The following is a 63,561-nucleotide window of genomic DNA, read 5'->3' as shown; positions in this document are numbered from 1 at the left end:
ACTGTACAGGAGCTAAAATTAGACATAGTACTGATTTCGGAACCCTATTAGCACATTAGTAGCCTAAACTGGATCACCGATAAGGAAGGAAAAGCTGTCATCTGGGCATGTGGCACTTAACCTCTTCAGGGTAACCAAAATAATGGTTCTGGGTTTGTAAGAGCCAAATTTAATGGAATATATTTCTACAGTTGCTATGCACCGCCTAGCCTAACACACGAAAAGTTTGCTGAGTTGAATTAGAAGAGGATTCCACTAATTTGGCCAGAATGCTTTAGCTCGAATGTGCTCCCCTGTAGCAATAGCTGGAGATTTTAACGCTTGGGCAGTGGACTGGGGTAGTAAAGCTACTAACACTGAAGGTTGCCAGCTTCTGGAAGCGATGTCACTGTTGGACGTCGCCTTACTTAACACAGGCGATAAACCCACGTTCACAAGAGGTAAGGCGAGCTCAATTGTGGATCTCACTTTCGTCAGCAGTACACTAGCAAGAGGAAATAGCAGTTGAGAGATCTCGGACACTTACACCGCTAGCGACCACTGTGCCATATACTGGGAGGTATCATGTAAGCCAAATACAAATAGAGTACCACACACAAGAACTGGTTCAGTGGGTTGGAGGACTAGCATGTATGATCCCGGCCTGTTCAAGATAGCACTGGAGGATCGACCACTGCTTTACAAAAGTGCCAGTGAAAGGCGGTTGAAATCATAAGGAGGCTGACTGAAGCATTGCCAAGGCGTCGCTACTACAACCGAACCTCTCCGGTGTACTGGTGGAATGATAACATAGTTGAGCTTAGGAAAATATGTGTTAAGGCGCGTGATATCTGTTAAACAACTGATACATGATATTACAACGCCCACTTGTCCTATTCTACTAGAAAGAATTGTAAGTGCTCTGTTCCCCACGAAACCAAAATCCTTCTTTCAACTAGGGATTGTTGATCCGAATGAGATCCCCCCTATTACCGAGAAGGAGATATTGGTAGTATGCGGTAGGGCTGGAAACAACAAAGCTCCGGGACCAGATGGGGTCCCCAACGTAGCTCATAAGCAAGCTATAGTAGCAACACAAGGAGTCTTCTTGGAGGACTACAATAGCTGCTTACTGGAAGGCACTTTTCCTAGCGCGTGGAATCAACAGAGACTGGTTCTTCTTCCTAAAGGTAAGAAGCCACCAGACGAGTCATCGTCATACCGGCCCCTCTGTATGCTGGATACTGCGGGGAAAATACTAGAACGTATTATCCACAGCAGCATCGAAGCAGCAGTTGAACCCCACCTAGCTAACTCACAGTATGGGTTCAGAAAAGGTCGGTCTATGCTAGATGCTATAGAGCAAGTAGTCAATATAGCAAAACAAGCAGTGTCTGGGAAAAGATGGAAGAGAGGCTCCAGAGAATACTGCCTGGTTGCCACCTTAGACATTAAAACGCCTTTAATTCAGCGAAATGGAAGGTTATCATGAAAGCACTTAGCTCATTGAAAGTACCTCTATTTCTACGCAAAATAGTCGCTGGTTACTTCTCTGATACGGTACTCATATATACTACGCAAACCGGGACGGAGTAAAAAGTCACTGGAGGCGTCCCACAGGGGTCAGTACTAGGGCCACTTTTGTGAAACGTTATGTACGATGATTCCTAAATAAGCACCTACCCAGTGAAACTAAACTCGTCGCATTCGCTGATGATCTAGCAGTCGTGATAGTAGCAAAATACGTGGAGGAAGTGAAGTGGGCATTTGAAAGATCCTTCTAAATAATCACCCTGTGGATGAAGTCAGTCAGACTAGAACTGGCTGAGCAGAAGACGGAAGCAGTGCACATTACCGGCAGGAGAGTTGCGGAGACCATCACACTAAATGTCGGCAGCTGTGAAATCGTAACTCAGCCAGCTATTCGGTACCTTGGAGTAATGATCGACCAAAGGCTAAACTTCTAAGATCAGCAACGAAAGCGTCTCTGGTGACAGATAAACTCTGCAGACTCATGCCTAATATCGGAGGTCCCAAGCAAAACAGAAGAAAGTTATTAGCGTCGGTGACTACGTCAGTGCTTATGTACGGGGTGCCCATATGGTCTGACGCACTGAGCAAACTGGAGTCCCATCGGAAAATCGTTTCTGTTTACAGAGTCAGCAATCTTCGGGTAGCTAGCGCCTTTCGTACAGTATCGGAAGATGCGGCATGCGTGATAGTGGGTATGGTTACTGTTGCGCTTCTTGAAGACGAAATGACGAATCTGTACCGAAGCAAAGTAGCAATCGTCCTGGGATAAGTCGACGAAAGGAAAGTGGACGCGTAAGCTAATACCAGACCTAGAGCCATTGGTAAACCGGGATCATGGAACTACTACCTAACACAGATGATATCCAGCCACGGCTGTTACGGAACGTACCTCCATAGGTTCAAATACGAAAACTCCCCTAACTGTCCTAATGGTGTGAAAAACTCGTAAAAAATGTTTATTTGCAGTTAAAGCCAAATGTCGAATAAGCGCCCATAGAGCGCTCGCGTTTTATAACTGCCGCCCCTGCACTGTCTGGCCGCTTCTAAACCTTAAGTACGTAAATAGTGTAATTCGTGATGAAACAAAATGTTCGCAAAAGAAGCCGCCCATGGGCCGCTCGCGTTTAATAACTGCCGCCACTGTGCTGGCTGGCCGCATCTAAACCTTAAGTACGTAAATAGTGTAATTCGAGATGAAACAAAATGTTCGCAAAAGAAGCCGCCCATGGGCCGCTCGCGTTTAATAACTGCCGCCACTGTGCTGGCTGGCCGCTTCTAAACCTTAAGTACGTAAATAGTGTAATTCGTGATGAAACAAAATGTTCGCAAAAGAAGCCGCCCATGGGCCGCTCGCGTTTAATAACTGCCGCCACTGTGCTGGCTGGCCGCTTCTAAACCTTAAGTACGTAAATAGTGTAATTCGTGATGAAACAAAATGTTCGCAAAAGAAGCCGCCCATGGGCCGCTCGTGTTTAATAACTGTCGCCACTGTGCTGTCTGGCCGCATCTAAACCTTAAGTACGTAAATAGTGTAATTCGTGATGAAACAAAATGTTCGCAAAAGAAGCCGCCCATGGGCCGCTCGCGTTTAATAACTGCCGCCACTGTGCTGGCTGGCCGCTTCTAAACCTTAAGTACGTAAATAGTGTAATTCGTGATGAAACAAAATGTTCGCAAAAGAAGCCGCCCATGGGCCGCTCGTGTTTAATAACTGTCGCCACTGTGCTGGCTGGCCGCTTCTAAACCTTAAGTACGTAAATAGTGTAATTCGAGATGAAACAAAATGTTCGCAAAGGAAGCCGCCCATGGGCCGCTCGTGTTTAATAACTGTCGCCACTGTGCTGGCTGGCCGCTTCTAAACCTTAAGTACGTAAATAGTGTAATTCGAGATGAAACAAAATGTTCGCAAAGGAAGCCGCCCATGGGCCGCTCGCGTTTAATAACTGCCGCCACTGTGCTGTCTGGCCGCTTCTAAACCTTAAGTACGTAAATAGTGTAATTCGAGATGAAACAAAATGTTCGCAAAGGAAGCCGCCCATGGGCCGCTCGTGTTTAATAACTGTCGCCACTGTGCTGGCTGGCCGCTTCTAAACCTTAAGTACGTAAATAGTGTAATTCGAGATGAAACAAAATGTTCGCAAAGGAAGCCGCCCATGGGCCGCTCGTGTTTAATAACTGTCGCCACTGTGCTGGCTGGCCGCTTCTAAACCTTAAGTACGTAAATAGTGTAATTCGAGATGAAACAAAATGTTCGCAAAGGAAGCCGCCCATGGGCCGCTCGTGTTTAATAACTGTCGCCACTGTGCTGGCTGGCCGCTTCTAAACCTTAAGTACGTAAATAGTGTAATTCGTGATGAAACAAAATGTTCGCAAAAGAAGCCGCCCATGGGCCGCTCGCGTTTAATAACTGCCGCCACTGTGCTGTCTGGCCGCTTCTAAACCTTAAGTACGTAAATAGTGTAATTCGTGATGAAACAAAATGTTCGCAAAAGAAGCCGCCCATGGGCCGCTCGTGTTTAATAACTGTCGCCACTGTGCTGGCTGGCCGCTTCTAAACCTTAAGTACGTAAATAGTGTAATTCGAGATGAAACAAAATGTTCGCAAAGGAAGCCGCCCATGGGCCGCTCGTGTTTAATAACTGTCGCCACTGTGCTGGCTGGCCGCTTCTAAACCTTAAGTACGTAAATAGTGTAATTCGAGATGAAACAAAATGTTCGCAAAGGAAGCCGCCCATGGGCCGCTCGTGTTTAATAACTGTCGCCACTGTGCTGGCTGGCCGCTTCTAAACCTTAAGTACGTAAATAGTGTAATTCGAGATGAAACAAAATGTTCGCAAAGGAAGCCGCCCATGGGCCGCTCGTGTTTAATAACTGTCGCCACTGTGCTGGCTGGCCGCTTCTAAACCTTAAGTACGTAAATAGTGTAATTCGAGATGAAACAAAATGTTCGCAAAGGAAGCCGCCCATGGGCCGCTCGTGTTTAATAACTGTCGCCACTGTGCTGGCTGGCCGCTTCTAAACCTTAAGTACGTAAATAGTGTAATTCGAGATGAAACAAAATGTTCGCAAAGGAAGCCGCCCATGGGCCGCTTGCGTTTAATAACTGCCGCCCCTGCACTGGCTGGCCGCTTCTAGACCTTAAATGTGTGAATTAGGTTTATTCGAGATTAAACAAAACGTTCCTGAAAAAAGTTGTCCATAGGACAATTTTTTCAGGAACATGACATTTCCTTAATAAGCTTGTTATTGTTTTGTAAAACGCTGTTATTATCACATTGATTAAAACACAATGTTGTAATTGATAGCGTTTTCGTTTTACTAAATAATTATTTATTTATTTTATTTCAGGAACAAGCAGTCGTTCAACTATAGTTTTTCTATGAGAAGCTTCATTACAGAGTTTTAGTTCCCTTAAATATAAATTTAAACCTTAACAATATAACAAAATAACTGCTACACGATGTAATACGCTTGCATCATCATAAGCAGTTTAATTATAAGTGCAGTTCAAATTCGTAAAACATGATCTATAATAATAATTACGATCAAAACTTATCATTTTGACTTTTTATTTACTTTACAATTCCTAGATATTCCTCATACGATGGTAATTTGCTGTAAATTTAACCGTTTATGTATAACTATTTATCAATTCTATGAATGTTATATTGAACAGTAGATTTGATGATTTGAATTTACTGTTTTACTGTTCTTATAAATTTACACAGACGGTAGTCACAGAACTTGAGTCTTATTTTTGGATGATAATCTACTTTGGCTCTAAAGTCCTTGCCACCGAGTTTTTGGTGATGTTTTTTAGATATTGTGAACCAAAAAGATTTGTGTCGTTGAGTTTTACCAATAAGCGAGGTCGGTTCGCAGGGGTTTATAATGGTTTTTTATAATATTTTTTCATCAGCTCGGATGAACACAAATCGTAGTTTATAAGAGAAATATTATGTAAAAAAAGGAGATTTTTCACACTATTTTGAACGTGACTTTATTATTTTCTTTTGTCTCAATCGACTCTGGCAAGTGTATAGGCTTTTGGGAGATGAGCAGGTGCACGCGTGCTGCTGAGCACCCCGCACACAGAGCAACTTAAATTAAGTAAGTTCATAAAAATAAGGAATAGGAATAGAGAAAAAACATAGAAAACAATTAAAATGTAAATAAATATGAAAATATAAAATTAAGGATAGTGGCGAAAAATGAGAGATGACGAAAGAAATGAATAAGCTAAATGAGAAAGAGTGATAGAATTTGTAATGTACTTCCTACTACTTCCTAGACGGAGCGAAAGATCACGCGAAAAATTAAAGAAAAAATAGACAGAGCAAAGCTGGAAAACTCGGGGCGTACGAGAGGCCAGAGGAGGGAGCCAGAAAAAAACTACCTGACGATCGCAAGTCTCACTCCTGTTCGGCAAGGCTGCCACTGCTCATTGATCTTGTGCGTCGTTTGCTCTGTGTATATAAGGAATATAGTTTCGAATTGGTCCGGACCTTTTAGGTAACTATCTTGTACATCTGTGTTAAACTGACTAGTCGCTTGCGGGTTCATAATATTTTGTATAATATAATGTAATATACGTATTTTTTATATACGCTATAAGTGGACTATATTTTCGAGGCGCTTGTGCAAATTACGCGGTATAAAATATTACGTAGATTCTTCAGTTTGTTACAACAGGAAAGAGAATAGTAAGATAGGAAAACACGGGCCAAGGTACTCACCATATCAGCATTAATTCCTTATTCTCAGTGACCTGAGAGCGGCGTGGAACACGGTTCTCGTTCTAGCACTAAATGTCTGTTTTACAGTAAAAAACACACGCGGCGTGGAAGCGGTTAGTATCAAGGTTTGCGAAACAATAATGGCAGGCGAAAGAAAGTTTTGTCGCGGTTTTTAACCTATGCGTCAATGTTGCCACTTCACAGCGCAGCTTGTTCCCTCGGCGTATTGATGCGTGAGTGGGAAAAGGATGGGACCATAGGAAATGACAAACTGACAGCTACATAATTATTTAATAAATTTCGAGTATGAAATATGAACGCGAAAAAGTAAATGTATTGATAATTAGAATAATTGTACATATAATACATATCACGGCGTAAACACTGACTTTACATATTAGGCGCAGGATTGTTGCCGTCTTGAATGGATGTTTCATTTGCTCTCTGTACGAATTTATTTATTTTCTTTTATTTTACATTAATGTTGCCTAGAGACCTCTAAAAAATATTTGCCGGACTCAATTTCGATTTCCGCATTGCTTTAATTATATTACAGAAAATTCACTAGATGATGCTTACGACGAAATTGGATAAAACTGCATACAGTTGCTGGCGACACAACTAGATGGCATTATCCTCAACACGCGCTGTGCGGAAGAGACAGCGGTATTTCTCGCTCTTTGATTGGCTGCAATTTTGTGTTATTTTTTGGTTCAGTATTGTATTCATAGTTTTAAGATTTCGTATTGTCACCATCTCCAAGGTCCTAATTTAAATCATCCCTTAGCTTTATTTACTGATATTAAACATAGAAACACCTGCTCATCTGCCTACCTGCCTACCTACCTATCTACGTGATATTTCACGCGCCGGGTCAAATTGAATTTACGTTATTAATTCTCGTCTCGGTTCTTCAACTTTATTTTAGGAGCATCTTAACATTACGCCACAGTCTTGATGTAGCCTCGCATTCTAACGGGACAGGTGTTGAACAAATGTTGTAAAAACAAAAGTAAGTAGCGTTAAGTCCTACCTCAACATTTTGTCTGTGTTTGTAGTTCAATCGTTATGTATTCATTAATATTGTTTCAATTTGTTTATCTATTTTCTCTTTTTTTTCAACGCTTTAAATTTTGTAACTCCGTTCTGTCAGCAACCAGTCGCATCAACTGCTTCCGGTTCCTTCCCTTCCTCCCTCGCAAGCCATCTCGGGGCTCACTGTCAGCGCAGCAGATTGTACACGTGGACATTGCGGAGTGATCCAGTTAATAATATTAATATTCGCAGAATGCAATTAATTCGACCGATACTTATTATGTCGTTGTTGCTCTGACGTTATTATGGCATTCTTCTCACTCATAATTTTGATGTGGACCAAGATGTGGCCCGGAGTATGCTGGACGAAGAGCTCCTCGCACCGCGTCGTCTCCAACGTAGACACGAGTTGTTTTTGCCAGATCTTTAAAAACGAACACTATGTTTTCACAATGTGTCGATGTCGGCACGGGCTGCAACTGCTGCATTAGTTTTCTTAAGCGTGCAGTGAAGTCTGTTAGATCTGTCGTGGTTTTCGTCTGCGACTTAAATAGTTCTCCTGGCAGTCCGTATACAAGATCGGCAGAAGATGATTTAGACATATTTATATATGTATGCTATAACTGTGACATCTATTCACAGGTGCGAGTTTCCTAATTAAATTAACCTTCGGTCATTGAGGTTGATTCTATTCGTACTTCGCACCGGCACGAATGCATCCTGTCTACTACCGGTGCTCCCCGTTTCGACCTGCTGCCGCCCGACCAACCCCGGATGTTGAATGTCATGCAAGATGTCATTAATTATGCAATATGCAAAATGAAAATGTTAATGTGAGTGCCAAAATTAGCCGCGCCCCGGGAACGGCAAATAAAACCAAACGACCCGATCAAGGTCTAATTGAACACTAATTTATTTTATTAAAAATAATGCATGAGCAGTCAAAAGTCAATGAATTTGATGACGCACGAAACAAATATCAAATCAAAATGCCTGTACTTTGTCCACCGGGAGATCGTGCGGCTCCTTACAACATCCGTCGGGGGTGCACCGATCTGCGGCGTAAAATCAGACCAGGCCTTCACCACCAGTACCCTATTAATAAAATTATATTTTTTTTCTCGCCGCGTTCGCTGTTTCTTTTCACATCAGCACCCTCAACAGGAACCGGTACAACCTAAGGGATCTCGTGAAAGTTATACCATGACACATCGTAGGCACTCGCACTCAAGTGAGTTGGGAAGCACGAAAGATTTTATTTCAAAAAAATAATAATTTTTGTTATCCAATAAACTAATTTTTATTATATGATAACGTATGCAGAAACATAATTCTATTACAGTATTGATATGTTGATTCTGTCAGAGGCTCCTCCGTGCTCGTCCGGCGGGGCGGCCGTCAGCGCGCGTCACGCAGCTGCCGCGCCAGCCAGGCCACCGCGTCCGCCAGCCCGGCGCCCGAGGCCGCGCTGCCCGAGCACACGTGCCACGCGCGCTCCGCCTCGCGCTCCAGCCCCAGCGCTGCACAGCCCGCACGCTCAGCGTTGCTCGAATATCTTTATGTTAGTGCTGGAAAGCAACCGCGGTGCGCGACGCCGCCGCGACGACCCACTCACACGTCGCGCGGGCACTTGTCCTGACGTCATTCCCGCGGGCGTATAATTACCAAGTAAGTTTTCCAGTACGAGCATTCCGTAATGCCGTGAAATGAAGTAAAACGCATGACTGTTCCATCCGTAACATCATGCGTTTTACTTCGCATAACTGTGTTTAATTTCCATTGATTTAGACCTGCCCACATTCCCAAAGTTCTCTGTTTTTTAACCGCCATTCAGGGAAACTTTGGTGCTGGGGAAAAAAGTGATAAAACCCTGCCTCCGTATAGGGGAGGATCTCCCTGCGCGGCTGTATTTACGATTGGCCTTATCCGAAAGACTGAGCCTTGGTGTTTTGTGAAGTACGAATGACCGCAGGGGAGCTGGAGCATTTGTATGAGAAGCGGCCGCGTGAGGGCAGCAGTGGGTATGTCGTGCATCGTACCGGCGGCAACTCGGGGCGCGGGCAGCGCGTGCGGCGCGTCGCTCTTGTTGGCCAGCACCAGCAGCGGCACGCGGCGCGCGCGCAGTGCGGGGTGCGCCAGCGCTAGCTGCAGCTCCTCGCGCGCCACCACTGCCGCCGCCGCCACCATCACACACGATACATGCAGATTAAATATATAATAAAATTATTTAAAAAATCAGCTCGCACGAACTGCCACAATGACAGGGTGCGGTGCAGGTGGATGTAGGTGTGGTGATTGTGAGGGGGGAGCAGTGCACTCACCGAGGCGCAAGTGGTCGGACGCGTCCACCACGAAGATGAGCGCGTCGGCGCGCGCGAACTGGCGCTCCCACAGCGCACGGTGCCGCGCGGCGCCGCCCGCCTCGCGCGCCACGAACTGCACGCCGCCGCCTGCGCCGCGCACACACATGCACATGTATCGTCCTGTACTTTATTGATATTCACGGAGGAAATACCATCGTATACCTGCACTTTCAGGGACAGAAACGACTTATGTCCCACTTGCACCGACAAAATTCAATTTTTTTATTATGTATATATAGTCCGAAACAGAGTAATATGCCTTTCGGCAGAGCCTATGCTTAGTAAATTTCTTAAATTTGCTAAGCGATAAATTTACCGCGTCGTTTGGTAGTTTGTTATAAAATCGTATACATTGACCTACGAATGAATGAGACACTTTATGGGGCCCGGTAGCAGGCGCAGCAAGTTTATTTTTGTTCTTAAAATTAGGCTGATGGAGTTCACTATTTTTCTTAAATTCTCTACGATTTTTGTGAACTTAAATTAGGTTGTCGTATGGATGTTAATGTTTTTGAATTTGTTTCTCACTGACACCCGCGGATATGGATATATCATATGGACAGCTCGAATAGCTCGTTTCTGGAGCACAAAAATAGAATCTATGTCCGAGGCAAAGAGCAACAGACTGTATGACATAATGCTATGAAAGTAGAGGAAAAAAACTAAACGCGCGGTGTCAACAACGGTCAGTCGACAGATTTTCCGAACGGCAAATGTTGCTAAACTAAGTCGACCAGACAACGTTTCTATATGTGGACCCCATTGTAACTTAGCATCTAATGTAATACCTAAGAAGACAGCTTTATTGACCGCTTCAAGCTTCTCGTAGTTCATCAAAACCCTGGTATGTACTTGTTTCACGTTCTTAGTAAAGAACCTGATATGATTTTTTTTACTTTTATTTCAAAGAGAGAGAGCAATGTTTACATCGCCAATTACCGATTGTCGCCTTAGCCTTAAAAACTAAAGATATATCATCTGAAAACAATACAATCTCACAGATATCCCTCATAAGATGAGGTAAGTCATTAATGTATAATAGGAACAGAAAAGGGCCCAAAATAGAGTCTTGTAGCACTCCCACTCCTACAGGTGACCCATAAGATATGTTTGCATTGACGTTCACTTTCTGAGACGCAAAGGCACACGATTTGCGTGTGTCATCGCTAGATGACTGGGATCCCGGAATGCTTTCACATCCGCAGTCATGGCTTGGCGGAGAAAAAATTCTCCCTCCTCTTCCAAGGAAAAGCAAGCATGTCGGAACCTAGCGCGTCTCACTTCAGGGCCGGGAGGAGCAAGAGAGCGTGCGCTCGCAAGGACCCGATAACCCGAGTGTACTTTACCGTAGTACTTTATTGTGCAATTGTTAGATTCGCGGTGCGCCTGAGGATTGCACTCATGTGCGGATCCGTGTTACCTAAGTTCACATCGCCAAGTTTTAATTTCTACGGAAATTATCCTTACCCCATGTCTGCTTCCACAACAAACGCTGCCGCTAACTGCCTGCTTGTGATGTGAGAAGTGGTTTTTTTAATATACGAATATTACATTATACTTGCAATGCGGCGATACGATTGCCGATATTTTTTTATACAAAATCATCGATGGTTTTATTGACGGCCCCGAACTACTGCAGCGAATAGACTCTGCAATGCTTTGTGGCACTCGCTCATGAAATCGAAGAATGTTTGAACAGCCCTCTCACATACATCAGTTAAACCTATTAAATTTCACATTATTATTTTATGCATAAATTCTTAAATATTTTTTGTTACAACAGGATGGTAGACTTACATATTATAGAAATTTAATGTAAGTCTAGGTCACCTGAAGCTGATTTGAGAACCTAAAACAAAAAAATCCCAAGAGCACCACCTTCGCGACATCGCATATTTCGCAACATGTGTATCTCACACGTGGACATTGCCGTGGTCGCTGGCACTAGTCGCTGGCACTGGTCGCAGGTACATTTTGCAAGTGAACGCACCACACGTCTAGGGTGTCAGCGGAGGCCTGCGGGGGGTGCGCCGTGCTTACTGACCGGAGAAGCGGTCCGCGTGCGGCGCCGCGGGCTCGTCCTGCCGCAGCGCCCGCAGCAGCGAGCTCTTGCCGCTGTTGTCCAGCCCCAGCACCAGCACGGCCGCCTCCGTGCGCGCGCCCCCCAGCCGCGCACGCACCCGCTCCGCCAGTCGCATGCTCCCTAGTCCGGCGCTGCTGAACGACTACAAGCCGCCCATTACGGTATATTCTTTATTGAAATTATTTTTCTGTATATATTTTACATGTGCTGTACACCGGTTTATGGATTACGCCGCGGTTTCACTGTGGGGCGATGCTTACCTTACGTAATCCGATCCAAATAAACTTCACATAGCATAGTAGCACAAGTTTCGTTACAAAATGTCCGCGGGGCGGGCGCGGGGAGGGCGCGGGCGGGCGCGGGCGGGCGCGGGGCTGTGTTGACGGCGCGTTGCCGGGCGACGCGCGCCGCGTGCGACTGCACTGCGCGCCGAGCCCCGCAGCGGAGGCGACACGACGCCGCCGGTCGCATCGTGTCCCGCCGATTACCTTTAGTCGATGCCCAACTTTGGTGCATCAGTGAAAACTAATGAGAAATTATAATGAAAATGACGAAGTCAGACATCACAACACTTTCATTTCATAACAAAATAATTGGTATAAAATAATGTCACAGAGAAAATGATTTTAGAGGAGGACTGAAAACGTTTCTATAATTCAATTACTTAAAATAAATGCAAACATAAATATTCTGCATTGTGTCAATGCACTGCTTCTACTTGAAGGTGGTTTTATGTAATTTTTGAGTCGGGGAAACTCAGAGCGAGCAGCTAAAACACAAATGGTATTTGCAGATTTCGGCCCGGATGAAAAATATAGAGACATAAAAGGTATATACAAAATATACGACACAAACAGAAAACTTTCATGAGCGCAGTGAGTGAAGGTTTCAAAGAGGTCGGGTTTTGCACGTTTTTCGATTAATATTTTAGCTTTTACGCAAACCAACACGGCTTTTAACAATCGGTTTCCGCACGCGTCGTCCAGAGTATTTGATGAAGAGCACTAAAGAAAGTGCTGAGACGTTATCTCAGAAAATCAAAATTATTCTCTTATATATATATACATACATACACACATGTACATATATGTATACATATATATGTTGCTAAGTCAATCTTTAACTTTTATAATTTCTTAAGAAATACTTATAGATTTTTTACGTGAAAAAGAAAAAAACGGGACGAAAGTCGATGCAACCGCAGTGCCGCTGCTCGAGTTCTCCGTTTGTTGCGACGAGAGATTCAAACGACGGAAATGTGAAAATGACAATGATTTGTTCATTTGTATGGAAAGCTTGCTGTAGTATGTAATTAGATATTTACAATATAATGGTGCAGTTACACCCAGAGACCATTACAAGAGTTGTAGCAGATGATCAATATGCATAAAGTTAATTCAGAGACGTCGCCGAAAAATGTGTGCGCACGGACACCTCGGCGAATGAACGATCGCCGAAACAAAATCCACGTCGCGCTGCGTGCAACTGCCTGCACTATTGCTCGCCCGCACAATATAACTATTTTGCTTTTTGATTGTATCAGAGCGCCTTGCAAGGTACAATAATTTAGTTAAGATAGATCGGAGAATCAACCTCTCCCTTAATCATTTTTAAAAATAATAAAACATCAGCAATGTTTGTCCGATTTGCAAGTGGCAGCAAGCTTACTGCTTAAATAAACTTTCTTCACTGCACACAGCGCACCTCCTGGAGCGAATTGGATTGTAGTGACAGTTTTGTTCTAGCGTTCGGTGTCGAACAATACTGATAAATGTGATCGTCGACAAATATGTTTCTCCTTTGGTCATAGATAAAAAATTCTCATGTCAAGCCATAGTTTTAATAAGACGGGATGCTGTATAATCTGATGACAGTCTGAACGAACAGGGGAGGACATTAGTTTGGTAAGAAATAAAAAGGAAGAGCGACGAGCATGTGCTGGTACTCGACGCCAGTTCGTCCCTGAACTGCTTGGAGACAAGCTCAAAGCGTTGACGGAGCGAGCTCGTCTGCTGCGACGTTACTGGCATACAAATGCGCACTCGTTTTGCGGGACAGGTACGACTTGTACAAGACTTGTGCCGACAAAACCTCCGTGATGTTTTCACATCATCGCTGCATAGCAGGGATGGCGTCGCCTACGCCTGCAGCTCGTGAGAACCCGTTTCGATGGAGGATAAACCTCTCCTCCTAAGGCAACGGTGTTCATGGTATTATTCTACTAAGAAAACGATGTCATATCTACTATATTATTCATAGGATGGATCGGTGTCGACGACGACGACGCCAGAAGTTGAAGATAAGCCATGGGCCAGTGTTAACACGGCGCTGATAGCGCAAAGTGAACGCGTTTAATTCCAAGATAAGCGCTCGTGTCGGCTAATGGAATAGTGTGGTCACAGCGCGGGTGGTTGAGAGGAGGATAGAGCGAGGGGGGGGGGGCAACATCGAGGTGTACCGGACGTGTTGCCTGCGCACCCGACGTTTTAAGATGCGGGTTTAAAAAAGAGAAAACTTTACACCTTTCCGTGGGTCGATAAAGTATCACAGTTACGTGTCCCTCTCGATAGCAGGTGTTAGCGCACGACCCACCGCTGACTATCCACAGACTAAATATCATTCAAATCAGATCATCAAGCAGGGCAGCGGGCGCTCCGTGGTGTGCGTGCAATGAACTTATTTATATCCTCGTCTACACACTCGCATTAACTAAATTCCTTTAAAAAGCAGGTCAACACTAGTTCGATGCGTGACTCTGTCATCAAACTCACCAACCAGTTAACTATAGTTGCCATCACGTACTTCCTGCACCTATACTAAATGTGTGTTGAAAGACAACGTAGGCCAAGGTTTTCTCTTGTGATCCTCTACGCTTGTTCACTCGTAAAGTCCACCTGAGCGACTAAGAACCTATAGGCCTCCTGCTCCGGCGGAACACGGGCCGAGCCGAGGCTCCCGAGGGAACCTTTACCCTATTCGCCGAACCAAGTCACTATGAACACTTCCGTTGGTTTCCACCATAGGCGTTTCCGAGGCATAACCTACACCTCTCTACGCTACGCCACTGAACTACCTTCAACGCTTTGTCACATAAAATCAGATGAAAATTTATTTGTATAAAATGTGTAAATATATTATTTGTGTAGATGAACTCGAATGTCGGGGTCGCCGGTCCGACGCCGATTCGTTAACAAATATTGTCACGCCGCCCGAACTAATGATCATTACTTTAGTAAAAAAAAGCAATTACACTTAAAATGTCAATCGAACACATGATGAAAGTGAGCATCTTGTACTTAATGCTTTGTGACGTAAGGCGTCTGCATAGAACACGTGTAAATGAATTAAGCATAATTGTTTTAATGGACTTATATTGCACGAAATAATTATTATTTTCGTTAGGAATGTGGTTGATTACCACGGCGAATACAATCTGGAATTAAATGCCAAAGCACAAGCTAGATTCTGCTTGATAACTATCTATAAAAAGTAGAAACTAATAGTTATCTCCCTATAAACGGAAGTCGTACTCGTACATTATTGGTTATAACAGCGACTCAAGCCTAAAAATATAATTTCATATTTACCTTCTTCCTTAAAGCTAAAAACACGTTCTTAAGGTTGCAAAAGTGCAATACAATTAGACTTGGGTCAAGAAGCGGAATCTTCGAACATATTTCGCTAACTGCTATCTAGTATTTCTATTGGCCTCCAACTATCCTGTAATATTTAAAAAATATATCAAAATATGTGCGCAAACCGGGAATCACTCATAATAGAATCACTCCAGCAGTATCAAAATAATTTTAATTACAACTTTCACCTAGTTATAGCTACGCTCGCATAATTATGATTTATTTTCTTCTTCATATTTTTATATTTTTTACTATAATAATAGTAAAGTAATGATTTTATAATCTATTCGAACGAAGACGGATATTAGGCTAAGTTTAATTACAGACGTTTTCACTTGCAACGACTTGACTTCAAACGTCAGCCGAATGTTGTTATCTGTATCGTAATGTCATTTGTAAGTTTGACGTTGTAGATTGTTGGTCGTCGTGTAATGTACAGATATGACTACTCGAGAACGACATTAGTTATATTAAAGTTATCATCAAAGACATCGCGGCGAGTGAGGGTCAGTTGCTTTGGCATCCACTCGTGCTGCTGTAGTGCTGGTATTGTATCTGTGTCGAGATGTTGTCGCGATGCGTTGTGTCGCAAGTGAAGCACAACTCGTACTTCCTGGTGGGGCTGGCGCTCGGGCTGTGGCTGGCGCTGGCGGCCGTACCGCTGGAGGAAGAGGGATCGGAGACGGCGGCGTGCGCGGCGCCTTCGGTCGCTGTTGACGAATGGCAGCCGGTGCGCGAGCAGCGGGAGATGGGCGCGGCGGGTGCTGCGGGACGCAGCGTGCAGCGGCCGCGTTACTACAGCACGGAGCTGGGAATGCGTGCGGGGCTGCTGGCTGGCGCACTCACGTCGGAGGAGGCACTAGGAGGCCGCGCGGCAGCGCTCAATCGCACGGCAGCGCGCCTGCTGCCCGCGCTGCGCTTCTTCATCACCGCGGGCACGCTGCGCACGGCCTCGGCCGGCGCCAACGTTGTCGGCTTCACCGACACGCGTGAGATGCTGAAGCCCTTCCACGCGCTCAAATACCTCGCCGACAACTACCTGGAGGAGTATGACTTCTTCTTCCTGGTTACTGACACGACGTTCGTGAACGCGCGCCGACTCACCGAGCTCGTGAGCAAACTCAGCGTGAGCCAGGATGTGTACATGGGTACTGTGGCCGAGGATGACACTCAGTACTGCACTCTGGGTAAAGATTTTAAAATAATAGAGTATTTTATTCAAACTCAGCTGAATCTCTTCTGTACCCAAGTGAAATGTAAACACTGCATTGTGCTGCAAGGGTGCACCAGTTTGTCAATGATGTCATTGATATATAGTTTTGTGATTCATGGGCCTTTTCATATAATGTTACAGGTTTTAATATTTGTCACACTTCCATAAAAAGAAAGTGTGCAGCAATGAACTAGCACCAGGAATTTAGTCAAAACAAAAGTTTCAATGCCATTACTATATTAAATGACTGAACAATTCAATGGTCGCTGTGGCTGTATACAATCTAATGTGTTTGCAATGCTCTTTCTAAGACTTCATGTTATAATAGGTTGTATCAATGTCTTTGTTAAACATTTGACTGGGACATGTTAGTGCACTCATTGCTCCATACATCATAGTTTTGCAACAATTCTAACAAGGCGAGCAAAACATTTCGGAACACAGAGTATGACTCAGTAGTCCAATGTTCACTGCATGTCAGATTGGCATTACTAAAGCATGTGTATGTGAGGTCAATGTAAAAATTAAATGGCATTCATTATTAAATTAATTGTATTTATCTGATGTACATTCCAAACTCTTTGTTCCACACACTGCAACAAAAGATTGCAGCTAGGAGATAACTGTCACTTGTGGAACATTGTTTCTAATTTTAAGTGAAATATGTTCCTTATGTTTCTCTATTTCTTCTGAAATCAAAGAAAGTAGTAAAAGTAAATAGACTACATTATATATTTCTTTTAATAAATGTATGTACAGGATTATTGGAAATAATATATTGAAAAATGGGACAAATATCACCCCTATAAAGTTGTAATTTTTATTACTCTATATAACCATTAAACTTACTAGAAGTATTCCAAATTTTACCATTACATTATTTATTACCTCTGAAACCATTGAATTCTTGGGTATGGTACACATACATGAGTTGATAGCAAATGAGGACGCACCCACTTACAGCTTTTACATCTATTTACAGTCAACCTCTCTATACAGCTTACAATTTCCTGTAAAGAATGCAAATTAGATGAACATGTACAGCCAGTTTATATAATAAACTGTCGGTAGACAGCTTGTAAAAATATGTAAGTAATAGTTTCAGAACGGACTACAATAACTTAGGTTAGTAAACACCGTGACATGCAAAAATGTAAACAAAAAAACTATTTGGGAAATATTAAACATAAATGATAAGTAAAGGCATGGATTCTAAAGCCTGTGGTGTATACATCCTATTAATAAAAATAATGTGATCAGATTGACGGTAATTGTGTGTAATTGTTTGTGCAGAGGGCGGCATCTTGCTGTCGAATTCGGTGCTGCGAGCAGTGCACGGTGCGCTGGACTGGTGTGTGCGCAACTCGTACTCCCCGCACCACCACGAGAACGTGGGCCGCTGCGTGCTGCACGCCGCGCACGTGGCCTGCACGCCCGAGCTGCAGGCATGCCATGCAACACATTATGACTGATATACTGATTTGTCTAAATGTTAACTTGCATTTTTTGTTTGTACCACAAGCTAATGAGCAGGCTGGTTACTTAGTGCGCTAAGTTGAAGGAAGTCATTACAGTGGAGTTCAAGTTGATTTTAGTTTCTTGTTATGGTCTATTGGCATTCTCCTTTAGATGTACACTAAAATTTCAAAGTGGAAAAATAAAGCAATAAAGTGTCCCATACCTCATTCATATAATAAGTTTGTACATTGTAAAAATAAAATCAGAGCCCAAAACAAAGTGTGACTGTTTTGTCCTCATTACTGATATTGTGTCTATTGCTATTCATATACACGTACATATATTTGTTATGTATATCAAGTATTGTGTACTTTAATGTAGTGTGACATTTTTGAACATATTCGTGTTGTGCGCAGGGCGAGCGCTACACGTCGCTGCGGCTGGCGGGTGGCGCGCCGGAGCCCGCGCTGGCCGACGCGGTCACTGCGCAGCCCGTGCACGACCCGCGCCAGCTCTACCAGCTGCACGCCTACGTGTCGCGGGTCAGCCTCCTTCTGTCTCACTTCACGCGCACACTCGCATGCGATCCACCAACAAACATGGCCGCAGTCTTAATTGCTGCACTTTCTAGTGAAATACTGCTTGCTTGCACCGTTGTTGTATTGGGATTTAAGATAAATATCTTAAATCCCAATACTTAAAAATTAACCTTATGTTGACTTGACCAGACTCTCTTTATCTTTTTAATGTTATGTCTGCTCTTATGTAAGTGCATGTAAGAAATTTTTGTTTCCTTTTATTAGTATTGCAATTATGGCTTGAACATATTAGACTACTGTTTATTGTAGACCAGTATTTCATCTGTGAATATTGTGTATAGATGTTTTTCATTTATCTCCTATATTAAAAGGCTTAAAATAATTTTGGTTGATGTCTTCTGGTTATAATATCTTTTATGTGACATTGTAATTTGTGGCAACTATGAAGGGTTGCTAATGTAAAAGAGGTATTTTCTTAGTAACCGTTGCTTAGTTTCCTAAAAGCGAACTCATGTGATTAAATGTGGTGTATGGGAAGTGTTCAACGCGCGTGTTGGTGCGCAGGTGCTGCTGCAGCGCGCGCAGGCGGGCGTGCGGGAGCTGCGCGCGGGGGCTGCGCAGAGTGCGCGCCGGCACCCGCGCGGCTTCCGCAACGCCACGTGGCCGCCCGGCCTGCGGACCACGCCCGGCCTGGCGCCCGCCACGCCCGCCAACAGGTGCGCAAACGCATGGGGCTGACCCTGTCACCTGATCAAAAACACAATATTGCCTATTCAACAAAAGCATTTAAAGATATACTATTATAGTATCAAAGATTTTTTATGTGTGACTAAGAAGTTTGGAGATAATAGCTTTATCCTTTCTTTAATTCTAGTTTATAGAAAATTGTGCGGTCATTGCATTCTTTTCACGTTGTATATAAGCGGTCACTGCAAATTGTCGTCAGTAGATAATAACATAAATCACAGACTACACCTGTCCCTAGATGTCGCCATCGGTTCTAATCAAGTGTTCAAAAAGTGTTCTTTTTGCTATAATGGTTTCATGTTTTCGTTCGATTGTACCGTGTAATGCACTGGAGCACAAGCAGTGATGTTCGCGTGCGGTGCGCAGGTTCGACCATCTGCGCTGGACGACGTTCAATGCGACGCACGCGCTGATGCCGGACGAGCACCGCACCGCCGCGCCGCTCGACGCCGCCTCGCGCGCCGCTCTGCAGGTGCGTACTGCACGCGACGCACACCACACGCGCCGCACTCGTGCCCGCACCACATAAGTGTCGCTCGTCGGTGCCCCGAGTGAGATTTGCAACATATCTGTATTCGGAACCATATTGTGACCCATAGCTGGTGCTGGAGGAAGTAGAGGCGTGGGCGAAGAGGCGCTGGTCGTCGGAGCGCGTGAAGCTGGTGGAGGGCGCGTGGTGCTGGCAGCCGCCGCACGCGCTGCGCTACCGGCTGCTGTTAGCGTTGCAGCTGGGCGGTGAGGGCGGCGGGAGCGGGGCGGCCGTTCGGCAGGTGGAGGTGGCGCGCGCGCTGGGCGGGGCGCGCCTGGTGCCGGCGCGCTACGTGACGGAGAGTGCGCGCGTGCTGATACTGCTGCCGGTCACCGCGCACCACGCGTCCGACGCGCTCGCCTTCCTGCGCCGCTACGACACCGTGTGCCTGCAGCGCGACAAGAACACAGCGCTGCTCATTGTGAGTACCGCGCGCGCCGCGAACACGACGCGTGACGTATGTGGCGCATACAATATGTACTGGCTAATTCCAGCGTCACAAAAAACATCGCTGCAGTCGCGTCTCTCGGTGATATGTGCGTGCTCTGTCTTTTCAAGTTTATTATGTTTCCCACCGCTAGTGGCAATGGCGAATCGTTTGAATTAAAAATGAAAGCCTAAAGGCAAATGCAGCGCAAGGAAGGAATCACTCACAGAAGTGAGCCGGCGCAGCGCTTCAACTATTCCAATCGTAGTGGCTCAACGTCGGCAGAAACGAATTGTACATGTAGTCCAGGTTGATGCTGATTGTTTATTAGGAAAGTTGTTTATATGTGTATTATATTACGTGTACTGCTTGACTATAAGTCGCCACGGTAAATGCGAGCGCAGGACTTCCTGCCTCACCCTCACCCGCTCCTATAGCGTGAGTTGATTGTGTAGTGAGTGGATTCGGCAGTATGTGTGTTCGGTGCAGGTGCTGGCGGCTCGCAACGACAGCGCGGCGCTGGAGCCGGTGCGCGCGGCGCTCGGCGCGCTGGCGGCGGCGCACCGCGGCGCGCAGCTGGACGTGGCGGAGCTCGAGCTGCCCGCGCCCGCGCCGGGGGAGAGCGCGCACGAGGCGCTGCGGCTCGCGCAGTGGCAGGCGCTGCTGCACGGGCCGCGCGTGCCGGCCGACACGCTCGTGCTGCTGCTCGCGCCGCAAGCCGAGTTCAGCGAGGACTTCCTCAACAGGGTGAGCGCGCGCAATATGACGTCGCAAGGTGTCCGTGTGCGCAGTAAGGCTGACGCGGGGTCTGTCGGCAGGTGCGCATGAACACGATCCGCGGCGAGCAGTGGTTCCTGCCGGTGGCGTTCGCTCGCTACGCGCAGTTCGCGCACCCGCGCTTCCGCGACGCGTCGGGCGCGCGCCCGCAGCAGAACACGGGCCGCTTCAACCGTCGCACGCGCACCGTGCTCTCCTTCTATCGCGACGACTTCGACGCAGGTACGAAGTTTGTCCGAACCCTTAACACTAAGTTTATTTTTGTTTGCCTTTTTACTCAATTTTGTATTTTGGCATAGCCTTTATGGTTTATTTATTGACAGTTCTCTTCCGTATCGATGTTTGATGCAGTTTCGACACTGTTCATATTGTAATGGTTAAGTTCGCGCCCTCTAACTGCGCATACCTCGGGTGGATACAGAATAGCACCGCGCGGGGGACTGCGGGTGATCCTTAACTTGGAGATACTGGAGTTCCATTAATATTTTATAGAGCGCAGAGGCGACCACCAGAGAGTTTTATCGTGTAGGAAATGGGAATATAGCACTGTCTTCCCCCCGGTGGCAGATTATCTTGAACATCCAAATAAAAAAGCCATCTGGTCGCGTAGTAGAGGAAAACCAATCACCCTTCCCATTCAACACCAACTTTTCTGTCTTGCGGCTTAACCTCGTTTTCTGGATTATCCCGAATAGTTGATTTGTTGCCAGTTCTCGTTCCTATCGAAGACGGGTTTAGATGCCGTGAATATTGTGGGCGGTAACTTTAAGCAACAGAGAGCGCCTGCTGGCCTGCATAATGTTGGTGGTGTTGCCCTTAGCGCTGGAGCTATGGCAGCGGACGCGCGGCGCGGAGGCGCACGACGCGGCGCAGGTGCTGGCACACAGCGCGCTGTTCGCGCACAGCGGCCCCGAGCCCGCGCTGCTGCTGACGCCCGCGGCGCCGCCCTGCGCCCCGGCCGACCTGGCCTGCCTGCAGCGCGCGCGCGCCGACGGCCTGCAAGACCTCGACCTGGGCGCGAGGCACGCGCTCGCTAAGCTGCTGCTTGAGACGCAGGCCGACCTAGACTGACGCCACCCTCCTCCTCGGAGGGCGTAGCTACGGGCGCAACCGAGTACAACGCACCAGTACGCGCGTGACGATCAACGTCATTTAACAAACAATGCGACCCCGCGCTGCCGCATGCCGTCGCGACTTGTAATTGTTAGTAACACGATTATAAATAAAGTTTTTGTACCTATCCAGTGATCTTGTTGCGTCCGTCCCCGGCCCAACGCGCGGCTCACTTCGGCCCCTCAGTGTTAGTTTATATACTCATCTATTAGTTCGTATCCAACAGGTTTCACAATATTATATATTGGTCAGAACTTTAGAATCAATTTATTCTAAAAAAAACATACCCGGTTTCCACATGCGCTGTGTTTTCACAAGACAGAGGTAGAATGAAATAAGTTTTTTACTTTAGCATTTTTATTGTAAGAACGGGGAGTTGAGGAGCCGGGCATGAGGCCAGCGGTTCGTTCGTTTAGTCATTGACGTCGGTGACGCGGTGAGGTGCTGTGGGTGCGTGACGTCACAGCTGCGCGCGCACCCAGCCCGCGTAGGCGCTGAGCCGCGTGTGCCCGGCCGGCTCGCCGCGCTGGCAGCCCGCCGCCGACACGAACGACACCACGCCGATCTGCGCCCGAACAACAACCGTTTAGTGCTCCCTCGCGCTGCAGCGCTGTCAGCGCACCGCGGCTTACGGCTAACCAAGCTAACATTATTTCACCATCGTTTCGTAACACAATAGATTATGTGTAATTTGTTATACAACTCGGCCGGCATCATACGAAAAAAAAGAGATATCTTTAATAATTCTTCGGGATTTAAGATGAAGGTCAACCAATTTGTGAGTTTTCGTACCGTAATGACTGACGGCAAGAAAAGGTGGCTTCACTTGTGAAAAGACCTATACTAGGAACATTTCTACGAGATCGAATTAGAAATGAGCAAATCCGTAAACGAACAAAAATAACCGACCGGCCATTTGAAAAGACAACCGACACGTCATGTGGTGCACAGAACGGATGGGTGGCAGAGCCTCAAAGTTCTGGTTTGGAGACCATGGATTGCTAAGTGCAGTATAGAACAGGTGGACAATTAACCATGGTAATACCATCGAGAAACGCTGGGTGCAGGCCACTTGTAATTGTTTGTATTAGGCAGCAGTAGACGTTTTGCCGTTGATGATGACGATGAGCGAGTCGCAAGACATTGGGGGAGCACGCACCAGGAGCCTGCGCCCGTTGTACTGCAGCGCAAGCGGGCCGCCGCCGTCGCCGCCGCAGGGCCCGCGCGCGCCCGCACCGCTGCTGCACAGCACGCCGCCCGTCACCAGCGCGCCGTACCACTGCGCGCACTCCGCGTTGCTCAGCACCGGCACGCGCACGTCGCGCAGCGCCGCGCTCGTCGTGATGCTGGCCCCTGCGCAGCGGCAACACTTGCACGAGCTACAGGAGGTGCAGCGCGAGCGTCTTGTTCGCCTCGATGAAGCGCGGCAGGGAAAAAAACCTTTAGCCTCAATGTACATCACTTACCTTTATTGATAGTTAGTAGTAGTCAGCATACATATTGTATCTTTTGATGAAATATATGTTTGTGGACACCGTCATTCCCGGGAAGAAAAATCTAAGGGAAACTTGGGCTTTGTAGATGATCGCGATGTATTGGTTTAAGAATGGGCGCTCTCGTAGTGTCTTGCACAGTGTACTGCAGGCCGGCAGTTGCGGCTAAAGGTCAGAGGGCCAGCGTACCCCGGCTGCCGCCGCTCGTGTAGCTGCAGAGCGCCCCGCGTGCGTGGCTAACAAATTGAAGGAGTGAGAGAACCGCTAACTCACAGTCGCTCGTCTTGCCGTAGCCGATGGCGGTGGCGACGAAGCCCGCGAAGCTGTTCACCAGCTCGGTGCCCTCGGGCAGCGCGATCGGGCTTATGGTACCTGCGCAAAGAGTAATTAGTCCTTAAGCAGCAGAAAGATTTACAATGCGGTCGCTTTTACTTTACGCTTTAGCGGTCAATCTCATAATCATTATAAGGTACAAAAACGTAAGAAAAACTTTAGTGCTTAAAGTCTCTCGTGGCCGGGAAATAGAGCCGGAGCTCTCGATGCGAACCAAATTGACGTTAATGCAATGTGTGTTGCGCGCAACTGACTGGTGGTGGCGACGTAGGGCACGACGAGCACGGCGATGTCGTTGGCGAGCGTGGCGGGGCTGTAGTCGGCGTGGGCCAGCACCGCGCTGGCGGCCACGCGCGTGCCGCCGGAGAACAGGCGCACGGAGCCGAGCACGGCCGTGATGCTGTAGGCCTGCGCGCGCCCGTCCCACCAGCACTGCGCCGCCGTCACCAACCGCCAGTTGCTCACCAGCGCCGCGCCGCACACCGACGTCTGTCCGCTCGTCAGCGAGATCACCAGCCCCGCCTGCACAACGATGCCCATCATCCCATAGTCCTGTAGCTGTCGCTTGAATGTTAATATTTTATCGGCCTTTTGCCAACCAGCGAGTCCCCACCGATTCCAAGATAATAGTATCGTTGGCCGACGACTTCCGAGAACAGCTTCAGCCCTATACCTATACCGGAGAGCTTCAGCCCTATACCATAAGCGCCGCGCGACCGCGGAAACTTTCCTTGATATTATTCCCGCCGGCGCAAATACCCACGTAGCTTTGATGAAAACAAACATTCCGTACTTGCGTTGCGTACGGATTCCTGACTTATTTTATTCTGACTAGAAAGGATTAGTAACGACTAACATTATTGGGTCCGGGCGCCCTGTCTGGCGTCGGCACCAGCTGCGTTACATTCCGACGTCGATATAATACATAAAAACGATAATAAGGTTTTAAAGGCAAATAAAACAATCTCCGTGAACTGTAGAAAATACTCACAAAGAAAGGGTGTTCGCCGACGTAGGAACCTAGTCCGCCGACAATCCTGCCCCCCGCACCCCGCGCCGCCTCGGAGCGCTTCAGCTCCTCCGCGAGCGGCACGCCCACGCGTTCGTGGTAGCGTGGAGACTCTCCCGGAGGCAGCTCCGGCAGCGGCTGCGGCGCGGGCGGTGGCCCGCTCCCCAGCTCCACCCGGATTACGTCTTCAGCGCGCACCAGCGCAGCGCACAGCGCGAGCAGCACGAGAGCTTTCATCTTGCAGCGCACTATGACGAGGCGAGCCGCCGCTTTCGCTTATATATGCGCACTCGCAGCGCGGGACTTCCATCCGCTGAGGATGCTCAAGCTTATCAGTTCAACGTACACTCGAATTTGAAACGATTGCAATCTCGCTAATTATGATATCTACGCACGACTCGCGCTAACTTCCAACCTCTTCACGGCTAAAATTATTCTATTACTCATTGTCGGATGACATTCTGGAACCACAGTCGCAAGCACAAATGCGCTTCAAAGCGCTTTAGTTACGTTAGGCAACCGAGCGGTGGTGCAATAGGTATTATAGAAAAGTATGGTGTGCCTAATTCACCAAGCGGAGCGTTGCTGTTCGACCGCCTGCACCGACAGCGCAATGCGACCAATAGTTAGCGTCATCTAACAAAGCTACAACGTTCCGTCCAACACGGGACACCACATACACGGGACTCGTCCGGGCCACCGGATCGTCCGCTGTGGAGATCTTCATTTGTCGTGCCGCCCTACGAACTGCGCGTCTCTCGCCGCTAGTTAGCTTCGTGTGCACCCAGTTGTACCAATAAATTGTTAGCGCACCGATAGACCTTATTGTACTTATACTTGTCATGTATTCGATCACTTTCATCTTTTATTTCAATTTGGAACAAAAAATGTTGTAGTGTTTTTTCAATAAACTTGTTTCATTCCATTTTCACGCAGGCAGAGGACGCTTTAAGAAGATATTCCTGTTGTTACTGCGATGCTTTGGTGGAGGTACAATACCCAAAAAGGTCTTAAAGTTGCAAAATAGCGTTTTACCGTTCGGTGGCGGATTCAGGGATTCTCGTGGTAGGCGTCACGTAGCTGCCATACTAGATGCTACTGCGCAGCTGTTGTCGACCGACGGCACGCTTTGAGCGAGGTCACATCCGTTTAAACAGCCGCCTAGGTGGACACGCGTCGTGCCTTCAACAACGCAATGGACTAAGCACTTCGGTTTGCTGTTGAAACGAAATTTGCGCTTGGAGGAAAGCCGCCGCAATTTCACGCCGTGCTTAAGTCAATGTCACCACGACAAATTTTCTAACTTTAATGCAATGTCGATTGCTAGTACATACAACGGACATAATACTGTCTTTTAAAGTGCTGCAACTAGTTTTTTTTTTAAAGAAAGAATACGGTGTGCCATATGATAAGCCACGGTGCTGTCAAATATGAAAATCCCTGCATGGTATTATTTCCGCAAGTGTACAAACAACTATGAAGCAGTAGAACAGTCATACCGTTTACATCCATCATAGTGATTGATTCCTATTCGGATAGAGAAGCTCTCTTTTCCTGAAATGTATTCGCCTTGTCTACAGAAAGAGATAACGGGTATAGCGAGGAGATGGCCTTCTTATAGAAATTACACCCGCTTGACTGTCAAGTTGTTTGTTTGTTGTTATGTGAGCTGCGACAAACAACTCAAAACAGAAGTATTTGTGTAATCGTATCAAGTGGTTTCCCGGAACGCTCCGAGCGAGGCCACTCGTCAGATTGCTTATCGAACACAAAGCTCTAGTGTCGTCGCTGCTGTTACAGCTGTTACAGCTGGTGCGGATCGCTCTCGCTGCGTACGTGCACTTGGATAAATCAAGCACTTGTTTTTTTTAAAGAGTACAGAGGTTTTCTATTAAAACTAATATGAAATGCAGTTCTGTGAAGAAAAAACACGGCTGTCCCATACGGAGCGCCAAAATTAATTTACTATTCATACACACGCGGGATAATATCATAAATGGTTGCAACAGTCGCGAAGCACTCGAATAGCGCGTTGTCGTGATTTGTGTCAATACGGTGTCCAGTGGCGGCCGCGTTACTCGAACCGCGCTCTGTTGACAAACAATACAGCTGTTACAGTTCCTACGCTCAGAACACGCGGTTGTCGCTGCACGCGCGTCAATCACTGTGCGATTTTATGTAACTTGTGGTTTGGAGGTACAATTTCAAAGGTATTATTGACACAAACTTGAAAATTCTCCTTTAGATGGCGCTAGTCGCTGCTTATCTGATATAATGAGACAAAAGTTATACAAATATATACTAATTGAATTGTGCTATTTCTTTATTTTTTGTTTCCGGATCGGTTGTGATCAAACAGTACAAGTTGTTTGTACATTGATTGATCTATAAGATTAATGATTGTAAAATAAGCTATACTACAAGTGAACATGAAATCAGATTAGATCCGGTTATGAAAATACTTGTAAGAGGCGAGAATTGGTTTGAATTTAAATGTCATATTTTTAATTTTGCGTAAGTCCGTAGCCTATGATAGGCGCATGAGGTGGACTGTCTGCCATTTTTTTTACAATGAAAATGGAACAGACAAAAAAAAGAAATATTTTCGGCACTCTTGGAAGTAAAATATTGTAGGGTTAATTCCCCACTCCAATTATCACAAATTTGGTACAAGTACTAATTATACTTATATTTCTCAGTACTAGAAGTAAGTTTTAAGTCATTGATGTCTATGCTCTTAAACTGCGACCTTAAGTCGATCGCTTGTTACTCGAAAAAGCATCGGAAACTACTTTTCGGTAATGGTTCAGCGTTGGCTATTGTTATTAAAATATGTATTTATATAAAAATTATTATATTATCAATACGTGTGTTAATTATAGTTGTACTAGCATAATATGTAAATTGTTGGTAATCGCTGCTGCCGTTCATTGACGAATAAATCTAATCGTTAATGTTAGCTATGCCTTATTGATATTAATAATTATTCCCTATTTCCTTTTTTGACAATATATATGCGGTAAGCATATTTTTTTAAGCAATTACGTGTACGTAAAAATAATTACACATTTAAGTCGACTTTTTATTATGGTAACATTAGAAACACAATGTACCGATATTGAAACGTCAACGTCAAAGGATCAAAACAAGGTGCGTACGGCATGCGGTCGGTCGCGCCCGCGCCGAGCTAGCGGCCACAATAGCGAGTGTAGCGCACGCAGGCGGCCATTAGACGCGCGGCGACCGCGAGCCCTTCCTGCAGCCTTTCGCGAGTTCTCACGACAGGCAGTCGGAGCAGCGGGCCGCGCCGTGGGCATCCGGTTCGCGACCCACGCCGACGCTCCGCAGCAGCGGCGGCCGACATCATGAAGCCCCGCGACGACGACATGAACGGCCACGGTAAGCGTTCCCCGTCTGCCGCTAGCATAGCGCCACTAATTAACTGAGCTGCGGTGCGCTATTGATCAAACGACGAACGACGGCCCGAGTGCACTCTGCTGGCACACCAGCAGCAGACAGCAGCTCACGGCAATCGCCATCCACCGCTTCTGTTAATTGCTTCTTACACAAACAAATAATTGTCATGAGGTCAAAGGTTGCATTTTTTCTGGTTTGCTGTAAAAACATGTGTGATCTTGACTAAATGATATTTAAGCAGCATCTTTATGCTAATTGTACTGTAAACACTATTCATTAATAATAAGGAAGTGAAGTGGCTGGTTTAAAAAATGTCAATGCCATGGTAAATGATACACCGGAATTTGTTACCTAATACTGTATGGGCTACTAAGCTAATATTAGAAACAGACTCAAGCTTGCCATTCACAGTAGGTATAAGCATAAAAATGCTTTGCAAGCTGCAGCCAATGTTGTTCACCAACACAACACTTGCAATTATAGTTGCTAATTAAAATGACTCCATATAGAGAGTTATGTTTTAAAAGAGAACTTAAGTGGCAGGAGCTGGAGGACCTCAGCACCGTCTGCTTGGACAGTGAAACTTGTTAGAGAGCCCTAAATGCTACAGGTGACTAAGGTGTTGACATGTAATCACAAGCAAAGTAAAAGGTTACACTTTTGATGAGGTCCTTTATTTATTCTTAATTAGCCACCTCAAAGAGTTTGCAGAAAAATAATGATAACTAAAACAAATGATTGGGCGTCAATTTATGACGTGTTCTATATATCAATTTAGTGCATATTGGTGGTATTGTTAATTTAATAAATATTTCTCTTTTATAGCTGTGTTTCCTTAAGAGACATGTTAGGAACTGGTGTGGTTGAGGTAATTTTTTACATATGAAATAAGGGAAAGACATGTGCAAGTGTGTGTCAGCTCCACTCCCGCTACACCTTACTAGCTCACATCTGTAATAATCTTTTACAGAAACTCGCACCGACTAGGGTATTTCTGGTGGAAATGTTGCCTAAGGTGCATTTGGTTATGTTACTCCAGTAATATATACATGGTAGAAATGTAATTACATTGTGAGCTACAGTAAGTGGTGGGTTCACAACCTTTCAATGAGTAGTTATATTGGAGTTAATCAATTTGATTGACAGAGGAACCACGCGGTGCGGGTCGGCGCGCGCTTGCTTGCTCCGCTTATGTTGCGGATAATTGTCCTAGCGCCGTCGTCACTGTATGTGTTTAAGGTTCTACACTACTACAGTGACAGTAGTGGGTGTGTACACATCTCTAATGTTTTACATTGATGCTATGTTGTTTTGATACAAGGTCACTGTATGACACAGTAACATTTACTGTTTCTGAGGAGTGGAGGAGGCAAGACACTGAGAGCGCTACCATTAATAAGCCTAATTGACGCAATTACCTTTTCAATTATCTGAAGTCTGTATTATTTGTATGTTAGCTGACCTATCAGATGTTTTAGCTAGGAATAATTAATAAAAATCTTAATTATGTTACCACAATGGCTTGGGGTAGTTATGGATGCATTGTCCCTCTCAGAGTCAATGGTCATCGAGGATGTCATGCTTCTACAGGTGCTGCAAAGCATCCCAGTAGCACCCAAATCTACTTGAAACATAGTTCCTGACTTGGTAGAAAGGACAAGTCCTAAAGACAAGTACCTTGTTGCTTCCTTAGGTCTTATAGAAGGCATCCTTTGCCATTAGAGGCTTGGCTAATAAATATGAATAATGTTCAAAAACATAGCATATACTGTAATGTTTTTAAACATTATATGTTGATCTTTTTCCAACATAGGAAAAGGCAACTCACAAAACATTAATTTTCTAGGTTGATATCACACAACAGTTTACATTGGAAGCTCAAACCATACTGCATATTGTAATTTTTCTTTAATTAAATTAATTAGAAGAGTCTTAGGTACTTTTGGGAAATTAAACAAAGACGAAAATGAGATTAGTAAAGTCATTCAGGAAGCAGCAAGTGCAGCATAGAACATCCACCCATGAGGTGAACACACAACCTTGTTAGGGTCAATGGAAAATGCTGGATGCGGGATGGGTCGCTTCAAACTGGTTCTATTAGAAATCTATTGCTGACAACTATGTCCAGCTCTGGTCATCATATGGCTGTAGGATGATGATGAGTCATTCTCTAGTTATGGCATGGCATGACCAAGTGTAAAAGGGATTAGTTTTTACATGCACAGTTTATCAGGCGAGTTGTTACAAAAATAACTGATAAGTCCCGCCTCTATCTAATCTTTATCTAATTGATTTACATTTAAATTAACTGGGTGTCTGTAGTGGTGTTGGATCTCCTGCAATAAACAGTAAATTCCAGAAGTGAATAGAATTTATAAGTACAATCTACTATATTGCTGCTACGGATTAAAAATTGTCAGCTAATATTGGTGTGTGCATGCAGTGCATTGTTGTTGAAATAACTTATTTTTATTTATTAAGTATTGGACTGTTTGTTCATGGCCAAACAGAAAATCTGTCCGGTTAGCTAATCATCAATGTAAGTTTCTAACGTTTATGTTAGAATTAGAAAAACGTTTTTTCTTTACATATGTATGTTATTTCATATTACAGAACTTAATATTTATCAGTATCTTTTGTATGGTGTTCATTTCATCTTATGTTGAAATCCTCGCGTTGCGGCATCTCAAAATGTCAGCAGTTTATTGAAGCGCTGGCACGATGTTCGGGAGCCAGCACCGCTTCACTCCGTGGAGCTTGTTCCCAAACGTCTGAGGAGCTGCGCCCACCAGCGCCCGCCATTATCCCTTTCACGATGCAAGATCTAAAGCATCGTATTTTGCATACGAAGCGACCTCTGCACAGAGACCAAGAGCTGTAGTTAAAAAAACTAGGTGTGGTGGACAGCGATCGCATTAAGAAAGAGTTTTTGTAGCAAAATTAATAGTTTTTTTTTTAAAGTAGTGGATGGAGATCGCATAAAAAAAGTTTCATCCAAAAAAACTCGAAAATTACAAAAAAGGTCCTTCGTCTACAGCCAGCGCCTCGCACTCGCAACAGTTGACTTCTTTCAATTAACACGTAGCCGGTGATCAGTTTCTGCGACGGCTGTTGTCGCACCAGACTTGTCTGTCTTAGTAGTCAGAGGTTGTTTATGTTCTGATTTGATTGAAAGTTTCACAATAAAGCCCGCACACAAACACACGTTCTGTTGTACCTCGAGTACACGCAGTCAGTTGTATCATTACAAGTTTTATAATTTCTCGTCGCTGCTGCCATTCTGTCGGTCTGTGACTGCGCCAGTGTTTCTTATGAAACGTCTTTTCGTTCTGCGGTTTGCGGCGAGTATTGATTGCCTTTTCCGCGCGTCGATCTCTGCTCCTATTACTATAATAGCGTCACGGACGTGCGCGCGCGCAGTCGCACGCTCGCGTAGTTCACTTGTGTCCGGTTGTTTGTTGTCGCTAATGTTTCCGGCTGTTACGGCTTCATCGAAACCGGCACCCGCCGGGGTCCGCGTACTGAAAACTACAATGCATACAGAATATCCCATAAATCAACGTCAAGCCCATATACCTGCGCCAGGTAGTGGATATCCATAAAAATAATTATAAAAATGTCACGTATTTTTATTACCTTAGAGTACATAATTGTGTGTGTGTATGCAATATATGCAGGTCATTTGTTTTTACGTTAGTGACGTTGAACGTAAAAAAAAATTCCACCGCCAGTATTTAGATTTCCACTGCCAGTATTTAGAACAAAATATGAAATTAAAACATGAAATATAATCTTCTCATCGCGTCCATTATTACGTCGCTTGTTGCCGCTAATTGTCAGTAAGTTTGAATTTACGTCTCAACGTGACTTTGAACTTAACAGGCGAACATTTTCGTTGCAAAAGATTTACGATTGTCTTTGCGTCTCAGTCGGCTACAGACAGACGATAGGCTTCGGGTAGTTCTCGGCGCGGCCGCTGCGACTTGTTCAACGACAAATCATGTATAAGTTGAGACTTGGTTTAAGGTTTAGTATCGCCTGCTCGTTAATGTCGCTAATTATGTTTAATCCGATGTATATTTTTTACTTACAAATCACGGTGAGTTGTTATTATTCTGTAAACGACTGACAAATAATCTTATTGCATATCATTGGAGGCAATTTTATTTATTTTTCTTAATTGTCTTGGGTCCTTGTTATTCATTTGTTCATATTATTATCCAAATGGGGTCACATCCACAGTGGCCGCTCGTGTTCGTCGTTAAGTAGCAAGCCGACGCGTATAGAAACTAGAATCACCCGACGACGTCTTAAAGCGACGACTGCGCGTCGAGTCCGAGCGCGGGCTACGCATCTACCTCCGCGCAATTTATTGAATGAGCGCCGTCCGCTGACTAGTTATTGTTATTAGAAAATGAGCGCTGAATTAATGTTCGTTTGAACCGGCGCGACGCGACCGCTCGCCGAGGCGACCTCGTGCGCCGCTCGTTCGCCGCTCGTTCGCCGAACGACGCGATTGTTTCGCTGTTGCGTCGATGTTTATTCATACAATCTGCTTCGGATCATATACACTGTTCGCCTGTGCCCGATTCGATTCAAAGAACAAATCGAAAAATATAATCGAATTGAGATATTTTATAAGCGACTTGATCTCAGGACGATTGGTCAAATTTTGTTGCGCTTTATTGTGATCACTTTTACAAATGTCTGCGAGTTTTTGTTTAATCAACTATTTAAAATATATTGCAGAGTAATGGGAGACATTGTGTATGCGTTGCACGCGAAAGAGTTATTAATTTTATGAAGCCCAGAGGTATTACAAGGTTGTCTCTATGTCCAGTGCCGACCGCACACATGCACGTCGGTATTATTTAACTTTTTACATTACTCTCGTACACACAGACGTGGTGTACCAGTATATATACTGAATGTATTTTCATAATGTTCTTGTCTAAGGCAGCGCGCGCATCGCCACTTGGCTGCGCGTGTGCGTGTGCTCAATGACAAGAGATATCGTTATCAGTTCACTATCGCGCAGGCACCGCTCGTCAATACTAACGTCCTTTAGAAACAAATATAAACAGCAAAAGTACGCTCGACTACACGATCGCACGGCAAGAACAACGTGAAGTAACCGTGCGGCCCCCGCGCTGACAACTAAACGCCTTCTCGCGGACCCTCTCGATAAAATGATCGTCTAAATCACCAGACGTAGGCAGGTCGCCCCGTCGTGCGGTGCGATGCCTGAGGCTGATAAGAAAACAAACAAAAAATTGATGACGGATTAAAATAGTAAAAATAAGCAGAACTAGATATAATCGAAGTTCGGTGTATGTTTGTAAATAAAACTTAAGATTAGATGAAATGGATAACAGTAGCAAACAAAAGACGCAAAAGTAGAAGTAACCAAAGTGAAATAAGCTAAACGCGGAGAGAGAGAACGTTACTGAAGCTGATAGGAAATGACATGAAGCGGCAGTGGGTCTGCGCGCCAGTAGCGATGTATTGACAAAGACATCCGCTGCCGTGACGCGCGCGGTCACTGGAAAGAGGTCGAGGTCCTCTCGGCGAGCGAGCCGGTGCAGCTGCAACCGGTAACAGTAAACGGCGATGAATAAATATATCAGACAATACAATTGCGCCCTCGGCCGAGCGCCGGTCGGTGCCGGTGCGATGCCGGTGCGGCGCCGGTGCGGCGCCGGTGCGGTGCCGGTGCGATGCCGGTGCGGCGCCGGTGCGGTGCCGGTGCGGTGCCGGTGCGATGCCGGTGCGGCGCCGGTGCGGTGCCGGTGCGATGCCGGTGCGGCGCCGGTGCGGTGCCGGTGCGATGCCGGTGCGGCGCCGCGGCCGGCCGGTGCGACCCGGTCGCGTCCCGCGGCGGCGCTGCCGTGTAGATTGTAATCAATTGATTAGTCGATCACTTGTGGCGGTGTCGAGGTCGCGCGGCGGCGTGTCCACTGCGACCCAATACTTCAGTACAGCGGCTATTTACACTGTAGTGATGTGCCGTATTTTACAACGGGCTACCAACACAACAGTTTTGGACAATCTGATGTTCACCTGACAGTAGCAGATGTTTTTCTTCCTTTTATGGCTGCCATATTTTACGGACGCTGGCTGCTTGTAAGGTTTCCAGGCTTTAGAAGGCGCTTAGCTTTAACCTTGTATTTAAACGTTTACAAAAAGCGTGCTCACCCCACAGCGATTACACGGTTTCTGACCGCGGCCGCGTCGCCCGCGTGTTCATGACTTTTGTCTTCTGATTATTGAAAAAAAGAACTATTCATAGTTTGTGTCACGTGTTAATGCTGTTTGCATGCTGGCGTTTTACAAGGCCTCGGGAACTTCAGCGCGGGCCTTTTTCAATCTGTTAGCTTACTAGAATAAGTAAATGGTAAATAGGTTGAAAAGTAAGACTATCGGGCTTCACACACACATTGATGTGCACACTTGTACACATTGATGTAGCCACGCGCACAAATGCGGTTAATCAATATAAAATAAAAGTAAAACACAAGTGTCCACGACAGAGTTACACTTAATGAAAGAGGCTACCGAGGGATACCACGTGACTTGTTGCTCCCCGCTGTCCACTGTTGCTGCACCGACTGTTGGTTCACTGCGTTCGTGTCGTCGCAGGTAACTGCACCCGGCCGGGTGTGGCTGCTGCCTTTCTCAGGGACGCGTACCGCTCAACATGATTTTCGGCGAGATTTCCATCACCAGCAACGCAGCGGACCGCCTGGCGTGCAAGGCACGGCGCTTGCATATTATTCTATCTAGACACGCACGAGTGCAACAGTATTCATATAAGTCTCCTCATCATTCAGTACTCGTCATGGCATTGCAAGATCCGCAACTTGTTGATATGCAGCAACAGACATTTGGGGAGAGAACAGTCTCCGGCGGGAAATCAGTGTTAGTGAACATTAAGTCAGATAAACGACCTTCGCTCGATAAGGTCTCAATTCGGATGATCAGGCGAAACGTCAGTCGGAAGCCGTACGGGGCCTTGTTTAATGTTTTTATGTATAAAAGAGGCGACATCGCCTTAAACGCAGGCGATTAATGTCCGTCAAGCGAAGCGACAACGTGACCATCCCGGGGGGCTGGTGACGTCGTGCGGGGGGCGGAGGGGGGAGGGCGGCGCACGTGCGCGCGAAGCCGTGCAACCGTGTGCGACCCGCGGCGCCCGTGCACGTTGCGCCGTGGCACGGAGCTTGGCCTTGCATTCAAGGCTTGCGGTGGAACAACGTCTGCGGGACCTCGTGTTCGATCTCATTTTCATTTGAAATTACTAGAAACTTCCGCGCGCCACCTTCGGTGCGCTTTAGTTTAGGAATTGTAGTGAATTATTATGATTTTTGTAAAGCACTAACACCTGGCGACACCGACAAGCTGGTGGCTCGTAGATCGCGATGTTAGTTCGTGATGCGGCGTAGCAGAGCGGTGACGGCGTCGCGCGCCTCGTCGATAGCGCGCATCTCGAAACGCCCTTGACGTCGCGCACGTGACCGCGCGGCGCGTGATGCAGCGCCGGCGCAGCTGTTGTATCTGTATGTCGCCGTGCGGGTGTCATTATACTGAGCGAATGACGTGCACGCAGAGTCCGGGTCGGGCGGCGCGCGCTCGGACGACAGCGAAGGCGAGGAAGCGAGCGCGCTGGAGGAGGAGCTGTCGCTGGTGGACGCGGGCGCGCCGGCGCGGCTGCTGGCGGCGCTCAACGCGCTGCGCAAGGCGCGCCAGCACTACGACGTGCTGGTGGCGGGCAGCGACGGCGAGGAGGTGGCTGCGCATCGCGCGGTGCTGGCGGCCGCGTCTCCCCGTCTGCTGGCAGCGCTGCCGGCGGCAGGAGGCCCGGGCCCCACGGGGGCGCTGCGCCTGCCCGATGTGGAGACGGAGGCGCTGCGCGAGCTGGTGGAGTACGCGTACACGGGGCGGTTGCGCGTGCGCGACGCGGCGGGTGCGCTGCGGCTGTACCGCGCGGCGGCTCGCCTGCGCGTGGAGGCGGCGCGCGCGCACCTGGCCGAGCGCCTCGTGCGCCGCGCCGCGCCGCACGACGTGCTGCTGGTGCGCGCGCTGCCCGACCTGCAGCGCCACCACCGCGCCGCGCTCGACGCCTACATCGCGCACCACGTGAGTGCGCACAGCCTCTCCGCCCTCACACCGCCCACACACCACACACACGTGACGCAACTACTCAATGCGTCTACGATATTTTTAGATATCGCATATATTCACATTCCAACGATGTCAGGAAATAGATCAATTACCCTTACTTTTTGTTATTTATAAGAACTTGAAATCCAACACGACAGACACCACAACCAACTACAACCAGGAAAGGCTGAGCAGATTTAAAAAAACAAATATTTAGAAAGAAAATGTTTTATTGTAAAAACTGCGCGCCGAGCCTGCTTCACCCCGCTTTTAATTTCGTGGACGTGATGGTCCTGGTCGACGACACGGCCTCAGTTCGTCACTCGCACGAACCTTGCCTTCAAGCTTACATATTTTTGATGTTTATATTTCGCACTCAGTTTATCTCTTGTTACAAAATTTGTAGATTTTTGAGTATTTAGGTGATAGTATTGCTGCTGCAATATTACGTCGCCGTCAGCGGTGCAGCGAAAAGAGGAATTCCACAAAAATAAAATAGATCAATTTACATCGGCATAAATACGGGCGAAACTCGAACGAATATACACGCACTACACGCCCTAGGAACAATCTCAAAGTATCCTTTGTGCATCGGATGTTATTAACACTATTTACTTTTAAGCCCTCTTTGATGTTTGCCGATAAATCAGGAAGTGTCGTTTCCGCGTAGGCATTAAAAAGAAGCGGCGACGATACTTAACCTTGCCACACTCCGTTATGACTCTTGTTATAAAATAAAGCAGTCTAATTGTTGTCTAAATGTTCGCTGCAGTTCGACGAGATATGCGCGTGCGGCGCGCTGTCCGCGCTGCCGCTCGTGCGCATCGAGCTGCTGCGCGAGACGAGCTCCGAGCGCGGCGAGGAGCCGCCCGCCGCCGTGGCCGCCGCCGCGCTGCGCTGGCTGCGCGAGCAGTGCGCGCTGGCCGCACAGGCGGCGCCGGCCTCGCCCACATCGCCCGTCAGTACCGCACGCTGAGATCGTCGTTGTCACTTTAGCCAACATTACATTATTACCAATTAATGTGGGGGAACATTGTTTGCTTTCAGCAGTTGGAAGAATTATGTACACGAACCCACCTGTTATTCGTGGACGCCGGCGGCGCGCTGCGCGACTGCGGCGAGCTGCCCGCCAGCCGCGGTGACGCGCCCGAGCTCACGGAGTACCGCCGCGAGGCGGCCGAGCGCGAGCGCGGCGTGCGCAAGCGCGCCAACGAGCGCGCCGAGCAGCCGGAGCGCACGGAACGCGCGGAGGGCGAGGAGCGCACGGAGGAGGAGCGTGAGGCGGGCGACACGGGTGTGGTGGCGGCGCGCGCGGGCGGCGCTGGCGTGACGCGCGCGCTTCTCGCGCTGCGTGGGCGGCTGGCAGCGGCGCGCGTGGCGTGGCGCGCTGGCGCGGGCGGGGCTGCACGCGGCGGCCCGCTGGGCGGCGCGGATGAGGGCCCGCCGGAGCCGGCCGACGCGCCGCGCCTGGCGCACATGTCGGTGCCGCGCTGCGCGCTCGGCGCGGCGGCGCTGGCCGGCCGCCTGCTGGTCTGCGGTGGGTACGACCGCGCACGCGTGCTACGCTGCGCGGAGGCGTACGACCCCGTAACCAATGCGTGGACGCCGCTGCCGGAGATGCGTGGTCCGCGCGCCCGCTTCCCGGCTGTGGAGCTGGGCGGCGCACTGTACGCGCTGGGCGGCAGCGACGGCCACGCGGAGCTGTCGTCGGTGGACGCGTTCACGGACGGCGCGTGGCGCGCGCGCTCTGCGCTGCCGCTGGCCCGCTCGCACGCTGCGGCGGCTGCCGACCCCGAGCGCGGCGTGCTGTACGTGGCTGGCGGTTGGGCGGGCGGACGCAGCCTGCGCCAGGTGCACTGCTACTCGCCGCTGACGGACCAGTGGACGGAGGCGCCCTCGCTCATCACGGGTGAGCACTGCGGCTTGGTGAACTTGCAGTCTACATATTGACTATCTTGCCTCGTAAGCGTACACTTGTCTCGCAGTATACCAGTGCTGGTACATTTATTCAAATACAAATTGCTGATCAAACAACCTCCACTACCCGGCGGCCTCGGTGCATCAGTAGACTGGTTGTGAGCCTCCGAACCCTCGCAATGATAACTTCTGTCTAAATAGACATGAAGCTTGATCAAGCTCCGTCAGGAGAACTGACCATTCTCATTAGTAACTTTATTTGCAAGGACACTAATATAGAACTCAGGAGTCATTAGTTGTACCTGATCACTTACACTGTCCAATTTTATTTTATATATGACTGTGTGACTCATTTATTGTCACTGAACTTAAGTAGATTTAATTCATGTCCCGGTGCGCTAGATGGCGTTAGTAGTCGATTGAATGCCGGCTAAGAAACGATAATTATACACGAGGATTATACATCAATGATACACTGTCTGGAGTCTGCTAATGAATCTCATGTATGTGTGTGCGTGTGCAGGGCGGTCGCAATGCGCGGGCGTGGTGTGGGCGGGCGCGGCTTGGGTGCTGGGCGGGTGCGACGCGTGGCGCTGCCTGGCCAGCACGGAGCGGCTGGGCGCGCGCGGCTGGACGGAGGGCCCGGCGTTGCCTACCGCGCGGCGCTCCGTGGGCGGCGCGGTGTGGCGCGGGCGGCTGCTGGCGGCCGGCGGCTCCTCGGGCGGTGCTTCGCTGCGGCACACCGCCTGGCTGGCGCAGGATGCGCCCGCCTGGCGCGAGGTTAGTGCGCACGCGTGTCCCCCGTCTGTGGGAGCCTTACTTACTACTCCTACATCATTTGTTTACACTGGCTCGAGCTTCCTAACCGTTAGGTCATACCAATTAGAACAGTTAGTATTCAATCCCCGGACGCCAAATAAGCTCGTTACCATATTGTGTGCGCAGAGTGGTAAAGTTGTTAAAGAACACTCACTTTCTAACTGCCGTCGCGGAATCTAGCCGGAACTAATGCGCTGCGGTGAGTAATTTTTAGTAAAACGCTAAAAAACCAACCACGGAGCCACCGCCGATGGGCGTTAATAACTATGCGATAACTACTCATTTCACAAGATTCCAAACGCCCGGTCACAGACTGAGCCGGTGACGGCAAGACCGACTGCAAATAGATCCTTACCCACGGGCGGGCATAATGTACCCATTGGTGGTGGTGTGTCTCCGTGTGCGAGTGCGTGCCAGCTGCTGAAGCGCGCGGTGCGGTGTTTGCGTGCGCAGGGCCCGCCGCTGCGCGAGGCGCGCGCTGCCCCCGCGCTGTGCGTGCTGCGCGACGTGCTGTACGCGGCGGGCGGCTTCAGCGGCCAGGAGTTCCTGGCCAGCGTCGAGTGCCTCTATGAGCCTGACGGCTGCTGGACCTCGCTGTGGGCAGGCCCCGCCCCCGCCGCTGGACCCTCCCCCGCACTCTCCGACGCCGCGCCGGTCAGTACGCCGCCTCTTATCCTATTTATAGTTAAATTACATGTTCTTATGACACGGCATTTTACCCATAGTGCTCGGTTAAGAGATTCTGCGGTCTGAGTTTACACGGAAATACGCCTTCAACTAGTCATCGCGAAATTGACACTGCAGTCGCGTGTTCTGTGGCCCACTCTAAATTTATTACTTCTATAACATCAAAATGTTTCTTATTTTATTAATTTTGCATCGCCAAGGAATTTTATGAATTAAAATGTAACAAATAATTCAAAATTTAGTACGCGAATTACATCGTAGAACAAAACATCAACCAGAAGAAATTGCGTTTCTGAAAAACAAAACTATATTTACAATGTTATGATGTGCTACAGGTTACTTGGAGAAAAAACAACATATGAAGCCGTTATTTCAAGTTTTTTGTTAATATTTAATAACAAATTAAAACCTCCTGTAGAATTATTTTTAAAAAAAACCTTAAAATTGTCTGCTGTGATGAAATCTAGTGTCCGATGACAACGCGGCAAATTAAATTTAAGTAAAGCGACAAGTGTCTACGGTTACTATTTTACATACGATTATTAGGGTTTAGGGTTATTTATTTATTTATTTATCAAATGTTCAACAGCTACAATATACAAGGCATTATCATAAATACCAAAATTATTTATTTTCATGGCCCATTCGTTTCAAAGAGTCGATATTTGATAAATGAGAGCAATGCAGCGCAGTCACGTGTGCTTGTTGCGCCGGCAGCCCAGCGAGCGGTGCGAGCCGGCGCTCAACGGCGACCGCGCGGGTGGCGCTGCTGGCTCCGAGAGGGACGGCGCGATACAGGACGCGCGCGAGCAGGAGCGAGACGGCCGCAAGAAGTGCGATCCCCGGCAGCAAGTGGCCGAGGCGGACGCAGCACCCGTGACCTGCTGAAACATCTCACCTGACCCCCGCCCGCGCGCACGTGCTGCACGCGCACGTGCTGCACGCGCAGCCGGCGGAACACAAAGGACCACATTGCAACCGAAACTACTGGCCGCACGACCACTACCGACTTCCTCGACGTGGCCGCGGCGCGTCGCTCGGGAGCCTTTATACGCATTTTTAAATAGTTTTTACTCCGGAAGCGATGGCCTTAACGCTATCGCATTTTTATACGAAACGCATTGTTCTATACGTAAGCCGCAGTTGCCGCCCCACAACATGCATTTTTAACTTCCAAGAGTCTGCTCGGGGAACCTGAACAGTGTTTAACGTTAATTATGTATACAAAAGCATACGTACGCTCGTTGCCGACTCGCATTCCATACAACTTTAATTTGCAAGGAGACATTATTACGTCCCCTGCGATACCCCATGTATCTAGTTTAAAAGCGCCGCCCGCACGCCCGCGCGCACACGTGGCGACGCTGCTCTGTGTAAGTCCATTAACAATTTTGTTCAGTGGGCGTGTCCGCGCCCGTGTGTGGGCGGGGCGGGCTGCGGTGCCTCTATGTTCCGGTTTGCATTTGTTCGACTCCTTGTTAGTTTAATTTAGATAATTGTAAGCAAATTGTTTATTGATTCCTTTCAGCGAACGTCCATTTTAATTTTAGGAGCTCGCGGCTGCCGACCGCTGGCTATCTATACAATTCATTGTAATGAAATATTATTCCTTTGCTAACACAAACATTACAACCCCCGGCCCGCGCTGTCGTCGCCGGAGGTCGCTAGTTCTCCTCATGATTTGCGCCCTCCGGGTAACGTTGGTGCAAAACCCCGGGCGCCGCGCGCTGTCGCTGTTGAAAGCTCATTGCAATAGTGTCGTAGATGTGATCGGAATTTCCCTCAAACCGATACCATTAAGCGGATATTTATTTTTGTACGGAACAAAAGCGAGCGCAGGCCGCGCGGCGGCGGGGGCGGGCGCGGGGGTCGCAGGCGGCCGCGAGTTAGTTTTATTTAAAAAGACACTACTTGTATGGGTACTGTTATGTTTATTAATAAATTGCATTTAAACTGTAGCGCTGTTTCATTTGCTGCTCGCTGAGTGTCGCTTGTAGGATGCCACTTGGCACGCGGAGGTTGCGTCGCGGCCTCCAGGGCGCCCCCGTACATTGAAGTAGTGCGTGGGCAGCAGTCTCGTTCTGTTCCAGGCGCGCTCTAAAGTAAACAGATGTTCATTAAAAAGATCATAACCAGTTAAAGTTTCTGACACCAGGCGCAGTCGGGGCGGCAACAGTCGGAGCAGGGTACTTGGGTGACTAGTATATTCCGATACCAGATATCTGGCCTTTCCGATTGATAGCGCGATGTGGGGACCTGGGCCATGAAACGACCGCGCGGAAGCCTCTCTTGGCAAGGTTGTTCATAAAGCCCGCGTCTGCCGACAAATTAACTGAAGTGATTGAAATACTCTTTTCTAAGACGATTAAAAATATAAGAATTTTTTTATTTAGGTTCACTATTCAGCTGCAGGACTATTGAGTTTGTCGTCACATCGAGATGAGCTCCTCGATGTGAGAGCGACCTGCATTAGTTTTAAGATATGTACATACAGGTCTTTATTGCGGGCACCTCATACGTCTTTTGAGAAAAACAAAGTTAAAATATTTTTGGACATTCTTAAAAAAACAATGATTTAACAGATGAAACAATTTAATTGATTTTTATGGCAATTGATCGACACTCGAAATTTCTTCTGCGGTCATTGTGCGCGCCCGGTGTTCTCTTAAGAAAGTTTTGTTTACATCTATTACTCTTATATCGACAAAAAGATTTGAACATGAATGTATATCATAATAATGTTAGATATAATTATAGTTACCATTACATGACTTGCTGGGATATTTAACATTCGGAATAGCTATCAACAGTTCTATCTGACGTGTAAAGTGTTTTGTTCAGATGAATGCGACTGTTAAAGAGAAAATATATTATTTTCGAATAATTCCCAACAGCGCTCCGGGGACACAAACGGAAATGTCCAATCGATCTCTTCAATAAACACTACACGTGAGAGCTAAGTTTCTCTGCAAAAGTTTCGCAGTCACGTATGCACGGTGTGGCGGCACAGAAGTCAAACAGCTGATTAGACCAACACGCTAAGGATTAAAGTTAAAACATAATCAAATAAGTCGAGTCATTTCTGTGGATTAATTAAATGGCCGCGAGAAAACAACAGGCACGAAATCCCGGAATCCACAAGAACAATGTTCTTCGGGAAGGAAGTCCGCGCTACCGATTGTGATTGCTTGCACTCGATGTGTACAATTGTAACTTGCACAACTTTTCAATCCAGCCAGTGTACAGATCAATTCATTGTACTGTCATGTCTCTTGGAATCAGACACTGGAGGCACTAGCAAGCCTGACACTTGCTCAAATGGACAAGTGAACTCTTTGTCCGATACATTAGGTGGGAGAAAGTTCATTTGTTTTCGCAAATAAATGAACTTGTTATAAAATCTCTGGCTGCACTAGTAGGGCCTGAACAATGGAGTTGGCAGTAAAAATTTGTTTGCGCGGGCTGGGACTCAGGATAAAAAAAACTACTCTGTCGTCGAAAAGAAAGCTCCTGGTCGTCAAGGAGACCTCTCTAAAGGATTAAAATATATTTGTATAAGGATTTATCCTATCATATCTCTTGCTACGAGAGTAGAACAAATTCAAACGCGAGGAATAGAGCATTTTTCATTCACCTAAAGCAACCGCTTGAACATCGCAGGGCTATTGTCGGTTGACGCTACTGCAAAAATGAGGAGCCGGGCCGCTGGCGGCGAGCGCTCCGGACCTGCCGGCTGGTCTGTGGCTAGAACTCGGCTATCGAAACACGCATTCTTTGTACTACTCCAAAATAATACATTAGTCTAATCTAAAAATAAAGAAACGACATTTAATTTTTATCATAAAGTTTATTATTTTATTGTTTTGTAACCCTCTAAGAGGAAAATGTTATGATCAATCAATACAATGATATATGACAGACCTCTCAAAAAACTACAGCGAAGAAATGTTGTCTCTTTATGTAAAATATTAGCAGCATGTGCAGATTCCACCACTAAGAGGGGCTCTGGGCTGGCGAAGGGCGCTTAACCGGAAATCTCTCTAAGGTAGCGAGTCGCGATGGCTCTGCTGCTATTTGACCGGGGCAGCACGAGCGCCCGGCCTGGTGCGGCGAGCTGCGCACACGGAGGCAAGGAACACTGCAGCTCACCTCGCACAGCTCTCGTGCCGTACAAATCAACGGCGACATGTAGCTTATTAAAACCCGGCGGGCGGCGGCTGGGGATGAGAACATCGGACAAGAAATTACATAACGAGTGTTGCTTCATTTCCCCGGGGCCGCGGCGCCGTCGCCTGGCCGCGCGGGACGCGGGCTTGATATTGCGAAGCCAATTCACAACCTCATTACCGCACAAGCCTCTCGCGGGAGATTTCTATTAACGCGTAAACTTGCTTCCATTCCCGCCTGTGCGATCAAAATTAATTATTGTAATTACGTTGGATAACATTCAAGTACCACGCCGCCCTCCGCGCGACGGAAATAAAGCTAATTAAGTTTACGGATCTTTATATTTAAATACCTCATTGATAAGTCACTACGGCTCGGACGGACGAAGGCTTTGCATTTGTTTTAATAAATTCGACAAGCTGCCACGCAACCCGCCATGTTTGTGGGCGTAAAAGCTTTAAAAAGGTAAACGATTGCCTCTTTTGTTGTCGATCTTAGAAACAAATAACGCAATGACAATACAGTAAGTAAAAGCGTCTCAGAAATTGGTATTATGTTTTTATTTGTCGGTCCGTCGCTGCGGACTTCGTGCTGACAGAAGTTATTGGTCCGTCGCATCAATTGCAGTTTCAGAGTGATTACTTAATACAGGTGATTGTAAATTTAGAAATTTTAAAGTTTTATTTGAGATAAAAAACATAAATCCCTTTAAAGCGTTTGTACAAATAGCCAGTCAGCTGGGTGAAAACACTGCGGGCGTTCATCATGTTATCTCTTCTGAATTACTTTTCACATTGAACAATTGTTTTTAATCCTTTCGCCAAATGTTACAGCACATCAGACTAACAAAATGAATAGCGGAGAGGTTTTAAATGAATTTACTTTAAGTCATCTCTCATCACAATAATCCTCAAGTACTCGCTTGTGATGTGAATACAATTTGCCCCTGTTGTATTGCTATACGTATTATAAAGGTACTTAAAATAAATTGAAATAAATAGTCTTATACTATTTAGTCTATTTATTTAGTACTGGAAAACCATGGAAAAAGAGATTATTTGGTATTAGATCTTGCAAAGTGAAACATTTGGCTTTGGGGTGATTTTAAACATGAATTAGTTTGTCTCTTTGGCCAAAACAAAACGCGGCTTCACGGACGCGTTATTTTTATGTTAATAGATCAAAGTGATTGTGATGAATCAATTTAATAGTTTGATAATTAACTGGCTGCGAAACATCTCGCCCGAAGACGAAGGTTGCCAGCGATGACACACGGACCCAAGACGTGGTCGGTTACGACGAGCTCCAAGAGCAGGCTCGAGGTCACCCACAGAATAATGGAGAGAGCCATGCTCAGAGTTTTGCTGAGAGATTAAATCAGAAATGAGGAGAGAACTAAGACCATTGACGTAGCATGAAGAATTGCTCGTGGCAGTGGCAGCGGCAGTGGGCGTGGCGCAACGCTCAGCAACCGATGGCCGCTAAGGCGTACAATTGTAAATATATTATCGACAGTAAAACTTACTAGAACGCTGCGATATGAAATGGCTTACAATGTAAAAGTAATATCGAGATGAGTAGGCAACGTACAAACTGAACACTGTCAACAAATTGACTCGTGTGTTTTAAATCTTAAGTGAATTTAAAAGAATTGTTGAAATGGTCGTTTACAAAAAGTCTTTACAGACATAGTATAATAGTTCTTTTGTGGGGGCAAATAATAAATTATACAATAAATTAGTCTAAATATTTGCTTGCAATATAATAACGTGCGGTGATATCTGCACCTGAAATAACTTACAAGATGTGAATAGTCAATCATCATCATGATTATTATTTCAGGCCGCGGCGCGCGCAGCTGGACACAGGTCTTCTCCACAGGTTTCCACCAGGACCGATTGGAAGCGGTCTGCTGCATCTATCGTCTATTTTGTTCCCAATTATTTAAACAAAAATAATTGGTCTGTCAGAGTTTGACTATCACCTAAAGTGTTTGTTACTGAGGCGTATGTTTGTTTGATGTGTCGTCGTTTCAGCTCATTGACGCCCATTGCAGGGCGTGGGCCTTCTCCATAGATATTTATGAGGTGATAGACCACAAGCGCCGCGCTTGGCGGGCGGGCCGTCGACCGCAGTGACGTAGCGCAGAGGTCGCTGCTGCCCGTGCTCTGGAAGCTAGTTTGTGAGCAGTGGCTATCCTACGTAATTAATGCTCCAGGTGTGAGGTACATAACGTTGTATCGCGGGAATCGAAGTCAATGAAAGCTCGGTGCCTGCCGCGGGGCTAGCGCTGCTCGTTCGACTTGTAGTTATTTACTCTACACAGCATCTATACATTTGTAGTTGAGGTGTGTTAGTTGTGAGAGTGTGCTCTGAGAGGAACGTGACGGCGTCACACGCGGCCGTCGCCGCGTATTTTACAGAGAAGAGTCCACGCGACATTGTCACGCGCTGTTCGCTACTTTTAACAAGTTTGTTTTTACAGCAGACACATTTAAAACTAAATAAAATCGCTCAAATCTCAACCCGCTAGTCATGTCCGTCGGCACATTTAAAATAAAGAGAGATCAGTTGTTATATTGAGTGTCGCTGACGCCTGAAGTTCAACTGAACGGAGCGCTGGGAGGCGTCGCCGCAGCCGCTGACGTCCCGCTACGGTTGGAGCTCCTCGTGGCAGTGATGCCGCGGGTGCGCAAACTACCAAGCTACTCTCACAGTGCGAATGTTCCGTGACGGTGTTCCGCACGGCACAGCCACGCGGTGTGTAATTACAGTTAAAATAAAGAACCTCTTCATTCCTAATCTTTTGTATATCTATTCGTTACATTTTCTCGCTTCTGCGATTAGACTGCCGTTTCTGAGTACTGCGTTTACCCAATTTATATAATATTTTCTCTTTTCCTTTGTTTTGATTTGCAATAAAGAATTAAATATACAGTTAAATAAAAACTCTGTTGATTTTATTTTTGTGATTAACACGTCACAGTAGCTCGACGTGGGCGCCCCGGGTCGACGACCTCTGTGCTAATAAGTCAACGATCGCTTAAAAAAGTGTCGCCTCCTGACATCGCTGAGATCAATGTACATGTTTTCTTTTGACTTTGATGTTAAAGTCAAATATTGTAAGTGGTGTAAGTAGCTTATAAAGGCGATGTCCTGTTCAGCGGAGCGCGGCGGGCTTTTTCTTAATTTTCCCTTTTTAATTTAATAAGTAAGGAATCGATTAAAGTTTCACGCCGTCCCGCCGCCCCGCCGCCCCGTTACCCCATCGCCCCGGTCTCGGACTGTGTCGACATTTAATTAAGGCGGCATCGTTATTAGCTTGTGAGCACCTGTGACGGGTCCGCTCGAGTGCGCCGGGACATTTGCCAGAAGACTCGCAGATCGATTTACTGAAGGGTTTGTCAATTTATACCTTGTATGCACCAAATTGTTCTGACTACTATACCAAGCATACTGTGTACACAGTCGTTGAAATAACTCTCAGTGTGTGTCGCAGGCCCGTTTGCCAGGTCGCAGCGACGCGCAGCCCGCGTAGCTTCAAGTTGAAAGCACAATAGCACCGGCTGCGCACTGGTCGGCGGCGCGCTGCGGGGCACAGGTTACTGTTGATATAAACGAGAACTGTCTGCGCGGGACACTTGCAAAACTTTCGCTCACTGAAAAGCAGACGGACCGCGACCTCACTGCTTGCACCGCTGCTGCAATACGTATCGCCGAAGACCGGAATAGACAGCGTGACACAGTGCACGACTAACTGCAAAGAGGGTGACGATCAGCTTCGTGAGACAGAACGCACGGCGGAGGTCTGCGCGGGCAGGAGCGTAATGGAAACACATTCCGCACGCGGCTTTCTCAGCGGATAGAAATGACTCAAAGAAAGAAAAAATATGAATCAAAGAAAACAAAAATACTAAAAATAACTTATCATATTGTACTATATTTAAAATTAAAAATAATAATTGTGTACCATCATTATTTCGAGCACAGGACGACCGCTGCCAGAAATAGGCTCACCCCATAGATTTGCAGCGGGACCGGTTGGAAACGGTTTTCACGTTACGAGCAGACGCGCTGCCCCGCCGTCACACCTGCAGGTGCTCAAGGCTATCATAATTCGTTATTGTGCTTATATTTCAAACAGAGGATTGTTATTATTACCAATTTTATTTGCGTCGTAAACGTTACTTTAAAATTTCATTAAGTAATATAAACATATATATAAATAGACATATATATATATATATATATATATATATATATATATATATATATATATATATGTCTATTTATATATAGTTATAACGATGAAACTCAGGTTTTATGTTGGATTATAGTAATTTTGTGACGAACGCTGGTGGATTTAAATAAATAACATTAAAATGAAGAATGCAATTCCTACGGCGTCCAGGTTTGATGACGCTGTACCAACCTTTTCAAAGGAAAAGTCTCTTCGACGCGACGTTTCTTTATAAAGAAAATAATAATATTACAAAAACTTTTCAATTCCAATAAATATTATTTCAATTCTATTAATAAAAATATAAAACAACTAAAGATAACCTTGTAACTTTCACTTGGGCATTTAAAATAAGTAACATTTTTGTGGCCAGCTCTCTGCAATGTATACACTGCACTATAATGTCACTAAATTATCATTTAGTAAATTCGGGAAGCTTTTTCAATATATACTTCTAAAAATTCTATTTCAGGCTTACAACTGCAAAAGTGACTACAAAAAACCTACCTGAGTATGTTGTGGGGTTTATTATTAGATGAGAAAGTATTTGGAACCCCTGCAGCCCCAAGTTGAAGGTTACCATTACAGATGAACCCAAATTGATTGCAGTTTCCATCATATCGTTCTAATCCGTCAACTTCCTTCTGGCATTCTTCTCTTAACGTACACACGTGATCACTGTGAACGATCTTAAAAATAAAAAGTGATAAACATAAATACATTAAGTTAAAAGTATTGATAAAAGAGAACTGGCCTAGCCGTCAGTGGTACATCGAGCGATGCGAACGAAGCCTTCGGTTTGCTTTATTGCACCACGAAGTGTGGATCCTCTGCAAGCGACGGCCGCGGCTCGTCTGCGCGGGTACTTGGGCAGGCTATGGGAACTACCGCAGTGTTCTCGACGCTTGCGGAAAATATCTGATATTTTGAACTCTGTTGTTTCGGCGGCGTCGATAGACGGCGCTAGTTGTTTCGTGCAAAAGCGTGTAAAAGGAGCACCACGCGGTAACATCGACATTAAATAACGTCTATAAGTTTTCACAACATTGTGAAATAAAAAAAATGAATAATTAAAGAAACAAATAAATACTTATTCTTGCCATTAATATTCTTGCAAAAAAAAACAATATTTTTATTGTACGTAACAAGTTGTAATTCTTGGTTATTGGACATGGTGTTGTTAAGGAGCTTAACTACCTTCTCGGGAACGGTATCTTGGTACACTTGGACCCGTGTTTTGAAACCTTTTCACAAAATGACAACGTTCACAAAAATATGGCTCAGTCACTCTTTCATAGCTCACACCCCATCAAACCATCACTGTGTTTGGCGCAGTACCTGCCCCATGTGATGCACTCGCAAATGTACGGTTCTCTTTGTCACCCTACTACTATTGTAAAATCGCAAAATATTTTACAATATATTGGCGCGAAAATAGGAAAACAAAATAAACAGTCATATAAAAACGACAGATTATAAACTCAAAAGCGACATTTTATTTATATACTTGTTTTTAATTATAAAAGTATTTATGACCAGACTAAGTAGAAAAAATTATAAAAAAAGATTATGTCAGAACTACTTCATTCTTTAACCACCTATTGAATTACAGTTTTTCCCACAAGAGGTATCGCGTAATATTTGTAGCGTGGTTAAACATCAGCGAGTCCGGTGTGGGCGGGCGGCTGTGGGCGGGAGGCTTTGGGCGGAAGGTTGCGGCCGCCGCTGCACGCTCACTCACCAGAAGCGACACTTTCATCAGCCGTCAGAGAGCACGCGTAATGCACTTCACAGCCGCTTCCTTTGTGTACTCACAAAATGTCTCAGAATTTGTTATGTGCCAGTTTAATTTGAACCAGTTTTGGGAAAGTTTCAATCCAGTCAATCCGGATTTGAACTCTTTTAGAAGTCCCGTAACGGCTCGCTGCATCTGCTAACACTGCTGTGAGGCGAAACGATTTTTCTAATTTACGCGGATATCATTTGTTTTTATTCTTTAGCGGGTTCTATTGGGTTTATTTACACACAAGCTTATAGTTGGACATAAAACTCGAAGCTCGTAACGCCTTTCTTTAGGATCCATCTAAATTAATTCTTTTGCGGGCAATTGTGTGTGCTTTCACAATAAACTCTTGATAGAAGTCGAATTCACGTTATTTAAGAGATATTTAATGAGAATATTTTTTTCATATTCATTAATTTATATCTGCACCGTTTAAGTTGTCTGGTAGAAAATTAAAATTAAGTCGTCGCTTACAAGTATTTAAATATATAACATAAATAAATAAAGGCCGACAACGAACAGCTCTAACCACTGGATGAAGGACGTTAATGAAAGTCATAAAAAAGGTCCGACCGAGTTTGTCGAACGCTCTTTTCAAGTCGTCCTGACGTTTGAAATTCTCATTTTTTTATTTTAAGTTGAAAGATGTCACTATACTTTTAAATTCTCCGTTCAAGAAAGGCACTACCGAATTGCTCCTTTTGACAACATTATATGATTCAAAGATAAAAATGATGAGAGTAAATGAACGCATTATATATGGAATGCACGGGCAGCCCGGCAGACCGGCGGTACTGGCGGCTGCGACGGTCTTTGTGCGTGTCGTATCTCAGTCAATTGTAAGCTTCTCGCGTTCAATTTGATCTCGGAAGCGTTCAAAAGAACTTACACTGACAGCACGACCCGGCTGTTACTGCATTAATGTCATGATTAAAACATTGTAATATAATTTTATAAGTTGACTTGAGATAACAATAATGTTAAAAATAATTATTTCACTATCAACTTTGTTAGAGTTTTTTTGTCAAACTATTGTAGTTAAAGTTCGATGCAATCTAATCACCCGCAGAGCGCACCTGCCTGTCGGCTCCGACAACAGCGCCGACGCGGTCCGGCGGTAGGTTTAAATGAAGTGTTAGTTGTCCAACGACCAACGAGGTGTTGGTGTTCCCCTCCTACAAGCTATACGGCAAATGGCTTTTAGTATGGCTACTCGGATGAGTTACTGTCGTCTTGAATCACCGTGATGGAATCCATTTTAAATAGCAAAGCACTAGAACAACTGGTGCGTTCCGAAAGGATTTTTTGGTGTTTTTCAGCCACATAGAAGACGAACTCAAAAGCTGTTTTAATACTTAGTTACAGACAAGTATTCATGCACAAAGACCAGTGGTGTTCCACTTGGTGGTATTTCACTGCTTCTGGGTTTACTTGGGGCTGAAGCTCTTATAGACGTTGCCGCGTTTTTGAATTGAGCCAGGAAGAAGTTTATTTTTCAAAAGACAGGTGTAAGGTGTCTACAAAACCGCTCGTAGAATTTTAGAAGTTGGTCGACACAAAAAGATACTTTAATAAATCTAGTTGTCAAACTTCCATGTATGTGTTTACATTTTCAGAATAATCGAGCGAATTATTATTGTTATAAGCAGCTTTGCCCTTTCTTCTGAAAGAGTTACTAAAGATGCTGTCAGCGTGCAATGACAGGACGCCTAGCTCCTGTAAGCTGTGAGGGAGCTGGTTTGAATATTAACAGTTTAATTTTTGTAATTCAAAATAGTTTTGAGGTGGAAACACAAGGACGTCCAGGAGGTCCAGGACACTAGTGCTACACGCTCAGCGTCCGCTAATGCGAGGACATCGACGTCGTTGCCGGGAGGAGAGCCGCGGGCAGACCGGCGGCGAGGGCCGCGCGGCAGTCGCGAGCGGTCGCCAGCCCGCGCAGCACCGCCGCGCCCGCCGTGCGCTCCGACCGACGAATAACTCCGCGCACACGTCGCGATATTCCAGCCTAGTCTTGATAGGTAAGTGATTAAAATGTAGCTTAAAATAATAACAAAAATACGTCAGAAAATTATAAAAAGGTAAGAAAAGCGTTTGTTCACGTCGGAAGAAAGCATTTATTGTAAAAGGTGGGCTATCATTGAGTTTACTTTACTTGTTAAAATAACTTTTTTTGCAACAAAGCTCTAAGCGCTCGACAAACACAACTGCAACTTTTATTTTTAGCAAGAGCAGAGTTTTCTGTACGTCTCTGAAACCACACTCTGATTTAAAACAAACCTTTCGAGAAAAGGTGGTGGTGTTCTGATGGGGAACTTGAATGATTTTGAATATTTTCAGTGTTCTTTGAAAGAATGATTTTGAAAATCTGGAGGATACCCTGACGGTAAAATTTTGAAAAATTTATTTGTTTATACTTGTTGTTGTTGTTAAAAAGTTGTGTAAAGTATATTTCTTAAAAAAACAACAGGATTTTCTCTTCTAACTCTATTACGGCTCACCGTTTTATTCATCGGCCATAAATTTAACATAAGTTGGAAGAATAATGTTACTGCACGAACTTTATTTGCTAATCTAAGTTTGGGCAGAAGCAAACGGGAAACTTTACTGATTTTCATATATCATGGCATCATAGGCAGCTTTAAAGTTGCGGCGCGGCGTGTCATTGTGCTCATAGTTTCAGGTACTTAATTAAAAGTAAACAAGTTAAAAATTTATAACTCGTATTAAATTTATATATTTTATTATATTACATAATCAAATTATAGTCCGCAAGATAATGCTACTTGCGGATATTTTTGGATTGCTTGTGGGCGGCAGGTTTTTTATGGGCGCCCGCTATGGGAACCTCTCGTTCATCCCTATCTTGGAAGGGTCAGGGAATGTATTTTTCTTTACAATATTTTTTTCAGTATTTTATTTTATTTTATTTTCTTCCATCACATTGCCTTTTAGCCCTTCCACCTGTCTTATCACAATCTCTTATATAATTTTATTATCATCCTACCATATATCACCTTCTTCTCTCTTCTTCGAAGTTACTCTATCAGTTACGATGTTTGTTATTTAAGTTTCTTTGGTTTACGTACGTATTTTTTAACATAAATTTTAACCATTTTAATTTTTTTTGCTCTGAATTTTATTTTGTACATTCTTTATTAATTGTGACGTATAGAAAAAGAAAGTTACTGCCTCATACCCTGCTCAGAATCGCTCATTTTGAAACAATGGTAGAAATAACGATAAAAAAATAAATACAACAAAAGTGCTAAAACTCTTATCTGTGCATAGAACTCACCAGATAAAAGCAATTGATGAAACAGGACAACGAACAACCAGTTCTTGGCGGGTAGGTCTGCATCAGAATCCGCGTTTTGTCGGGGTGTCCGGGTCGGTAACACAACAAAACTGTTGATGTTCATCTTAGAATTTGGTCATATTTGATTTCTGTGATTGTCCAAGCCGCGGTTCAATTACGAGCAGTCATTACAAAGCGACAAACCGTGCGCGCCGACGAGGAATGTTAAAAGCGTGTCCGGGGAAACAAACACTAATAAGTATAATCATTTTGGACAGGAGCGTTGCTGGAGCATGTTTCGTCACTCCTCTCAGCGCCAACTTTCCGAAACAGTAGTGATGTCAGCAAGGCTGTATGTAACAACCGACCAATCCGAAGTTCAGCCTTCTCGGGCGTCTTTGAACCGAGGTCCTCACTAGAGGAACCTTGCGCGAAGTCACTCTTTGGAGCATTCCTTCTAATCCGATAATAATGCACGTGATGTAACGTTCTGAGGTGAAGAGGAGGGGGCCCACGAGTTATGAAACGTAAATGAAGTTCCGCGCCTTGCCCCCTAACTCCCGGAAACTTGTGAATTATCTGATGTATGAAACGAGTACAAACTGGTGAAGGAGCCTTGGCGATTCTTACTGCACCGACAGTTTGCTACAAAACTTGTTCAGAATAGATCATCGACATAAATCACTGGTGACCTTTGCATCAGCTCGCCGCGCGTCGAACTCTATGCAGTTATAATTTCATTGCCTTATTATTATTTCTTACAACAGTACATGCACTACACGCGTGACGTTGTGTGTGTTGTACGAGACTAATTCGTCAACGCCTGCGTTATTCAATTACTGACCAAAGTTTTATTCTTAATTAGCTAACTGGATTGGCGTTATCCTGTCTTACTAATGAATGATCAATTAGAAATTTAATGAATGATAATAAAATTAAAACTTGTGTTTATTATAATAATTTTTGATGAGAAGTATTAGCGCTGATGCTCCTACAACGCGGGCCCAGGCGACCTGCGGTTGATTAACAATGACGGCGTGAACAAGACGCGCGCGCGGGATCTACTTATCGACAATGCAAACGCAGACCGCATTGAAAACTTGGTTATTTTCTTTAAGACCCTCTTCAAAGTATAAGGAATGTTGTAAAAATGATCATTCTAGGTTGCGTTATTTAGAATTAAATCTACAAAGTTGTTCTCGAGATACGGCGTCATGAAGAGAAACAGGGATTTAAAGGATTTAGTTTCGGAGAGGAAATTTTCCGGACGTCGAAGATGCCCCGGGTCTGGGGGGAGAACAGGAGTATGTGGGATTCCTACCCACTAAAACCCCCCGGTGATCGCCCTCTGCGCTATACGGGGGACCGCAGTATCTTCCGGTAAGGGATCGCCACGCGGTCTTCCCTCGCGCCATGCTATTTTAGATAGCCCGTCCCGGGGTGTGCATGTATCATTCACGCTACCCCCGAAACCCTGGTGGTACTATCACGATCTATATTCGACGTTCGAGACCACGTCGAACCATCGTCCGCCTCGGAGCTAGTGGGAGTTTAGGGCCCCCACCTTAAACACCCGCGACTCCGAAGGCCCAGTTTATGGTAGGGGAGCACTATTCACCGGAAGTCCGTCGCGAGGCGCGTCCCTGCGCTGACGACGCCGTCTCCGAGCGGGATCTGTCCTCTGCCGATCCCGTTCTGCCGCTTCCTTCTGGACCATAAAGGTCTCACAGAAAGAGGTCACAACCCTCTACGCTGATGACCCGCTCAGCATCGCCGACCCGACTGCTAGCAAGGAAAGGTCCTGTCAGATCTCGTCCGCCAGGAAGCGGCGGCGCTTCGATTGCCACGTCGGGCAGTCCGCGAGCGTGTGCGAGGCGGAATCCTGGGCGATGTCTATGTACATGTATCAACTAAGCAACACGTACACGCTGTGCTCGCGTCTAGACAAGCGAACACGTAAATTGTGATTGATGTTGTAGTAACTAATGTTCACTCGTGTTTATGTGCAAAGTTAGTTGGTGAGTTCTATTTGACTGCATTAAAATATTATTTACACTCACGGTGAATAAAAACAAATATTACAAGGCACCTAGAACTGAACTGTTTAAACTAAACGTATATCGGTTTTATTATCGTTAGGAACAGTTGTGCTTTTTCGAGTAGCAGTAGCGTGGACGCGGCTCGATGGTGTCGCTGCTGGTAGCGCAGCCGTCTGCGGCGTTTGCAGCGGAAGCGCTGTAGCCAGTACCGCATGGATCAGCGAGGCGCTTAGCAAGACGATGCATCACGTGGGACCTGCCGCGGTACAGATCGACGTAATCATTTCAGTCGCAGGATGTCAACTGCTAGATATAGGCCTGTCCGGGTATTTCCAAAAGCACCAGCTAGCCGCTGCACGGTCTCCGCTCCTGAACTTTATGATATTTAGTCTACCCAACGCCACTTCATCCTGCCAATTCGTTAGTCTCTGTCGATTGCTTTAGTTCGTCTACGAACTGCCCAGTTCCAGATTCGATGTCGTAGAGAAATCCCGTGTGGTGCATTGACAGACACCTACATTTCGAGGAACAATTACGAAATATTTTGTGTGAAATTTGTTGCAACTACAGACTTGAATGTGATATCGAGGTCGCTGCTTCAGCCGCAGCAGCGACAGGACGGTAAAGTTATTTTTGTAGGTTACCTAATTCAATTTATAATATAAGAACGTTTTAAACTCCTAACAACCGCATCAAACTGTAATAATTGCATAAACAATGGGCCGTTGTTTATGTTTATGCCGCATATTATAAAAGTTTCCTCTCATAAACGAAATGGATTCCATAAAATTAAAGCTCGGCAAGGCCGCGCGGTCGGCGGTTTGTATCGGTCGGCAAAGTTTGTTAATTCGCGAACTTTGTGAAGCTAAACATATGCCCGCAATCCAACCAATTATGAGGCTCCCACCGACTGTCGCGCGCCTCCTCCTCGTACCGGGGCTATAACCGAATAAATAAAAATGATTTTCTTTCATAACATCTCCCCCCGGCAGCTGACAGCTGTTAACTGTTTTAAACAAAATTCTATGTAAATAAAAGTGAACCGCAAATTATGTCGGTAAACGCAAAATTTGACAACCGCTCAGCATAATTTTTTAATATTTTAATTAAGCGTCTATACACGTTTTTATATGTTGATCGTCAAAATAATGGAAACAATACTTTTATTTTCCTGTACAAACTCTTGATTATATAAAATGGCGGCTCTATAAATAGAATTTTGTTCAGAAAATATCTTCACGCACCTTTCTTTGCAGGAGCAACGAAGGATTATTTAAGACTTATACAGACTAAAACCCCCGCTACGTTACTTCAGTGTCGCTCTGTATCGGAACACAGTTTTTTATACATCCGCAGTCTCGCCAGCGATGACTATTCCAAGAAAGGAAAAATATCGTCTTCTCCTCCCGCGTAAAGGCGGGCAAGGCACACACGGATGCGGGGCCGCCTTGGACCTGCCCTGCAGGACTTGGGCCTCTCCCAGAGATTTCCAACAGGGCCGCTTGGAACCGGCCCCCATCCGACGTCTTCACGCAACTTTAATGAGTTCGTTTCTTCACTTATAGAGAAAAACATCCTTCACAAACTCATCGCCACCGCATCCGCGGTACAAACCCACTAAGGGTGCGCGGTGGATCATAATGCTGACTCTTTCTGCCAGCGCTGGAACTGGAGGCTGACACTCCCACCTCCATTTCTACCACCTGCACCAGATCTTCGAGAGCCATCATGTAGTTTCCTCTTAGCTTCATCCCAGAGAACGAATTTGCGCCGCTGTTGTTGTTGGTCCCCCTAGCGATGCATCAGTCAAGTTCAAGCAGCGCCGTTCGGTACCCGTTTATTGTGAAATTTTAAAACAGTTTTTGTGAAAAAGCACTGACGCTGAAACGTAATTAATTTTCTTAGAAAGAAGAAACAACCCAAAATTCAGAGGTCGTCCAGCCGATATGAAATCCCACGGTTTTTTTTCGGAAGTGCCGAGGTGAGCCCCGTGACTGCGGGTGATCTGCTAAGAGCAGTCAACTAAGCAGAGGACGGTCGCTGTAGTGTGTGACATATTAACTTAATACCAGAACTAGCTTCACGTGTGCCGCGTGCAGGTTTATTTGGGCGGCGCGGCGCTCGTGGGCTTTTCCGGCTGCTATCAAAAGCGCGTTAAATTGGATCCGGCGTCAAGTGGCGTTCACTCTGATGAGATTGTACGTACGTGACGTCATCGCGCGTAGTCGCACACCACCCTGCCCCCCATCGCAGCGCTCCACATGCGCACCGAACGACGCGGAAATGACAAAAGAAACGTTGTTTAACAACGGTTTCTGGAAAACAAACTGAAACAAACATTGCGCTTTTGGATGTCGAAAGACATACAAACCTCAATGCATAGAATACAGTCCACTCTCAACCAGTGCTATTGGAGATCAGGGCTAAGCAAGCTTAGCGGTGGATGTTCTACGGCTGAAATGAAGATGACGAAGATGAAAGTACATACAGCCGGAGTGTCGAACGAAGAACGCAACGCATTCAAGCGCACTCGTTTAGGAGTAAAGACAATCTCCTTTCTAACTAGAATAAAATATTTGTCGTGCGAAGTAAACCGAGTAACTGTTCCAGACGGAATGTTTATGTTTACAAAATTCCACGTCTATTTATACACGCGGCAGTAATTACGCGCACAGATCGGACAGTCACTATAAATAATAACCGTCCGTCCGCGGCGGCGGCGATCCTCAAAGCGAGCTGCGTGAGACACGAGCCGCGCCGGCTGTTCGCTGGCCGTTGGCACTAGGTGACTCTAGTGTGGCTGTACACGGCCTAAGTGTCTCTCCTGCCTGTCGTAGTAGGTGGTGCGCTGCCTACATTGAAAAGAACCTGGAGGAGATTGTAATTTTACGTCGCGCTTTAAAGTTAATAGTTCAGAATAGACAATGTGTGACAATGAGCATGCGTTAGTTGCAAAGTTACAGTGCCAGCAAGGCCGATACTCTGCGAGTCGCCTCAGTGCAGTCTAGGATTTTTTTTACTTCTTTAAACTGTACATAGGGATGTTCTCTATCCAAACTGCAATGCGATTGTGCGAAGTAAGCTGTAGTTCTGTATGAAATTATTGTACTGGCGAAATCACCGGGATTGTTAAAGGATGCCGGCCATGGTTCGGCGCACGACGATAACATTCTTGAAGGTGGCGTCCTGTTGCACTACTCACTACTCGAAGTCAAAGGCAAATCGCGTGTACACAAGGTGATTGTTCTCTCTTCGCTCAAAGCGTGCCGCCGTAAGAGGTTCACAAAGTTAATTTTCCGATTGTATAAAGCAAGGGGGCAACTGCAAGGTTGTCTTATATTTCAGGCTTTTCCTAACGGAAATTGGACAAGAATTATGGGTAAATATTTCACATGATCCTGCCTTTCTTATAGAGATATTTTGTTTACATAAAGTTTGACCTTGTAAAGTGCGGGACGAGCGCAAGTTCCTGACTCGTGTCGAGGTCACAAGACGGCTGACACGAGTTCTATCCTACTCGCCCAAACACAAATTTTGCTGGCCCTGCAAACCTCTTGGCTTGTTAAGTGGTAGATTCGGTTGGTCGTAACGGCAAATGAGCTGCTACTTCAATCCACGCTAAGTACTGGGGTGAGTAGAAAAGTGTAGTAATTTACTTCAAATAGCACAAGAAGCCATAACTGCGCCTGACCTTCTTCGCTTCATAACAGTTAGTTCGCAGCATGCTCCCGACACGCTCAAACTTATGTTGCAGTAAAAAACTGGCCTTCCATAAGCAACTTTAAAAATTTTAGAAAATATTTTCTAAGTAGCCAGACATATATTTTATTTCGAATCAGTAGTCTGACCTTTGGTATCGTTTATCAGCCAAAGCCAATGTCTCGAGGTAAACCAGTCTTCCCATGTTCATCACCAGTCTTAGTTCACATGATTGCCGGCTATCCAGTGTTTACAAGACTCCACTCTTATTCTGTGGTCGTGGGGAAGGCGGGGAGAAAGGTAGAAGAAGCGAGCATCGCGTTCCTGACGGGCGACAATCTGCGCCCTACATTTCTTGAGTATTGTATAAAAGCGATGCAGATCGCAATAAATAGGAAAAAGACTCGACCCTAGACACTGAGGATCAGTAAGACTCGCAGGAAATAAACAAAACTGTGATAAGAGTCATATAACAAATAAAACATAAAAATAATGAAAAATAAAGAAGAGTGTTTAATTATTATAATTGTAAAAAAAACAAACTGCGGCCCCGACAAATGACCGTGTTTTATTCTCTTTAGCTAGCTTTTCCCTGTCCGTTGAACAATTATCGCGCGCGAACGATTTTGTCCAAATTACACGAAACCCCCCGCGGGCACAACGAACACTTAACTTTGTCCGTTCCGAAATTGTCAATAAAAAATTAAGGGCCCCTCGCAAATAATATCTTTAATTTTTTCTTATTATTATCATGTTGCGATAATGCTTACGCACTCCCCCTCTTTCAGGGAAAGCGCCCTTTGAACTGTTTAGAAGGGAAATCAGGGATTTTATTTTAAACGTCGTAATAATTGTTAAGTAACAAAGTCATAAAAACCTATTGTAACTTAAGTCACGTTCGTTTCTTGTCATCAAACCGATCGGCAGAAACAATCGTGAAACAAGTTCACTGACAATAAAGTACCGACTAACTTCTCTATACGAAGACAGAGCAACAAGTCGCTCGCACCAGCTGACCCACTCACTTCACTCACTAGCAATCAGCTGCAACGCACATTTGTCCTCATGTTATGACAAATGTTTACGTAACACTATCAATAAAGTACACACGGTGATTGGTTATAGATGTAAAAGATGTAAAGAAACGAATATATAGTTCATTAGTCGGTGTGAAGTTTTAACTGTTTTACACTTACTTTGAATCACCTGCATAAGTGATCACTTTAAACGCTATGGGAACGGGACGGGGCGATAGGTTTTCACAGCACAAGCTGTGATTATCTAATGTGATGTTTTCGGAATTTTAAACGCTTTTTCTTGGTATATTATAATTACGTTAAATACATAATAGTAGTAGTATAGTAACAAGTTATTTCTGACACTATTGATATTTCGATGATTACATTTTTGACGGCAATTAAGATAGATATACCTACCATATCCCCTAAAAAATTTACATTTGGAACCAATATTTTCTTACGACGATAGACAAAGCAAGTAAACCTTAACCTATGTCTCACTTGATGTTAAGTGACGTCGCGGTCTGCGATGCTGCACGCGCGCCTAGAAGAAACCTATTCACTCTCGACTTGAAGACTCCAAAATTATAGCTGGTTGGAAACAACGGCGCCGAAAGATTGTTACATACCTTGACTGTTCGCACTATGAAAGTAGTATCAAAACGTAGTGCAGGTGGAAGGAATTTCAACCATGTATGGATGTCTTGTATCTCAGCGTCTTGATGTTGGATGGAAGAAAAACGATGGGGGACTTAATTAATGTAACTCCGTCGCACAGTTGCCAGTGTATCGTTGTTCTGCACCAAAATGCAGGCCGTAAAACACCGATAAGCTGGCAACTTTTTGCCGGATCTCCCTGTACGCTGTGGCAACGTCGAAACTGGGTAATAATTAATGACGTGACAATGTCTAAGACACGCACACCCAGTCCATCCGTGAATTTTTATTAATAACTTTACAGATGTATGCAGCTTATATAAAATGATCTGCATTGGATTTAATGCAGTCCTTTAAGCGTTGAGACAAGATAATTTTTTTTACATTAATTGGCGCGAAAAGGAGAAAACGCACATAACAATTAAAATTCCAAATTTAAATTAAATATAGTTTTTTAAAGTAAAAGTATATACAGCTGGACTTATTTATATATTCATATACATTTCACATTCGTGAGGCACAAACTGGGCTTATTGTAGCATAACGCAGCTCACGCAAACGACCCCTGTACAATAATCCTTGCTTGTCCTTCATGAATGCGAAAAGTATCGAAAATAAAACAATCATTTACTTTTAAAATATGGACCTCACTTTTATAGTTTCTTAACACTTTTTATATGATATTTCGAAAGTATAAACTTGTGGTTGCATTGGTTATTTAGTTGGTTTCATTGTCAATTGCCACAGGTAGCTCCTATTGCTTTCGGCTCTCTATTAAACGCAATATCGTATGGTATGCAGCGAGTTTGTAATTCAGGATCCGATGTAACTATACAGCCATATAAAGAGATAGAGGACTTGTTGTGGAAAAGTTTCCTTCAATCGACTTTAGAATTTCCGAGCCATTGCCAGAAGCCGCCGCCCGGGGCTTTGCAGTGACAGTTTCGTGTTTGTGTGTGTCTAAAAATGACCTAATTAAAAAAAAACGTTAGTGTCCAAGCACTGCAACAGATGGCGTTATGCAAAGAAACGATAAAAGTAACGATGCTGAGATTTTTTATTCATCACCATGAATTAGATTTTGTTGATTAAATGGCAGAAACATCATTCTAACAACATCCCGGAGTGCGGATGGGGAAATGTGCTGTCATAACGTGTGCTACAAAAGTGCCGTTAAAAGTGAGTAATGTGATTAGATAGATACATGACGCATGTACGTTCGCGAAGAAAAGTTAACAAGTAATTAAAATTATCCCATTAAAAATGTTTAAATGCGCTCATGCATTTTCATGTCACGGTACCGTCAGCACAGCAATTTAGCACAAGAAATGTTTTTATTGGAAATTTCAACGAAAATAAAAATAAATCGCGTGGCTTCTAAGGCGGTGTGGGTTGACCGCTGCACAGTGTAGCTACGGCTTTGCTTCCGTCCGAAAAGGGCACAAGGCACCTGACGACACCGTTCATAGGATACGAGTATTTCGTTGAGTAACTAAGCAGGACCGGACGCGTACCTACGACGCAATGCCTCCACTGCGGTGACAACCGGAATTCTACGTAGCACAGCTCTCGCACAATACCCCGCTTGGACGCCCGAGCGGAGGATCCTGGTATAAGAAATTGGGCAAGACATTTCCCTGCCAGTGGCTGTAACAGTTGCATTAGCGGAGAAGGTGCAGCGGTGCCCATCCGCGAAGACCTTCTTCTATGAAAGTGCCGCGGCGCTGATGGGGGCACGCCAGCAGACGTAGCCAATGAAGCCCAAACGTAGGAATAAAGATAAGGCATCCACTATCTGTTGTAAAAAGCAACAAAAAGATGTCTTTTGTTGCTATAGAAAAACAAAGGTGCTAAATAGCTCTAGTTTGACTTTGTGAGGTTTATATAAATCACGAGCGTACAGTGTACTCTGGCGTGCCGCAGCGGGACTTTCCTGGTGCCTCACTAAAGCAATCAGCACAACCACAGGGAATTTTGTGCAGATTTAAAAGAATTCTGCCTCTTCTGTTCAAAAATTGAAACTTGGAAAAGTAATTGTTATTCTGCATCATGGGATGTCTGTATATGTTAGATTAAAAAGTCAACAGAGAAGAACCATCAGCTGACAACAATAAAAACGTTTAAAAACCTGTTCACAGCAGCGACGGGTTTTAATTATTTCTTATCTATAAAATAGCTCTTGTCAACAAGCACCGCGGCTGCCAATGACGGCTTGAATTTATTAGTTTAATGAGCTCTCGGAACAAGTGCTCGGCGTTGGCGGCGCGATTTGTAATTATGGGACAGATGTACAGCTGCGCGGGTTCCCAGAGCCGCGGCGAACACGAACTGTGAACACGTCTGCAAGCTTACATTCAATGGAACGATGTGAGTGATCTTAAGAGCAGAGCGCCGCCTGGAACACTTGCACGTTGCATTAATCAACTAAAAGTCACTTTATAAAGCTTCCTGATTGCCGTTTTTTGATCAGTTTCGGAACCAGTTTCACGTAATGTTCACACTTGTCTTATTTGTTTACACTTTATTGTAAATTAATGACCCCGACATAAAAATAATTTCAGCGTTAAATGTAGTACAAAAGACCGTCTTTATCGCAAAACACGATTACTTTGCGATAAGTCTTCTGCGCTTCCTATTAGGAATGCACAAATCTGTGC

The 63,561-nt window shown here is 45.7% G+C and overlaps 4 protein-coding genes across 5 annotated transcripts; 2 read left to right on the top strand and 2 right to left on the bottom strand.

Moving 5' to 3' along the window:
* Positions 1–8,681: 8,681 nt before the first annotated feature.
* On the bottom strand, positions 8,682–12,200 carry LOC137925781 (ADP-ribosylation factor-like protein 6). Its single transcript, XM_068769251.1, has 7 exons — positions 12,015–12,200; positions 11,691–11,871; positions 11,281–11,369; positions 11,114–11,138; positions 9,605–9,733; positions 9,323–9,451; positions 8,682–8,803 (listed from the first exon to the last, which is right to left on the bottom strand). The coding sequence occupies exons 1-7, from the start codon at positions 12,198–12,200 to the stop codon at positions 8,682–8,684; spliced, it is 861 nt and encodes a 286-aa protein (XP_068625352.1).
* Positions 12,201–15,731: 3,531 nt separating this feature from the next.
* Positions 15,732–22,324, top strand: Chpf (Chondroitin polymerizing factor). The gene is made up of 9 exons (XM_068768833.1): positions 15,732–16,551; positions 17,871–18,022; positions 18,452–18,577; positions 19,139–19,290; positions 19,688–19,793; positions 19,921–20,271; positions 20,767–21,024; positions 21,096–21,276; positions 21,875–22,324. The coding sequence occupies exons 1-9, from the start codon at positions 15,930–15,932 to the stop codon at positions 22,123–22,125; spliced, it is 2,199 nt and encodes a 732-aa protein (XP_068624934.1). The 5' UTR covers positions 15,732–15,929; the 3' UTR covers positions 22,126–22,324.
* A 206-nt stretch (positions 22,325–22,530) lies between these two features.
* On the bottom strand, positions 22,531–25,239 carry LOC137925471 (collagenase-like). The gene is made up of 5 exons (XM_068768918.1): positions 24,985–25,239; positions 24,248–24,515; positions 23,934–24,032; positions 23,327–23,520; positions 22,531–22,732 (listed from the first exon to the last, which is right to left on the bottom strand). The coding sequence occupies exons 1-5, from the start codon at positions 25,237–25,239 to the stop codon at positions 22,628–22,630; spliced, it is 921 nt and encodes a 306-aa protein (XP_068625019.1). The 3' UTR covers positions 22,531–22,627.
* Positions 25,240–28,128: 2,889 nt separating this feature from the next.
* On the top strand, positions 28,129–41,960 carry LOC137925364 (influenza virus NS1A-binding protein homolog B-like). Of its 2 annotated transcripts, none has more exons than XM_068768794.1 (7): positions 28,129–28,401; positions 36,026–36,555; positions 37,352–37,537; positions 37,630–38,488; positions 39,020–39,276; positions 39,769–39,969; positions 40,720–41,960. In XM_068768794.1, the coding sequence occupies exons 1-7, from the start codon at positions 28,368–28,370 to the stop codon at positions 40,888–40,890; spliced, it is 2,238 nt and encodes a 745-aa protein (XP_068624895.1). In that variant the 5' UTR covers positions 28,129–28,367; the 3' UTR covers positions 40,891–41,960. The 2 variants fall into 2 exon arrangements, with proteins under 2 accessions (XP_068624895.1, XP_068624894.1); XM_068768793.1 differs by having other exon boundaries at positions 37,627–38,488.
* Positions 41,961–63,561: the final 21,601 nt, after the last annotated feature.

Source organism: Battus philenor, unplaced genomic scaffold (assembly GCF_028537555.1).
Source record: "Battus philenor isolate CCGP_79_NKW_IND1 unplaced genomic scaffold, ilBatPhil1.0.hap1 SCAF_27, whole genome shotgun sequence".
Lineage (NCBI taxonomy): Eukaryota > Metazoa > Arthropoda > Insecta > Lepidoptera > Papilionidae > Battus > Battus philenor.
Note: the sequence above shows the minus strand (reverse complement) of the source record. Positions and strands in the feature narration are given on the sequence as shown.

Coding starts and splice junctions, on each gene's coding strand:
- LOC137925471 (XM_068768918.1), bottom strand. CDS start 25,239: ATGAAAGCTCTCGTGCTGCTCGCGCTGTGCGCTGCGCTGGTGCGCGCT. Junction 24,516..24,984: donor TCGGCGAACACCCTTTCTTT/GTGAGTATTTTC, acceptor ATCGTTGTGCAG/GCGGGGCTGGTGATCTCGCT. Junction 23,521..23,933: donor CTACGGCAAGACGAGCGACT/GTGAGTTAGCGG, acceptor GCCGCTGCGCAG/GGGCCAGCATCACGACGAGC.
- Chpf (XM_068768833.1), top strand. CDS start 15,930: ATGTTGTCGCGATGCGTTGTGTCGCAAGTGAAGCACAACTCGTACTTC. Junction 18,578..19,138: donor TGCACGCCTACGTGTCGCGG/GTCAGCCTCCTT, acceptor GTTGGTGCGCAG/GTGCTGCTGCAGCGCGCGCA. Junction 21,277..21,874: donor TCGCGACGACTTCGACGCAG/GTACGAAGTTTG, acceptor TGTTGCCCTTAG/CGCTGGAGCTATGGCAGCGG.
- LOC137925364 (XM_068768793.1), top strand. CDS start 28,368: ATGAAGCCCCGCGACGACGACATGAACGGCCACG. Junction 38,489..39,019: donor GGCGCCCTCGCTCATCACGG/GTGAGCACTGCG, acceptor GTGCGTGTGCAG/GGCGGTCGCAATGCGCGGGC. Junction 39,277..39,768: donor ATGCGCCCGCCTGGCGCGAG/GTTAGTGCGCAC, acceptor TTGCGTGCGCAG/GGCCCGCCGCTGCGCGAGGC.
- LOC137925781 (XM_068769251.1), bottom strand. CDS start 12,200: ATGCGACCGGCGGCGTCGTGTCGCCTCCGCTGCGGGGCTCGGCGCGCA. Junction 11,872..12,014: donor GTGCTACTATGCTATGTGAA/GTTTATTTGGAT, acceptor GGCGGCTTGTAG/TCGTTCAGCAGCGCCGGACT. Junction 11,139..11,280: donor TGCAGAGTCTATTCGCTGCA/GTAGTTCGGGGC, acceptor AGTTAGCGGCAG/CGTTTGTTGTGGAAGCAGAC.